Here is a 72,089-nt window from a genome sequence, read left to right on the forward strand (position 1 = left end):
AAAAGTGAAATTGTACAGTGAGGTGTTGCAACGGTATTTGACATTAGTACGCCAGGGGACTTCCGAAAGGGGGACTTTAACTGTTGTACTACCGGAAAATGCACCCGCCGAGCTATCACGCACGTTAGCACAACCGCCGTCATCGAGCGACGCTGACTTTGGGTATATTTTGGACAGCGTGTCTCAGCGGTTCCGGAGAAATGCCGAGATATTGTTAAAGACCATGGCCCGCAATGAACCATTAATAGCCTGGAATGAAAAGGGGGAATTTGTGTACAAGGGGGCACCCGTTGAGGGCTCTCACATGATTGGTCTTGTCAGGGCTCTCACGCAGCAGCAAGCATTTGTGGTCGGTAAGTAGCCAAAAGGTTGGGATGTGTTCATGGAGGCTATGGCAGAAATCAACATGCTGGGCACCTTGCTAGCCAACGCTGATAACCGAGAGCTACTTGAAAAACTCAAGGCTGCCCCACTGGGGTGTGCAGCATCGGTCAAAACGCCCGACCCGGTCTCTAAGATAACCGCAGAAAGGAGATGATCATTAATACCTAGACCCACATGGTTGACTTTGTAACATTTTTTCTGTGGGTATGTGTGTTTGTGATAAATGACTTGAAATGTATATTAAAAAGCGTGAGCAATGTAGTTAAAAATGTTTGTAATAAAATGGCTTGAATGTAACGTATTAAAAAAAGCTTGAGCAATATAACCGCGAATGTATAATAAAAATATTGTATTGATTTTAAATAATATTTTGCGTTCTTTTTTAAATAATAACCACACAGACAATAAAATGTTTCGATTTCATTTTTATTTTAGACGGTCGATTAACATTTATGATGTAATGTAGTGTGCTCTCTGGGGGCACCAGTTCTGTAGGGTTTGGGCATTTACTGGGACAATTATTAATTGTAGCAGTAAATCACAAAGTTGATTCTTTTGATGGCTTTAGAATCCAACCATGCGACATAACTCAAACAACGCGCACACACAGGTACTAATACACGAGGATACATTTATTAATACATAGAATATCCATATAAACCTAACAGATCTTATCGAGAGGGTTATCAGAATACAAAAGGTATATATTCAGTCAGTTACAAAGTGTTACACATATCAAGAGGACATACGTTCAGTATATCATTCATTTAGACAGGTTCGTAATTGAACTTGGTTAAAACTTCTACATTAGATACTCAAAACAAGTACATAACTCTTAGGAATTAAATTGATATCAACGGGTTGGGATAACAATTGAATTCTCGAGCAGTAATGTAGTGAAGTTGAATACTCATCCAATCTTTGGGGATTCAGATCTCCTGCGGGCACAAAGAAGCAGTTGCAGGCTTGTTGCTGTCCAATCCGCGCTCTCTGGCTCTGTGCCAGGCTGTGCTGTGCAGTTTGCGACGGTGCGCTGCTGATGCTCACTGACCGGCTAGTTAGTGTTGGCTTTAACTAGCACAGTTTGTGCACAGGAGAAAAGATGACTGTGGGTCCCAGCAAGTCAGGAAGAGGACCGGTTCGTTCCTGATGAAGAGCTAGTTCTGAATAGTGATTCAGCTGTCCACAGTTCCGACCTGTTCACGAGGCCTGCTGCTGGTGCTAACCTCGGGTGGATCCTCTGGTTACTCTCTGGCAACCTCCGCTCTAGACTCTTAGAACAAAGGAAAGTTCTGGCACTCAGACACACTGGCCGTTCCGTGGTTGTCCTGGCTGAGTCTCAGGATGGTCAGGAGGCGCGCTGCGAGAATGTCCTGCCCTTGGGAGCCTTCTGCTCCTGGGCCGTCCTGCCCTGGAATTCTCCTTTGAATTCCCTTTAGAATTGTCCACAGAATTCTCCAGAAATCCCTCAGGCTCTCTGTGTTGCCTGTTTTTACCTGGAGGAACTTCAGCTCGTTCATTGGCTGAAAGTTCCATGGGCATCAGAGTCCCACGTGGGTTACTCAGCCCTACCAGTCCCTGATTGGTTGATCAAGGTGAGATATGAGTCACTTACTCCTGACACTTAGGAATGCAGTCCAGATGTCCATCTGGCACTCCCTAGACAGATAGGCGCCAATGGATGACCATTGATCATGATAGCCAGGCTTAGCTAAGTGCATCCCCCTTTGGGAGCTGTCCTAGGAAACCTTATCAAAGGAACCTTAAATCAGCCTGCATGAATAGTTTCTCTGTGGCTGCACCACAGAGATGAACAGAGATGGGACCATTTGGGAAAGCTCAGAACACTTAATTCTTTCTTATTAATAAGCCTCACCGCTACAATGACATGTTTTAAATTGGCATAAACACCCGCATAATTGAACATTCCCAGTGGGCAGTGATTCGTCGAATATACGTATATTCTCGTCGAAAATCTGGCTATACGTATATATACGTCGCCGCGACGTATAATCAACGTCGAATTGCAACCGTAAAATCGACGACATTAATAAACGCATATATGCACTCTGCACAGTGTACGAAGTAAATTATTTTCGCAGTAATTAATTAATGTATTATATTTATTACTATATTTATTATACATGTGTAAATAAATTAATTACTGCTAAAATAATTTACTTCGTACACTGTGCAGAGTGCCGTATACTCCTAGTTGCGGCACACACGATATATACAGTAAAAAGCCTCAGGCACTGTGTTAGATGTGTTTTCGACGTTATATATGCGTTTATTGATGTCGTCGATTTTACGGTTGCAATTCGACGTTGATTACACATCGCGGCAACGTATATATACGTATAGCTATATTTTCGACTAGAATATACGTATATTCGACGAATCACTGCCCACAGCTTGGCATACAAGGGTTTTGCAGAGGGGGTCTTGCCACCTGCCTGAAAAAAACAGTAAAATGTTTGAGTGCCTATAGAGTTTCTATTTTTATTTTCTTGAGAAAAGTTGATACCATTTCCTGGACACCCCGTCCCCCATCAGTGCGCGGTGCCCGGGGAAAACTCTGTAGGGGAGTGTCTGAACTTCTGAGGGGGGGGGTGATATTTTGGTTGAAACGGAGCTGTACGGTGCAGCTACCCAAATGAAATCTCGCAGCTATGCCATTGATTAGTGCTTCATGATAGAAGATAACGACTAGCAATCTGGTATTTGCGATGAAGTTCAGTTTCACATTTTTTGTCACTCTCGTGGTTTGTATTGCCTGGAGCGAAAAGTACTATAAGCGTTCATTTTTGCAGCTACATGGAGGTTCTGAATCGTTAAGAAAAAATTGTTGTTAAACCAACAGAAAGCACAGACTGCTATAACTAGTCCTAGTTATATAACGATTTTAAGTATAATGATAAACTACTGCAAGGAATCTGTCCACCTGAGCAAACAGGATCGTAATGTTGACGCTCAATAACGACACTCCTGCACATCAAACAGTCCGAGTGACTGTTAGTGTCAATAAGTGTTGTCTGACCATTGACAAACTACAACTATTTTTGAAGGGGCGACACTCCTCCCTCACCCTGTGATGCCAGGCCTTTCCCCATCCTATTCCATAATGTCATTATACTGTATATAATACAACAGTGACCGATCCTTACTAACTGTATGCGTTAAAATTGCACATCAGCACATAGCAGGGGGCACATAGCCGCGATGTATTATCAATGTTAAATTTCAACCTTAATATCGACAACATTAATAAACGCATACGTTGAGAAAAAATCTAACCCAGCATATTTTCCAGTTATATACCACAATGCATTGCTAGTATTCGTTGGTCGCCATTTTGGCCACGTTTTTCAATCATAGAAGAAGTCCACGAATATCTCAGCAATCCTCTTTTGACGAGTAAGTATAAATAATAATAATAATACTATCTGAACACATACAGATCTTACTTAATATTATTTTGATTAAAATAGTATGTTAATAAGCAAAAAATGGCACATAAAAATAGTGTGAAGGGGAAGATTACACAAAATCGTTTTGCTGTTTCTCTAATTTGAGAATCAGAAAAAACAGCACATGTTCAACGGGTCATTGAAAATAAGTATGTAACATGTACCATTAACAACGTCAATGCTAAACAACCCTTAATGTTATAGTACCCCATGGATTTGTAAAGTATGTGATGATAATTTTCTCTGATTCTCCTAAAAATATATGGATATTCTTAGAAATTAGAATTGCCTCAGCAAGATAACGATATGTTTTTATGGGAAAAAAATAATCGCGGTGTTATACTCCTTTCTGTGTGATTTCTGAAATAATGTTATTGTTCTAAATTTAACTAGGCAATGATACATGGGAAATACCTGAGTAGTGTGACCTTTCTTACTCACCCTTTTAAAGTTAACAATGTTTTTATCGCAGTCATTTTGTTCTTTTAATCAAATTAGATTATATAAATGTAAACAGTAGAAAATCTCTGTTAAAATCCCAAAAATAAAGCTGATGACAAGAATTGCGGGAAATTACCGAGCGTACGGTACGGTCTAAAACGTGCAACAGTGCTGTACAGATGCAGCCATTCAAAATGGGTGAGGTATTTCGCGTCGCCTTGTAAAACCACCAGGGGGAGCTTAACCTCTCATGTACAGCATTTGAGCCTTTAATTTTGAACTGTGTATTACAGCATGTTAATCATCAGTCATTAAAATGTTGGTATATTTTATGAAAGCAAGATTGCTCAGTTGGACAAAAGTACACAACCTACCTTTATCAGAAATATTTATGCATCAAAGCCTTTACTGAAGATATTACTAATAGTATTAATAATGGATGACTTTGGACAAGCTGTATACTCAAAGTATAATTTCTTTAGCACATTTGTACAAGCACTTGGAATCTGTCCAAGCCATACTTTGTCAGGCATTTTGTTTAACTTCAACGGGGCATAAAAACTTCCTTGCTTTTAACAGGACGTTTCATAATTTCTAGCTACGAAAATGATTTAAAATGCGACACCTATCATTCAACTAGAGCTTAAAATATCACAAGGAAAAATCCACACCGGTATTCCATTTCTCCCTAAACATTGTAAGCTTCGAAGTCTTTAACTAACGTGATAACGGAGTCAACAAGCATACTTTTAGAATTTGATTAAAAGGGAATATAATATTCTAGGTGCGTGACTACCAACTGGCAGGTTGTGTGTTCGAGTCCAGCTGGTGCTGGACTTTTATTTTAACAAACATTTCTTCGAAAAAATAGGTAAGCGATATTATGGACAATCAATTGACTTTTATATTTCAAAATATCGCAACATGATCGATATTTGCGATATTTTGAACATATCTTCCCTTCTGACAGCGGTTCCTGCTTCTATTGTGTGTGTGTGTGCAACAGTAAATTTTTATAGAGGAATGGAGGCTGGACATGCGTTACAATATAAACATTTATATTGATTTAAATCGTGTTCTGATTTAAATCGCAAACGCGTGTTTAATTATGTGTTTTTTAATCATGATCAGGCTAATGCATTTCTACATTTTCTGTATGAACCAGCTTAGAGGTTCATATAGAAAGACAGCTTGTGTTTAAATTGAGTGTAAGGTAATTTATGCTTCTAAAGTCATGGTCAGTATTGTTGTACTGTGCTGTACTGTGTCACATTATTTTATAGCGTTTTTATTGCGTTATTAAATCCGGTGGCGCTGTGTTAGTTTCCTGACTCACATTATTTAAACTGCGACACTGATCATTCATCTCTAAATAAACTTTATTTTATATAGCGTTTTAAGCGAATAGGTAATTAGATTGCTCATAAACCTAATCACTTTTTCTACATAAACACAGCGTGATTGCTCTCTGAAAATGCTTTTCCTTTATTTTTAAAGTAGGCTCAGATTTCAACTATAGATCGTATTATTATAAACTTTCTTGGAAAAATGTATTTTATGTAAACCATGTTTGCTATTAATTCATTTAGGGCTAAAATACGTTCATTGTCTTCTAATCGAGTCGAGTTGACATTGGAAGCCTGCCACACCCGGACCATTAAACCAACGCATTAGCACGTCAAAGCCCATTGAGCCAGTATTGGCTTTAGTATCCCCCCCTTCTCCCCTCAATTCAATTCAATTCAAGGTGTTTTATTTGCATGACAGATGGGTACAAGCAGTGTTGGGTACTGTATGTATATTGTAACGCTTACGGCAGACAGGCACTGTGTAGGAGCCGACGCACCAGAGCAGCGCCTGCAATTTTTATATTTATAACTTAGTTTTTAAAATTAGTCAAGCAATACGAAGCATCTCCTTTTACTTAGTGCCTGAGCATACTGCAACGCGTGTGAAGCCCATAAACGATATTAATTTTGGAACTTAAACATACAGTATATGGCTGGTCTCGGTACTTTAAAGAAAACATACACACCAGTATTACATTTCTCCCTAAACATTTTAAGCATCGAAGTCTTTAACTAACGCGATACCGGAGTCAACAAGCATACTTTTAGAATTTGATTAAAAGGGAATATAATATGGAATCGCTTATCTCCAGAATTTAAAGACCAGACAATCGCAAACTCGTTTTCAATAAAAGTATTTTATTCATTCAGCAGTTTGTGAGAGGGACATCCAGACAGGGAGAGACACACACACACCGGTTTTCATTGACAACATTGTTTTTTTTTCAATTCCTCTTGTCTAACAGGAATGTTTTGTTTGTGGACAGACTGTTAGACAAGAGGAAAAGACCGCCTCCTCCTACGAAGCATTTCGTTGATCCGATCACGAATTCTTTTCCAGTCGTACGCAGCAAGGGTTGAGAATCTCCGATTCACCATCGTACTAATGGTTTCCCGGAGATTGCAAGGCAAGGCACTTTTGCCTCTGGACCCATCGAAATTTACAGACGTGGTCCACCCCCAGTAAATTTCAAAAGTCACAAGATTTCGAAACACGAGGGCGGCGTAGCGGTCGGCTCTTGCTTTCCCGTCTATGCCGATGCACTGCAAGTACAACCCCCCCTCCATCTCCTGGGTGATGGGTAGCAGTTGGACATCTGGGAGAATTATTTGTCCCACTGGCATCTGTGAATTCCGCTGTGCTTCCTGGGGGGAGATAGCCGGCGGGGACAGCATCAACAGATTCCTGCGCGGTGGTGAACTGAGAGGCCGGGATGGAGTGTCCTGAGGCGGTGTGTGCTCTGCGGGGGGCAGAGCTTCCGCCAGGCATTGCAGCCTGCGCGGCGGGGGAGGCACTTTTCGGGAGACAGCTGCTCAACTGTTTGACTGCTGGAACTCTAGCCTCCCAATCCTCCCCAGTAATGCATCGTAATGCTCCCGCTGCTGCCGAAATGTCTCCATACAGGTGCTGCTTCTACAGGTTGGCACCCTGGCCAGTGGCCGAGAGCAGAGACCCACGGCCTGTGGCAAAATAACATAATTCATGTAAGAAATAAAGTCACACAGTAGTATTCATCAGTCGCGGAACAGAAGTCAAAATAAACTTTTCTTTTTTTCCGTCTTACCGCTTTCTTTTTTACTGTCCTGGTGGTAGATCATTTCGCCCGTACGGTGTTTTCTTGAAGAACAGGCTACGAAGAAATAATTATAATTGAATTTAAAATTCAAAACGGCAATAATACCTTGTAATATGCGCTGTAATCGCGTATTTCAGATGAAGTCTGCTGTATTTGCTTACCCTTCGCTCTTTGGAAGCTGGGGCGGCAGAAGCACCCCGTCTCTTCCCGTAAAACGCCTTGGTCTCCATACTGTACTATGGTCGCTGTAGTGCAGGTTCGCAGTTTTTTTTTTTGATGGGAGCTCACCCAATCCCTTGGTGTCTTTTATGCGTCACACATACTGTATTTCAGCGCCATATATTTCATGGATATTATGGAATATAATGGATGGATATCTTAGTTATCTTTCTAGTTCACAGGTTTGCATGCATAATTTAATTTTGAAAGCCACTGAGACATCAGGTACTACTGTTGTATTTATGAAAAAGAAACAAAACAAAAAACATACTAACAACTGTGCCATCCTACTCCTTAGTTAATACATTTTATTATTCATAAACAGTTAACATTGTTAGCAAAATATTTTGAATTATATTTAACCCTATTTTTTCTTTAGTTTTGTATTTAACTTATTATATGATAGTCAGACTTAATGTATATTTGAACAATGAAAATATATTTTTACAAGATTTTACATTAAGCACTTAAAATGAATATGGTTAATAATAGTAAACTGTAACATGCTGTAACAAGATCGGTTAAATCTTTCAGAGAAAATGTTTCAACCAAACCTGTTCCCACACACCCCGCCCCCACTACCATTAGAATATACACATTTTAGCGTTTCATTCTGAGCAGAAGACCCTCACACCTGAAGAGTGCTGGCTGTGATGAATTAAACCGGTTTTACAGGTTTCAATCACAGACCATGTGACATGGGACTCAGTAAACTACAGTAACACCGTATTTGATAACGCTTTAAAAACGCTATAAAATAATGTGACTTGGCACAGAACAAGTTTACAGCACAGTACAAAGATAAATGCTGACCATGACTTTAGAAGCATAAATTGCCTTACACTCAATTTAAACACAAGCTGTCTTTAGCCCTCTAAGCTGGTTCATACAGAAATGTAGAGATCTAGGCTCAGAACACACAGCTTCATTAGCGAATACATATGCAGGACAACTAGAGAAGACGTTTTACAGAGGATGGATTTTTAGAAACATCCCATCAGACATCCCATCATATTCACAACGTGAAATCTAGAAAATAATATTACATAACCAAAATCCGCAATATGGAAACAGAACCTGTGTAATTGTTGATAGATGATGTACTCGTAACATTTTTTCAAGACGAACTACAACATTTAAAAAATGACTTGTATGTACTTGATATCTCTAATCAATCAACGGGTCCCAGCACAAAACGAAAGTAAAACGCATACCGTTTCGCGCATCTTATTAGTTGCTCAAAAGTAATTTGACCGTATGAAATGCATAATATAAACCTAGAAACATATACGTGAGCAGTACTTAAGCACTGTAGTATCGGTGTTAAGACATACCTCTCAAATACTGTAAATCAAGTTAAAAATATCTCAAGACCGATTCTGGTCGTAATGAAACCATGCAAGGGAGTTTTTATGTCCGTTGCAGTTCTTTTGCAACATGAATATAATTATATCGTTATTAATTTCTTGAGATACGCGATTCCATATTATATTCCCTTTTAATCAAATTCTAAAAGTATGCTTGTTGACTCCGGTATCATGTTAGTTAAAGACTTCGAAGCTTACAATGTTTAGGGAGAAATGGAATACCGGTGTGTATTTTTTTCTTTAAAGTACCGAGACCAGCCATATACTGTATGTTTATGTTAAGATTTCCCTTCAGTGGTAAAATTAGATATGAATATTCAATACTTAAACGGGCACAGTTAAGACATTAAATATACATATACATATTGTATACAGTACAGTTTGCATACGGTAATATGTTTATGTTACGCGATTAAAAAATAAATAAATAAAACTGGAAGGTCCAGCACCACCATTATGTTTATATGGTTGTTTTTGTTGGTTGGTTGTTATTATGGTTATTAATAATACGATCTATAGTTGAAATCTGAGCCTAAATAAAAAGAAAAAGCAAGTGATTAGGTTTATGAGCAATCTAATTACTTATTCGTTTAAAACGCTATATAAAATAAAGTTTATTATTAATTTGCTGGACAGAGCGGTGAACATTATTATGCATAAGACAAACATAACGATCCTGATCAGTTTAGAAATCTGTGTACGCTGTAAGGTTTTTACTTCTTAAACTTTTAAAATACACGTTTTGAATAGAAAGAAATCCTCTTCCTGGTAGTGTGTATAGCACACCAGCACGTCTTTTTTCTCCAATCAGAGGGGTGTCAGATAGTGTCAGCCAATCACCATTCTGCATTGGGTAGCAACGGGTGACTGTTCTCAGGCGGAAGATGTAAACAGCTTAATGTTCGTGTTAAATATATATTTTTTTAATTCAATTAAACGGGCACAGTTAAGACATTAAATATACATATACATACTGTATACAGTACAGTTTGCATACGGTAATATGTTTATGTTACGCGATTAAAAAATAAATAAATAAAAATGAAAATTCCAGCACCAGCTGGATTCAAACACACAACCTGCCAGTTGGTAGTCACGCACCTAGACCAGTAGGCTACAAGACAGCTCGCATGATCAGGTAGGCGAAACAGCCCTACACAGCCCTGCCGCAGTACACGGATATAATCATACCGTTATTAAATTCTTTAGATACGCGATTCCATATTATATACAGCCCTACACAGCCCTGCCGCAGTACACGGATATAATCATACCGTTATTAATTTCTTGAGATACGCGATTCCATATTATATTCCCTTTTAATCAAATTCTAAAAGTATGCTTGTTGACTCCGGTATCACGTTAGTTAAAGACTTCGAAGCTTACAATGTTTAGGGAGAAATGGAATACCGGTGTGTATTTTATTCTTTAAAGTACCAAGACCAGCTATATACTGTATGTTTACGTTCCAAAATTAATATCGTTTATGGCCTTCACACGCGTTACAGTATGCTCTTATTCTTTTTATGCTCAGCTACTAAGATTTCCCTTCAGTGGTAAAATTCAATATCTACAACGGGCACAGTAAAGACGTTTACAGTAAGTCTTTCTACGACAGACCAACGGACCACGAGTGCCCCTGTCGGTTAACCAATCACGCACCGCGGTATCGCGTGTCATCATACCTGCGGTATCTGTACCGCGGAGTCTGTGCCGCGCACTTTGAATGGCTGCATCTGTATGTAATTTATTTACACAGCTTTGCATACAGGGGTTTCGAGAGGGGGTCTTGCCACCTGCCTGAAAAAAATGTAATTATATGTTGATTTCTTTGAATGACAATATTTCTATTTTTATTTTCTTAAGAAAAGTTGATACCATTTCCTTTTATATTCCATCGTCCTTACAGTACCTTACATACAACAGTCACTGTTTATTTACTGTTTATTTGCATGTGTTACAATTATCTGTAGGTGCACATCAGCACGCAGGGGACACACCAAATCAGACTTTATGTCAAAGGACTATTTATCCCGATGGAGGAAGCGATGTGCAGAGATAAATGCTCTTGCAGAATCCAGCAGTGATGATCAAGATGACAGTTTTCACATAGATGACACCACGGACGAGAATGTGGAACAATCGTCTGGTGATATGGGTGCTTGTGTCAGTGATGACATTACACATCAGGATTCAAATGACTATGGGTACACTGAAGAAGTTATTACTTCTGAAGAAGAAATCTTGAATAAGGTTGAAAAGTCTGACTCTGATGAATCTGATGTAACTGACCCCAGTTCTGAATCTACTGACCTTGTAGATGAGGCACAGACTGATCCAGCAAGGCCAAATCTATCTATCGAACTTGTAGCTTGGTCTGCAAAGCATGGTTGTAAAAGACAGTGTTTCAATGATTTATTGGAGATATTAAGACGTCCAGGACTCTCCTACAAACACCTAATAAAGTGCAAATCAGTGATAAATGCGGTGTTCAGTACATTTACTTTGGATTAAAGAAAGGAATCCTGAAAAACAACTTCTAAAACATTCCAAGAAGGCATGCATTATGTAGACCTGTGTATCAATGTTGATGGAGTTCCTCTCTTCAAATCTACATCTATGCAATTTTGGCCTATTTTGTGCTCTTTTCACCAATTCCAGCCTTTCATAATGGCATTATTTTGTGGAGGGTCCAAGCCTGATCCAGTTGATGATTATGTGAGTGACTTTTTAGAGGAGTTAAAGTTACTCACCAATAATGGCATTCACTTTGAAGATAGAGTATTTAATGTTACTGTGAAGGCTTTTATATGTGATGCCCCTGCACACTCATATCTGAAATGCTGCAAAGGACACAATTCGTACTTTGGCTGCAAAAGATGCAAAATTAAAGGGAGCTGGGAGGGAAGAGTTGTTTTCACAGGGGAAGAGGCATGTAATGATCATACAGATGAACAATTCAAGAACTTTGAGTACAAGGAACACCAACAAAGACTTTCTCCCTTAGCTGCTGCTGGAATTGGGTGCATAAGCCAATTCTCCCTTGACTACCTGCATCTAGCTTGTCTTGGTGTTGGCAAAAGAATTCTTATTTTCTTAAAGGAAGGACCAGCTAAATGTCGACTGTCTGTCAGGCAGAGGAAAGAAATTTCTGATAATTTGGAAATTCTTAGCGGAAAGATGCCTGGGGAATTTACTAGACAGCCAAGATCCCTCTCAGAGCTTGACAGATGGAAGGCTACAGAGTTCCGCCAGTTCCTTTTGTATACAGGCCCCATTGTGCTTCGTAATGTTGTATCAAAGGAACTATACACCCATTTTCTGACTCGGACGAAAGAAAGAGAAATGCCTATCTCAACTATGCCCAAAAACTGCTTGATACCTTTGTTGACAATGCTCAGCATTTGTATGGACCAACATTTGTTGTATATAATGTGCACAGTTTGAGATATCTACATCAGGATGTGGTACAATTTAATTATCTGTATTCCCATTTGAAAACTTTTTACAGTCCTTGAAGAAACTAGTGCGGAACAGTCATAACCCTATAGCTCAAGTAGTAAAGAGAATGAAGGAGAAGGAAAGAGTTCAGAGCAACTGTGATGCATCTGGTTGACGGATGTATATTTCGTCAAGACAAAAAAACTGTTGTTTCCTGTTGGATAATGAGGACTTTGCATTTGTGAAGGAGAAAAGAGCAGACAGAAGTCTTCTATGTGTTGTTGTACGACAGACTCAGACTTGTAACTTCTTCACTGAACCCTGTGAGTCAAAACTGCTTAATATTGTATATGTTAATAGTCTGGAGGTGCATGCAAGGGAGAAATTCCTCTCTGTAAAAGAGCTGCACAGAAAAGTAGTGTGTCTCCCATATGGTGCTGGTTATGTCCTTTTCCCTCTTCTACATGGCATAGAACTTTGATTCACACAGGATGCTTCTGTCTGCTCTTTTTTCATGGTTAAGTTTAAATTTTAAAGTTTTGAGGAATTGCAAGTAGTGAATACCATCTAACTAAAAATGTATAAATAAAGCAGAATGTTTATTATTGAATTATGTGTTTCATTGAGTATAATCATTATAAGCAAACACAAGTGTAGTAATCAGCACCGCAATCTGAAATAAGACTCAAAATTAAAATGTGTATGTCTGTTTCAGGTGATGTGGACACGTGCCGTTTGGATAGAGCAGGAGTGGGAGGTTGAGGGAGTCCTGCCCTCAAACTGGGTGGATGCCCGAAGAGAGTTTGTGTGGTGGCCGAATGATCCAAAGCAGGCCACAAAACTATACAAAGAGAAGGCCAACCCTAATAAAGATACTTGGGTTACCTTCAAGCTCGTTCAAGTTAAACATACATCAGGTATAGCTTTCTTTGAAAATAAGAGCAAATTCCTGTTAATTATTATAAATTCCGATTGAATATTTACAGTAACTGTCTATGTACATGCATCAGTGCAACAATACCTTTTTCATATTTGATCATACGTAATGTAAATATAATTATTTGTAGACAAGAAATCAGAGTGTGATCACTTTGATTTAACCACCTCTGTTACGGATGCTGAAGACGAGGAGGAGACACCCAATCCAAAACGCAAAAGTAAGAAGCGGGTGTTCTCCGATTACGTTGATGGTATGTAAAAGTAACAATCTCAATAGCTATATTTTTAACCAGTTATTAATATCAACTGATGCCTCATTTAGCTTGTACCTTGTTATTGATTTTTTTACAACCCTTTAAAATAAGTCATTTTGAAAGGTGCTCTGTATGAAAATGTTAAAAATCTTATCAGATTTGTTGATCATGGAAATTGCTAAGAATTTTGGTTAGCTTATTCTATGTTAAACTAATTTTCAGTATTATATTGAAATATGATAATTTTCTATTATATTACAGACTTTGATTCTGATGCTGCTACTCCAAGTAAGTCCATTTCTCTGCCTTTAAAGTTCCCAAAATAAAGGAAATAAATTTATTGTAAAAAGTTACAGATCAAGTTGATTAAATAATTTAATTTGATATGAAATATTTTACTGCCATATCTGGTCCCCAAAACTGAGGTTCTCTCCTAGGAAGAGTGTCTCCCAGACCTCACTCAGCTGTTCAAGTACGCTTAAAGGTAGGTTATTGCAATCAAAGTTAAAATGTTTTCTTAATGTCCTTAGAAGATAACCATCATCAATCATATTTAAAGACAAGTTAACACCATTCTTTATGTTATTGAAGCCCAACCATCAAAGGTGAGAACTTCCCCAAGGAAAAAAAACGGTGCTGAGTTCTGGCTTCAACATTCCTGAAGTTATTACTACATTTTTTGCCTACATCTAATAACTCTATGAAATTGAGATGAAATTCACAAGTTAATTTTTTTTTATTACGTCTGAGGTTATATCACTGTACTTTCCTAAGTCTGGAGAACAGTCTACCATAAGCGAATTATATTCAAAGATTATTGGACTGGTGAACATTTTACGTCCATACTTAAATATTAAATTAATCTGCAATATTATATTAACAGCCCAGGTAGTCCAAACTGGGACCTCACCACGCAAAGTTCGAAGCCCTCAGCAAGTTATAATACCAAAGTCTTCAGCCGAACCCCAGAGTCACCATGCCTCCTCAGTACTTAGTACATTACTTGTATCATATTAATTAAATTATTAAATTTAAGAATAGTTTATGATCCCTCTGCAAATGATAGATTTGTTAAGTATGAGATTATTGTTAACTTTTTAATTTCTAGTATCAAACCAGGATTGGCCAGATGGCAGAAATGATCCTGGAAGACTGTCAAAAAGTATGTCTTTTTTATTGTATAAAGTAATAAATAAAACTACCCATATTACAGTTTTACACAGAATGTATTTTAATTATGTGTAGGCTCGTATACAATATAAAAATAAGTTGTCTTTTACCACAATGCTACAAACGACATAAACATATTCAACATATCCTATTTCAGATAGGTCATAATTTTATAGCCTACATCTGATTAATGATCCATCTCTGGCATACGTTCATATTTTTAGTTTATAATGTATAATCTTGCTTATCCTTTAATGGCAAATAAATAAATAAAGTGTTTTCATGTTCTAAAAAGTTACTACATTTTTTTTTACTTTGAAAAATGGTCACTTTGTATTTATAGACTGAGAAAATACTGCAAAAAAGTGCAGTTAATATGTGAAAATGTGTTTGTTCCATTGAATGTGTAAATGGGTATGTCTGATTAGGTGATTAATGAAGATCTAGTAGCTTCTAATATTATTTCTAATATAATATTATTTCCAGATAAACCAACTTCGGAGAGTAGGTGGCAGTGATGTCAGAGTGTGTTCACAGTCTTGTCAAGGTATTGCTTATTGATTTTTTAAACATGTTTTTACATTACATTTTTACTTTGATCAAGTTCAAATATCCACAGAATTGAGCTTATAGATACCTATGTGATACCTGAATGTGCAAGGTGTAAAACTGCAAAATTGTCTTTTAAAATATAAGGGTTACAGTACTACATTTGATCCTAAATATTTGAGTAAATAAATGTTGAGTGGAAACTCACTTGAAAAAATGTCTAAACTCAGTGAAAATTTGGTTTTCAGACTTATGACAAATGAACTGATGACAGAATTCAACTTCGCTGGCACAAACCGAAAAGATAAACAACAAAAGAGGGGCCTGGGAGACACAAATCTTTATAGAGTAATTAAAGGTACTCATATTCTATGTTGTACTTTCAAACTTTGGGTACTCTTTAATTAGGACAGACTTTATTGCTCAACTGCTATGATGCAAGCCAAATTTTATCCGTTTATTTCAGCTTTGAGCTTAGTAAACCTTAATGGTTCATTTTTGAGATTATACTCAAGAAGATAATAATCATCATTTATTTGAGTAGTAATATTATATAATTTTCTCCTAGCTGCAGTGCCGAAGTCCCACCCTACATCAACAGAAAAAGAAATAAAGGAGCATGCAATGTGTTACTTGAAGAATGCATATGCAAGGCAGGGAGTCAGGAGATCTAGACACTGAAAATAATAGGTTTCTGGTTCTGTTAGGACAATTAGACAGGGTTTGCAAATGGTGGACAAAAATCGTCTTAACTTCCACAGTAATATTTTTTTTTCTTGGAAATATAGAAGTTGTACATTTTAAAATTTATATTTGAATCAAAATGTGGTTTTGAGTTAGATAGTGTGTTAATGTAATTAGTTTGTGTTTGTCATTACTATACTGTATATTGATGTTACCAGAATTTGTAGCTGAAGTTTAAGACTAGTTGTGTTTTTTTATGATTATTGCCCATATGTTGATTGTTGATTGATTGTATACAATGTATAATTTTAAATACATATTTTTCAGATGTGAATGTGTATTTTCAGAATACATTTCTAAGCCAAATCATTGGCTTGGTTTACTAGTTTCTACACCTATAAAACCTATCTTTGATGTATAATAGACCTCTACCCATATACGTATAATAGTCCTCTTAAGTTATCTGTATAATAGACCTCTAACCATATACGTATAATAGTCTTCTAACCATATATGTATAATAGTCCTCTAAAGTTATCCGGAACTCCAACCATATATGTATATTAGTCCTCTAAATTTATCCGTATACTAGAACTCCAACCATTTATGTATAATGAACATATAATCATAGATGTATAATTGACGTATAATGATAGACGTATATTTAATTCTAGACGAATTGCGGACCACATTTAGATGTCTAAAGTATGCGTTTAATAGACGTATATTATACATCTTTTGCCCACTGGGTCACTCGTATTTAATACAGTCTCATTTTAATAACTTCCCCCGTTTCTCTGGTAAGTCCAGGTTTTACTGCTTGTTTCAATGTGTTTTCATTCTTTACATTTCATTAGTGTGAAAGATGTGACCCTGTACTGGATACAGCGCATAGAAACTGGACGGACCTCTGTTCACGACTGAAGACACTCAGGATAAAGAGTTAATTAATTGTAATTAATGTCATGAGCTGTAATGAGTCCCGGTGTCAGAGTAAGTGTAACTGATAACAACACAGACAGTATTATATTAGTGAGAGTAACAGTCAGGAGATCAAATCTCTTTCTAATAAAATGGGACATCACCCGACTAATCAAATTCTGGAAATTTTAAATAGTTTTCTTGAGATTGAAGTAACGGGACACTTTAATCGGAAAGTGTGGCTATAAAAAGCGAAGTTCCGGTTTTTATACTCGTCCAGAGACTCTCCCTGCTCTGACCTCTCCTCCAGGTCGTTTCTAATGTGTCTGTTCTGGCAGGTTTCTGTCTAAAAACATGTTACAGGACTCCCATCTCCTGTGGAGACACATGTAGGGTCGTGTCAGAGCAGAAATCCCACATTGTAAACCAGTTTAAACTGGGACGGGGTACAACTTGGATCAAGACAAGAACTGAGAGGTTCATCAATCAGCCTCAGGACTCTCTCCCACTGGTGTCCTTTCCTCTCTCTCTGTGCTGTTTCCTAAAAACCCCTCTAATACCCCATGTACAAAAGAAGACTCGCTCGTCACTCCTGTTCTGTCCTGGTGTCGCAGTAACTGGGACTGAAGCAGACGGAGAGGAGATGCGCACTTCCAGAACTTTCCTTCCCGCTCGGTTCTTCCAGCTGAGCCCCAGACGGACTTTTCGCCTCCTGAGGAAAGAGCATCTTCCCACACAAACAGCCCGTTTCTCTCGGAAACACCAGCAGCCCACAACACACACAGCACAGGGAGCGTTTTTACCAGCTGCACCGCCACACGGACACCAGGACTCCCCTCGTCTGTGTCAGGGAACCTATAGGTAGAATTGGAGGATCCTTATGCGTGACCGGAATCCTACAGAACGCAAAGTAGCAAAGGGATGATCCAAAGACGAAATCCAAAGGCTGGGTCGATAAGGGAGGCAAAGGGTCTGGTAATGAGAGATATCCAAAAACAATCCAAAATAAAAAATCAAGAAGGCGAGGTCAAAAGGCATGACGTGAGATAAGGAGAAAGAGGCAGAAGATTTGTAACAGGAGATCAGTCAAAAGGCTTGGAAACACGCACTGGAGAATACTACAAGAGGCTTCTCAATAGTGAGCGTGGGGATGTGTGTGTGAGGGGAGTTTAAATACTGAAAGGAAAGGGGTGTGATTGGATAATTGGTTAGGGAGTGAGAATTTGAGGAATCTGATGGGTTCAATCAGGGATGAGATTATGAAACAGTGGTTCTGGGAATGCAACGCCGTTTGCGAGGGAGAGTGTGGGGTGTGACAGGGATAGAACGGCGTTTCCGAGGTAGAGTGTGGGGCATGACACCACAGAAATTAAATATATTATTCTGCTTACTTCTCATGCAGTCTTCTCAAGTCTTTGGAAGGACTATGAATTGGCTTTCCCGCAGATTAAATGAAAAACTTCTCCGTCTCCCTTCACAGCTGCTGACCTGGGCATTACAGCTTAGTTTAAGATTAAACATCTGATAAAACACAAATAAAATGCAAGAAAGGTACATTCCAGATTTTCTCAAAATACTGTAAAACATGGAAGCTATGGAGGTGGAGGTCGGTTGTTCTGTATTGACATGGATTTTAATGGGCTTCTATGAAAATTGGCCATGGTGTGAGTGAGTCCTGTGATGGACTGGTGTCACATTATCTGCGATAGTGCTTTGCACCCACTGCTTGCCAGGATTGTTCCAGTTCCACCACAACCCTGAATCGAGTGGATGGATATATGAATGTATATTAATCATCTTACATGTTCCTGTTCTTCACTCTATAGGCATCCTCTCACGAGGCACCAGTAAATGTAGGGGTTTTGCGCTTAACTGGGACAATTATTAATTGTAGCAGCAAGTCACAAAAATTATTCTTCTGATGGCTATTAGAAACAACCTTGCAGGATAACTCAAACAACGCACACACGCGGATACTAATACACGACAATACATTTATTAATACAAAAAATGTGCGAAAACATAACAGATCTTATAGTGAGGGTTAGCAGTATACAAAAGGTATATATTCAATCACGAAGAGTTACAAACCAAGAGGGACATGCATTTCGTAATATCATTCATTTAGACCGTTTTGTAAATGAACTTTGTCACAACTTGTACATTAGATACTCAAAAGCAAGTACATGATTCATAGGAATTAAATTGATATCAACTCAGGTTGAGGTAACAATTGAATTCTCGAGCTGTAATGCAGAATGTTGAATACTCATCCCCTCTGTGGGGATTCAGATCTCCCGCGGACACAAAGAAGCAGTAGCAGGCTGTTGCTGCGTCCAATCGGTGCTCTCTGGCCCTCTCTGGCTCGGCCGGTGCCAGGCAGTGCTGGTTCGACTTGAGAGAAGAAGAAGAAGAGAGATTTCTGCTGCTGTGCGCTGCTGATGCTCTCTGAAGACCGGCTAGTTAGTGTTGGCTGAAACTAGCAGAGTTTGCACACAGAAAAGTCACAATCTTTAGACAGGAAGAAGACCGGTTCGTTCCCGATGTAGCACGAGTCCTGAATACTGATATTCAGCTGTCCACAGTTCCAACCATAGTTTACTCGTTGATCAGGTGAGCGTTTGCGGTGGGTTCACGAGGCTTGCTGCTGGGCTAACCTCGGGTGGATCCTTTGGTTACACGCTGGCAACCTCCGTTCTCAACTCTTAGAACAAGGGAAAGTCCTGGGACTGGGACACACTGGCCGTTACGTGACTGTCTGAGCCGAGTCTGAGGATGTCCAGGAGGAGCTGGAGTTGTACCTGGAGGAACTACGGTTGCTCATTGGTTAAAAGATCCATGGGCATTCGAGAATCATTTTGTGACTTACTGCTACAATTAACAATTGTCCCAGTAAATGCACAAACCCCTACAGTTATTGGTGCCTCGTGAGAGGATGCCTACATTTATTGGTGCCCTGTGTGAGGATGAGTAACCATGAACTCTGACCTTGGGGTTGTAAACCACTTGGGATGAGACTCTCCCTTGGAATCTCCCAGACAGTGAGGCACCAAAGATGACCATTCATTAGGGTGGTTGATGTGTCTCAGCTTAAGGAGTTGTTCCTTATCAGAACACTCTATCAGCTAGAAAAACACCTTAAATTTGAACCAAATGGAATGGCTTCTCTGTATCAAGCACCACTTGAGATGAGGGAGAGAGAGACTGGCAAGGGAGCAGCAAACTTAATTCCTGTATTTTAATAAACCTTGCCACTACAATGGTCTCTCTCCTGTGTGAATGCGCTGGTGGGTTTTTAAGTCACTTGACCGACTAAAACTCTTCCCACACTGACTGCAGCTGAATGGTCTCTCTCCTGTGTGAATGCGCTGGTGGGTTTTTAAGTCACTTGACCGACTAAAACTCTTCCCACACTGACTGCAGATGAATGGTCTCTCTCCTGTGTGATTGCGCTGGTGGGTTTTTAAGTCACTTGACCGACTAAAACTCTTCCCACACTGACTGCACCTGAATGGTCTCTCTCCTGTGTGAACGCGCTGGTGGGTTATTAAGCTACTTGACTGACTAAAACTTTTCCCACACTGACTGCAGATGAACGGTCTTTCTCCTGTGTGATTGCGCTGGTGGGATATTAAGTTACCTGAGTGACTAAAACTTTTCCCACACTGACTGCAGCTGAAAGGTCTCTCTCCTGTGTGAATGCGCTGGTGGGTTTTTAAGTGACTTGACCGACTAAAACTCTTCCCACACTGACTGCAGCTGAACGGTCTCTCCTGTGTGAATGCGCTGGTGGGTTTTTAAGTGACTTGACTTACTAAAACTCTTCCCACACTGACTGCAGCTAAACGGTCTCTCTCCTGTGTGAATGCGCTGGTGGGTTTTTAAGTCACCTGACCGACTAAAACTCTTCCCACACTGACTACAGCTGAAAGGTCTCTCTCCTGTGTGAATGCGCTGGTGGGTTTTTAAGTCACTTGACCGACTAAAACTCTTCCCACACTGACTGCAGCTGAATGGTCTCTCTCCTGTGTGAACGCGCTGGTGGGTTATTAAGCTACTTGACTGACTAAAACTTTTCCCACACTGACTGCAGCTGAATGGTCTCTCTCCTGTGTGAATGCGCTGGTGGGATATTAAGTTACCTGAGTGACTAAAACTCTTCCCACACTGACTGCAGCTAAACGGTCTCTCTCCTGTGTGAATGCGCTGGTGGGTTTTTAAGTGACTTGACTGACTAAAACTCTTCCCACGCTGACTGCAGCTGAAAGGTCTCTCTCCTGTGTGAAGGTGCTGGTAGGGTTTTGAAATGCTAGACTGACAGAAACGCTGCTCCTCCCTGTGCCATAATATCAGTTTGTCCACTCCATCTGAGCAAGGCCTTGAGTGATTTTTCCTCATCCTCTGATCGTGCTGGGGTCTCTTATTCTGCAAATGCTCCGTGGAATGGTCTTGCTCCGTGTGCTGAAACAGAGCTGTATTTTCTCCATCGTGTCCTTTAGTGTGCTGCTCAGCAGTGTGAATCATCTGGGACTCCATCTCCAGCTCTCTGAGACTTAAACCATCCAGTTCATTCAGTTGTTCCTCTCTTTGCCCAAGAACAGACATACTCTCCAGTTCATTAAAACTTTCAACAATTTTCTCAGTAACCAGATTATTAAACCTGTGTGTTAAGTCATCAGATGCTAAGGGATTACATGATTGTTTGAGACTGTGCAATGACAGTCTCTCCACTTGAACAGAACAAGGCCTAATTATCAATCCCTGTAGGAGCTGCTGTTGCTCCTCCCTGTACTGACTCTCCTCTTGGTGCTGTATCTCAACACTGTTCTCTTCACCAGGTACATCAGTCTGCTGCTCTGCACAGTCAATCAACTGGGACTCCGTGTCCTGCTCTGTAAGATTAAAGACATCCAGTTCTTCACTGTGCTCTTGTACAGAGACACAGCCCAGTTCATTACAACCTTGTGTAATATTGTTCGAGTCCAGATTATTCATCTTCTCTGTAAAATCATCACATACTAAGAGCCCAGGTGTCTCACTCTCAGGGTCTGTCTTCATCGTGGGCACAGAGTCCAGATCCTTGACACTCTGTCTGCTCTCTGTGTGCTGCTCCCTGAGTTTCTCTTTCTCTTGTGCGGCAGTGAGCACTGTCTCCTGCATCAGACTGGAGCCCCACTCCTCCTCACTGTGCTGCTGTTCAAGAGGAGCCCTTTCCCCAGCTTCAGAGAGAGTACTGGCCTCTGAGCCTGTAAACACAGGACAAGAAAACAAGACCTTTATAATAATAATAAAAAAACTATTTTATATAGCACCTTTAAAGGTGGCTTCTCAAAGCGTTTTATAGAATGACAACAACAAAAAATACACAATATAAGCACGATGAAAATACAGTTAGAGGAGACAGTAGATGGTGGTACTAAGTACAGTAGGAACAGAGGGGTAAAGAACAGTTAAAGGCTCTTCTGAAGAAGAAGGTTTTGAGTCTGGATTTGAAGGAGTTTAGAGAAGGTGACTCTCCGATGTCCTTAGGGAGAGAGTTCCAGAGCTTGGGGGAATAACAGGTGAAGGCCATGTCACCTATACAATGTAGACAGGCTTGGGGGACAGTAAGGAGAGCAGAATTAGAAGAGCGAAGGTTGTGAGGTAGGGAGTAGGGTGATAACTCAGACAGGTACCGAGCCATGGAGAGCCTTATAGGTGAGCAGGAGGACTGTTAAGTCGACAGGAAACTTGACAGGAAGCCAGTGCAAGGACTCCAGGATAGGAGTAATGTGAACACTTGCACTAGACCTGGTCAGGATTCTGGCTGCCGAATTGTGGACATACTGGAGTTTGTTCAATGGGGATTTTGAAACCCCAGAGAGTAGAGCATTACATCAGTCGATTCAAGATTAGACAACACTTTTCAGCCACAGTTAGTGATAACATAGGGTGTAGTCGAGGAATATTTCTGAAGTGAATGAAAGATGTTTTGACAACATTCTGCGCATGCGGGTCAAACGTCAAATATCATCCCCAAGTTTTTCAATTTAGACTGAAGCTCAAGTACAAGACCATCTACAGATAGGGTTTCACACTGATTTTACAAAGTTGATGGGTGGTGCCAATAAGCATGGCTTCAGTCTTGTCACAGTTAAGATGAAGGACATTTTGAGTCATCCAAATTCTTATGTCAGAGATGCAATTAGAATAGAGACAGCCACATCTGCGTTGGGACTGGTATGGATGTATATACGAGTAACAATAGCATAGTAATGATAGCTGAGGCGATGTGATCTTAAAAGCTTCAAGCTAAAGCTGTAAGCTTTACGCTACACAAACACACGTCTAGTATACTCGCAATCAATTTGGGTTGTTTAAGCATAGAGGAATAAGAGGGTTTAAGGGGGTTTCTGATAATACATAATTTTAGATATACAAGCTTTGTCAGAAACCTACCATGTAAAAAGTAAGACTACAGAAATAATAATAATACATTACATTTACATAATACAGACACACTGACTGCACACTACAGTACATTTACACTACACTGAGAGTGAGGGATTCATACAGACACACTGACTGGACACTCCAGTACATTAACACTGCACTGAGAGAGAGAGGGGTTCATACAGACACACTGACCAAACGCTACAGTACATTATTACTGCACTAAGAGAGTGGGGTTAATTTGCTCCGTGAAGTTGGCCCCTCTACAAACAGCACAAATGATTAAACTCACCTCATTCGTTAGTGTTACGTTTGTGGCGTTAAAAGTAGCATTTGTGCTGCTTTCAATTCCGAGATATAGAGCCTTGTTTTTTCGGGGTCGTGACATCTCTCAGCCCCCCTACAAGATCGTAGCGGAACCAGACTGGTCTCATTCGTTAGTGCTGCTTTTGTGCCGGTTTGTGCCGTTGAAAGTAACTTCCCAGCTACTTTCGTTCCTTAGATATAACATCTTCTTTTTCAGGTGGTGACGTCACTCAGCCCCCCTACAACGTTGTAGGGGAACCGGACCGGTCTCAATCGTTAGTGCTGTGTTTGTGCCGTTGAAAGTAGCGTTTGTGCTGCTTTCATTCCCGAGATAGAGCGCCTTGTTTTTCCGGTGATCACATGACCATGCACGGTGACTTGGACCTCCAGTAACACCGTCTGCCGAGTTCAAGCACTCTGTTACCAGCACGAGAGTAACAATTCTGCAACTCTGTTCCTCTGTTTGCCCAGGTGAGGGTATGGATTTTGCATTTAATATCATTATCTTCTATGCGTTTGTGTGAACAGGAAAATTAAAATTGTTTCCAATATCATACCCGTATCAGAAGAGTTGCAGGTGTAGCCTTAAAAAGCGAACATTAGCAAAATTGTATATTCTTACAAAGAGGCTTTAACGAACAAGTCTTAATACCTCGTAGCGGTGACCTTTTTTAAAAATCATAAGAAGTAATCAGTTTCGCATTGTCTCCTTCTTAAATAAACAGGCATCAAGGGACGTGTGAACATTCGACCTGTCTGTCGAGCCACGTATTTAAAAAGACTTGAATTTGCAACTTTCTGGACCACTGTTGCTCTTTTTTATGCAAAGCACATTCGCCAACGTGAAAAGGAACCAGGACTTCAGGACTTTTATTTTTAAGGGGCAGTATGTACAAAGTTTACACAAGTTCATAACACATCCTAGAAACAAGAGTCTATCATCTCACACATGAACACCGTGGCAATATTGGAAAATATGTATTTTCATAGAACAGAAGTGAACATATATCTAGGTTCTTTGAAAAATTGGCATTATCCACGTGTTTGTATTAACAAGGGTCTTATGCGCAAACATGAAACGATTAGCTCAGTCCTTTTATCTGTATTTCTGGTCAGTCCTTGGTGTAGAAAACAGCATGAGGGCACACCTTGAGCTCTGAAGACACAGATATGACTGTCTATAAGGACATTTACAGGTACCAACACACTCGGTACTTAAATTACTGGATGTGATGAAAACAATGAATGCAATTTGTTTTCCGACTTTGTCTGGTCGGGTGGGGGTGGATGTTTTACATTTTAATATAGTGCCTTCTTTTTCTGGCCGTGACGTCACTCTGTGCCGTCGGCACCATACAAAAACCACAAGTTCAAGACCACCAGATCTTTCAATTGTGATCTCTTGATCAGCTGACCCCAGCCTTTGCAGTTGATGTTTGATTTATTATCTGCATCTGTGGCGAAGACCTCTTCTTCCAAATCGTAAGTTTCTTTACAAACTAGAAATGCTATACTGTAATTATGATGCTACATTGACATCCCCACAAATTTATTTTAAAGTAAAGATATTTGAGAAACTTATTTTGTTTTATATCATGGGGAATACCACAAAAAATTAGTAAGCTTTATTTGTTGTTATCCTGATATTTCTACACATGCAAGTGAAACTTGAAATGACTTGTCACACTTCTGAATTTAAATTATAATGTTTTGTTTCTGTACATGTTACAAGGAGAATTGAACCCCAAAAAATCTCTGACATGTTACAAATTGCGGATGTGAAAGCTGAAATGAAAGAAGTGGTGATGGGCCTTGGTATTGCAGTTAAAGTGAGTAGGTGGGTCTAAAAAATATTAATTTATCAATTTCTATCTACATATACAGAAACATTTTGATGTGCACTTAAACTGTAATCCATAACAATGTAAAAAACTTAGTTATATTTTCATTTACACAGTGGAGGGAAGTCCCCATTATCTGTAGGGCACTTTCACTGGGGTTTCCAGAGAAGCACTTGTAGCGGTGAGGCTTATTAATAAGGCAGAATTAAGTGTTTCTGTGCTTTCCCAAATTAGGCCTCATCAAACTATTCATGCAGGCTGATTTAAAGATGTTTTCTTTTGATAAGGGACAGATCCCAAAGGGGGATGCACTTAGCTAAGCCTGGCTATCATGATCAATGGTCATCCATTGGCGTCTATCTGTCTGGGGAGTGCCAGATGGACATCTGGACTGCATTCCTAAGTCTCAGGAGTAAGTGACTCATATCTCACCTTGATCAACCAATCAGGGACTGGTAGGGCTGAGTAACCCACGTGGGACTCTGATGCCCATGGAACTTTCAGACAATGAACAAGCTGAAGTTCCTCCAGGTAAAAACAGGCAACACAGAGGGCTAGAGTGGAATTCTGTGGACTTTTCTAAAGGGAATTCAAAGGAGAATTCCAGGGCAGGACGGCCCAGGAGCAGAAGGCTCCCAAGGGCAGGACATTCTCGCAGCGCGCCTCCTGACCATCCTGCGACCCAGCCCGGACAACCACGGAATGGCCAGTGTGTCCGAGTGCCAGAAGTTTCCTTTGTCTAAGAGTCTAGAGCGGAGGTTGCCAGAAAGTAACCAGAGGATCCACCTGAGGTTAGCATCAGCAGCAAGCCTCGTGAACAGGTCAGAACTGTGGACAGCTGAATCACTATTCAGAACTAGCTCTTCATCAGGAACGAACCGGTCCTCTTCCTGACCTGCTGGGACCCACAGTCATCTTTTCTCCTGTGCGCAAACTTTGCTAGTTAAAGCCAACACTAACTAGCCGGTCAGTGAGCATCAGTAGCGCACCGTCACAAGCCGCACAGCACAGCCTGGCACAGAGCCAGAGAGCGCGAATTGGACAGCAACAGCCTGCAACTGTTTCTTTGTGCCCGCAGGAGATCTGAATCCCCAGAGATTGGATGAGTATTCAACTTCAATGCATTACAGCTCGAGAATTCAATTGTTATCCCAACCAGTTGATATCAATTTAATTCCTAAGAGTTATGTACTTGTTTTGAGTATCTAATGTAGAAGTTATAACCAAGTTCATTTACGAAACGGTCTAAATGAATGATATACTGAACGCATGTCCTCTTGATATGTGTAACACTTTGTAACTGATTGAATATATACCTTTTGTATTCTGATAACCCTCTCGATAAGATCTGTTAGGTTTATATGCATATTCTATGTATTAATAAATGTATCCTCATGTATTAGTACCTGTGTGTGTGCGTTGTTTGAGTTATATCGCATGGTTGGATTCTAAAGCCATCAAAATAATAAATTTTGTGATTTACTGCTACAATTAATAATTGTCCCAGTAAATGCCCAAACCCTATAGAACTGGTGCCTTCAGAGAGCACACTAAATGTGTATAATTGTAACAGTGGAACAGTGAGTTTTTATCCTACACACTATATAACTGAAAGGATATTATTAATCACGTGAAAATTTGGAAGAAGAACAGTTGAAGCCAGCTTTGGTGAAATTCATTTTTTGTTACATTTTTGAGTGTTAATCAGACTTCTCTATACTTTGCATTAAACATTTCTCATAATACCCGGGCCATGGGTCTAGCTTGGGATTCAGCCATCACATGAACGCTGAGATTAAAGGGTGACATCACGGAGCTAACAAAAGAGTAGTGTAAAGCTCGCCACGATTTGTTGTTTGAGACTTCAGTTTTAACCAATATACAGTGTTTTGCATTCATCCTTATTTCTTTCTGGGGATTTAAACTACTCATCAATTGTTTGATTTTTTTTAAACCTTGAGCTTTTCAATTCCATGTACTGCACTACATATTTGTAATTTTTGATTGTTAATTCTTAATTGTGTATGAAAGTAGATATCAGACCTACTGCATGCAATAGCTTATTGAGGAGCTGTTGCCTTTCTATTGTTCCATTACCTGTAGAGAGGGGTTTATAATGTACATTGAAGTACCTGCCTCTTTGAAGTTCTGAGCATCTTTGGGAATGTTTGCACGGTTTACGTTGTTTGTATCATGTCCCAGAAGCAGCAGGCACGAAACTGGTGATTCCACTATTGTAGTAAATGTAGTAGAGTTAACCATTTGACAATAGATTATGGTCTGCCTTCACAGAGCATAGAACAGGATAAAATGAGTTTTGTGAGCTTTATTAAGTTATACCCTCACACAACAGAGTATATTAAGGAAGTACAGAGTTGGTATAAAATTGCATCATTTGGTGTGTTACACTGTTACCACACTTAAGAGACCAAGTAAATGTACTGGATTAAAGCTCTGCATTGTTCATTGTTATTCTGACATTGTTAAACATTTTACACATTGTTTGGTTACGAAAGTCGATGTGAGGACAGGATTTGTTTTTTTGTATTTTAAACAATGTATGTTGTTGCACCATAGTACTCATTCTACATATTTGCCCTTCATTCCAGGATTCATCACCTACAGGCACTGTTAGGAGGGTAGGAACTTAACAGTACTAACATTCAGGCTGTGCTGCCAGACATAACCTGACAAAAGAATATACCCAAGTGCTGCAGGGCTGCAAAGGTAACAAAGAATCAATGTTTACATGCATAACAGAGTAACTGCAAACTATAAAATCACACTTAAAACCTCACACTTAGAACAAAAAAATAGCAGAAGGATACAATGTTTTTCCTTCTGATGAAGTTCTAGAAGAAATAGGTGAAGCAGGGGACCAAGAGCCAAGCTGTACCCTTGATGCATGCCCGACAGCATTGGAAGACTGGGTAACAGAAATCTGTGAAGAATGCAGGTTGCTTGCTGTGGACAGTGGTGATAGAGATAACCTGCATTTCCTACCGGAGATTGTTCCTCATCTCACGAGGCTTGCTTGCTATCTCCCACTCAGGACTGGCTTAATGGTTGCACTTTTCAAAAGTGTGAACATCACTGCAAGCTCAGCCAGTGTGGAGGTGGATTTCAAAAACCTAAAACAATCAGTGCTGAAGCATGAGTTGACAGGTTCCTTATGAAGCACCTAGCACCCATAGAAGGTATGAGAATATCAATGGGTGCTCATGGTGTTTCCCAGCAGTGTGAGAGGGCCGTTATCAGTGCTACCACCTGTGAGGCAGAGACATCCAGCTCTCTAGAACAGCAGAGCGGAACACTTGTTATGAGTTCTGAAAAACAGACAGAGCTCAAAAAGGACAAAGAACTGGTGTATCCATCAAATCTGAGTTGCCTGGAAAATTGGAGAGGGCTTGCTGCACCACCTAAAAAACGGAAACCATCTTTTTATCTTGTGCCTCATTCTGAGTGGTTACAACATAGATTGTTCGGTTCCTGTGAAAAAGGCTGTAGTGGCTCTGATGAGGAACTGAAGCAGCAGAGACCTGCCCCCAGTAAAGGTGAGTGGAGACACTGTGAGTGTACTGAACACCTGTGCCTTTGATGTCAGTGCCTATGCAGTGCCTATTGCAATAGCAGGTCTTATAGCAGCTATGTTAATCAGGCTGTAGATAGCATCTACAACTGGTGAAACATTTGGCACAGAAAGGTGTGCACAAAGATGTTTATGTTCTAAGAGCTAAAATTTTGAGGGACATTTTTGGTGCAACGAAAATAGTCAGGGCTGCAACAAGTGAGGGCTGAATGTAACATTCCAGAAATCATAGCAAAAGTGTTCTTAACAGTGCCTAGTGTGGTAGCACTGAGTCGGCGCTCATCGCCAAGTTGCCCCCTCCATTGTGGAGTCACGCAATATCCCATTTGTTTCTGTAGATTTGAATACGCTGAGAGCAAGAGGAGTAACAGGGCTATAGGAGGCTGTACAGAAACAAATTAAATTAAGCCAATCCAAATGTCTCTCTCAAATTGGTGACATGGGAGATTGGCTGAGTCATGAAGAAAACACTGTGCAGTCTCAAAATATCTTTGAGAGTCAACTTTCAGATTTTCCACATAACCTGGAATTAAACTGGAAGACCTTCAAATTAAGAGGTGTCACTGCGGTCTGCCCACCTGCCAGCAAACATGTCCTAGGTCGTTACATTGCATACTGCAAAAGACACGACTTCATCTGGGATAAATCTGATGATCTAACAAAGACAATCAAATCTGTGTCTTCAGTGGTCAAGGTGTGCCCTCACGCTGTATTCTATACCAAGGTCTGACCAGAAACACAGATAAAAATCTTCACATATCCCTTGATGCCTATGTTTACTTAAGAAGGAGACAATACGAAACTGATTACTGCTTCAGATTTTTAAAAAAGGACAATGCTATGAGGTATTAAGACTTGTTCATTAAAGCCTCTTTGTAAGAACATACAATTGTTTGCTAATGTTCGCTTTTTAAGGCTACACTTGAAACTCTTCTGATACGGGTATGATATTGGAGACAAATGTAATTTTCCTATTCACACAAACACATAGAAGATAATGATATTAAATGCAAAATCCACCGCCGCCCCCTACCTGGGCAAACAGAGGAACAGAGTTGCAGAATTGATACTCTCGCGCCGGTAACAGAGTGCTTGAACTTGGCAGACGGGGTTACTGGAGGTCAAAGTCACTGTGCATGGTCACGTGATCACCGGAAAAACAAGGCGCTATATCTCGGGAATGAAAGCAGCAAAAAAGCTACTTTCAACGGCACAAACCAGCACAATCCCAGCACTAACAAATGAGGTGAGTTTCATTGTTTGTGCTGTCTGTAGGGGGGGCAAATTCACGGAGCTTACTATTTGAATGAAGAATCTCTATCTGCTTGTTTGTTTAAGTGTTTAGAGAAAATTCCCACGACACTACTCAAAACTTTGCCCCTCTACTGAGCATATACTTTATTTTCCCAATATAGGAAACAGAGGAAATAAAAGAATTACCATTTTACTACATGCAATACCAGATGCAATCTCTTACCATCTTAAGAGCAAGAGTTCACATGATAGTAAATCAAAACCTGATAGTTTCCACAAAAAAAGTCTCTCTTGCGAGATAAATATTCAAGAAGCTGCTACAAAATATCATCTGGTACCTATTTTTCTATGTATATCACCATTCTCTCTTGTGTGTTAGACTTTCAGCAAGGAAAAGTATTTTTTGTACGATCCAGAACCTTGAATTGCAACAGAAAATGGTTTTATATATACACACTATGTAGCAAGATCTCTCAGTAACAAAAACAAAACCACAATAATTATTATAAGAAGGAGACATATTCTCCTGGTTCTGTGGCTGACCTATATATACATACAACAAAGAATATGCAAAATCTTTGTTTTAATCTGAAATTTTTTATACAAATGTATAACGCAATAACTTTTTCACACAGGGCCATGTAGGTTTGGATTTTTTTTCCCTTAATAATAAAAACCTTCATTTAAAAACTGCATTTTGTGTTTACTTGTGCTATCTTTGTCTAATATTTCAATTTGTTTGATGATCTGAAACATTTCAGTGTGACAAACATGCAAAAAAATAAGAAATCAGGAAGGGGGCAAACACTTTTTCACACCACTGTACATATCACAACCTGTTAAATATTCACTTTAAATTCATGAGCTCTTAAGCCCTATCTGGTAGTGAGGATGAATCAGATGTTAAATTGAGGAACAGTAGCTTGAGCCCCACCCCCCAGACAGACTGAGAAAGGGTTCACTGTCACACAGATGAGCACATTTGACAATGCAAGGCTCCGAACCGCAGAAGCCACAAATCCTGCTCTTGTGTCAATGTTAGAGGGTTTATAAGACATTCAACACACATTTTTGTATTGATTCATGGCGTAACTTGTCCTCCCTATTCACTAACATTATAAGAACACGTCCCAATTTTCAAACTTTACCCTAAGCCCTTCCTCCAGGTCCACACCTCCATGACACAGCGTAAATGTGGACTTCAAGTACATGAGGATTTGAGGGGCACCGTTACAAAAAGAGGGGATGGGACACCCTGCCACGTGATGTCACCGGTTTGTTACGCGGGTCAAAATGCTTCCTGTGGCTGTTGCTGCTTTTGCAGTGACTGAGTGCATGTGGACAGAATTTTGCAAAAAAAAATTCCTTCCTCCATTCGCAGGCTGATGAACTTGAATCTCACCGCGTCTATCCCTGAACCAAAAGGCAGTGACGCGTTGTGTTCATTCGTGTTGAGCAGACTTGACTCCAAATAGGAAAAGGAAACAAGGGAAAACTTGGTGATACCGCCCTGTTTATCCGCAGCTTTGCGTTACTAAATAAATTTAAACTCGACTATCCCAGTACACAAATGACAGTAGGAGGAAAATCATTCATTTGCTTTTTTTCAATGCAAACTAGGCTGGACCTCAAAGCTTTGTACTATTGAATATGTCTACTATTAAATATTCCATCTACAAAATATACTGCAGGTTAACCAATATTATATTCATCAAAATGGGGTGGCGAAATCAAATCTTTACGTCAAAACATTGTACCTAGAACACAAACAGGATGAATCTGAAAGTAATACATACTCTACAGATGTAAATAATACATACAGCATGAAAACCTAAAGTAGTTCACGTAGGGAGCTGCATCAGTATGCGTAGGCTGCAAAGGAACAAGTAGAGGTATATTCCTGTGCTGAAAAGAGAAGAAAAGAAACAACATTTCGGCTGTGGAGCCTTCTTCAGGCGTCAAAACCTTCTTCCACAGCTGAAATGTTGTTTCTTGTCTTTCCAGCAGGGAATAAACCTTTACTTGTTCCTGAACCGAAGGTAGTCGAATTTATGTAATTTTGTTTTACATAAAATATGCAAGTTTTAAAACCGCAAAAAATTATATTTTACTTTCCAATTGTGGGGGGAAAGCAAGCGCTGTCTTGATATTAGTGGTTCTATAATAATTAAGCCTGCTTTTACTACACCAGCTACATCACTTCTTCGTTGGATATTCCTCAGACTATATTCAGAAGACGGCAAAACAGAGCACAAAGCAACTCATCGTAGCAATTAACAGGGTCTAGGAAGAGAAGCTGACCGAACAAAGTTGTAATAATTTTCGTAAGACTCTGTGCTCTCCAGAAGATTGAAAAGGACAGCGGAGGACGGTCGGGGATATAATTTCGCGAAAATTTTTGTTCTGTCTAAATTGCCAGTATTTAACACTGCACTGGAGTGGGGTTAATACAGACACACTGACTGGACACTACAGCACATTAACACTGCACTGAAAAAGAGAGGGGTTCATACAGACACACTGGCTGACTGGGCACTGCTGTACAATGCAGTATATTAACACTACAAAGAAGGGATAGTTACCGCCACGTCGATAAATAATCTGCCCACAAACATATTTCCAAGACTCCAAAGTCTCCTAAATTGCCTTTCACATGGAGAAAGTGTATCAATTGACGACATATTTCTGTCCACATTTAAAGAACAGTAATAACATTAATGAGAATATAACTAGACCACAACTAGTTTAGTTCGCAGAAAAGAATCCCTCGGCAACATCACAAACCTTTCCTACTTCGCTCTGCATCTCTCCACTACAGTTTCAACAGTGAGGGAGTTAAAAACACCGTTTTTAAACACAAACGTTACTAATTAAAAGTCACTGCACTTACCCGACGGCTCCGTTTCTTCATTTGTTTCTGCAGTGATTTCACAGGGAGGCATGAGTCCAACATGATCTGTCCCTCCCTGATCTCCTCCTGCTCCCGACTCCTTCTCCCACAGCTGCAATCGCACTTTAAAGGTCTCGTTTTCCTTCATTCGCGTTATTTCTGTCCCGAAACTGTCCTCCACACACTGTGTGATATTAATCACGGCCCGACTCACCAGGATCTGGGAGACGCTGCGGAGTTTGTCTTGAAACTCGTTCTCAGAGTCAGACATCCTGTTTCGGAAAACTTTTGAAACTTCATACACGAACGATTTGAGCAAAACCTCCACGAAACAGTGAAGCTCGTTTTCCTGTTTCATTTGCGCGATTTCGGCACCGAAAACATTGTCGACAGACATGATTTTAATCAAGACCCGTCTCCCCAGAACCTGGGAGATCTGGCGGAGTTTTTCTTCAATCGACTTCTCGGAATCATCTGTCCGGTTTCGGAAAACTTCCGAAACTTCATGCACGATCGATTTAAGCACAGTCTCCACGAAAGAGTGCGCCTCAGTTTCCATATTAAGCAACAGATTCTCCATTTTTTTCAGAGTCGATCTGAAAAACACAAACAATTCCTGCAGCTGCAGTGGCTGTAAACACGTGGGTTTGAACACAGAAAGCGAAACGTGGTCAAACAGAGGACTTCCGGGTTATCAGATGAACTTCCTTAGTGACCGTTGCTATAAACCACAAAAATAAATAATAATAAAATAATAATAAAAATCTGAAAAAAAAAATAGTCCAGAATAGATGTTTGCGTTATATTATAGTGTAACGTATACGGTCGACATTTTTTTTTTATTAAATGTGTAAATAATTTACAAATACAACTAGAGGAGCAGAAACAGATACAAGAGAAAAAAAACACGAACAAAAAAAAAAATTAACTGGCAGAGGTAACGGAGTAAATTATATTTTTTACATATATCAAATGTTTTCCTTGCTTAAGCATTTTTTTTCATTTTTATAGAATTTAAATAATATTTCAACTCCATCTGAAAAGTACTAAAAAGGGGAGTATTATTGGACCATTTTGATTTATGAATGTGAAATTTACTCAGAATGACTAATAAATTTGCTATAAATAAATTCTTTTTTAAAAAAGTTCTCTTACACAGTACAATATCAAAGTCCTTAAACCTAAAAAAAACACCTTTAAATGCCTACAAACAAAACTCTGCAAGTCCGTCCAAAACAACTTCACAAACACACACCTTACAAGTAAATTTAGACAGTACTTATTTAACTGGATAAAACCTATGAACAATTTTAAATTATATCTTTTTAGCTTTATTTGTAATTCAATATCCATCAGGAGTTATCCAAACTAACTTCCAATTTATATTTTCAAATGGTGCACTCCGAAAAGATCAACTTGACACGCACACCTTTCCTGTATAAAATAAAAATAATCTCTCATTTTTTTACAAAACAAATTGCTTTTCTTTTTACAACATTTCGAATACCGTTAATTTAATAGAAACATCTACCTTAATTTCTTATTTATTCCGCACATCTGAAGTCACTGTTTACATGTCTGCATTGTTTACTTGTACGTTGTCTACTGTTTGTACAGTATATTGTCTTGATGCACTGTCTGTACTTTGTGTAAAGTATCTATATCTATGCTCTCACAGTCTCCTTCCTCACCGCTCCTGCTCGCTCGACACTCAGTCTCTATACCTGGGTTCGTTGAATCTCTGTCCAAGTCTTTTGGATCTTAATGACTATATGAACAAAAAATAATTTCAGGTTTACAAATTTGACACCCACTCAATTCAGAGTGCACATGTTTCTTGTTACAGAGGGGAAAAAATGCACATGAAATTTCTCATGCTCACCTATAAGGCTCTGCATGGCTTGGCACCTCATTACCTGTCTGAACTATTATCGCCCTACTCCCCACCTCGCAACCTTCTCTCTTCTAATTCTGCTCTCCTAACTGTTCCCCAAGCCCATCTACATTCTGTGGGTGACAGGGCTTTCTCCTGTTATGCCCCCAAGCCCTGGAACTCTCTCCCCAAGGATATCACAGAGTCACCTTCTCTAAACTACTTCAAATCCAGACTCAAAACCCTCTTCTTTAGAAAAGCCTTTACTGAACTGGTTCCATTCTTCACCCCTCTGCTTTTCTTAGTACCACCATCCACGGTCTCCTCTATATATTGTAATTGTGTTTTATCTTGTGTATTTTTATTTATTGTTGTTGTCATTCTGTAAAGAGCTTTGAGAAGCCACCTTTTAAGGCGCTATCCGCATGTACCCCATGTATTAAGAAGACCCCCCTATTCCAGTATATTACCTGTAGTGTTATATTCAAAAAATCATAAAAAATAAAGAACACTTTCACAACCCAAAGCAAGGTTGTATGAGGTGAGGGGGGCTGTCTGCTGTGTAAAACACTTGGTTGTAGCATTGTGAATGTTGTGCTTCAAATGCTATTGAGTCATGAAGAGGACCTCCCTATCCCAGTGTATTGCATGTCTAAACGGTGCCGTATTGAAAAAATCATAACAAAAACTGAAAGAGGTTTCACAACCCAAAGCAAGGCTGGGAAAGGTCAGAGGACCTGCTTAGTGTGTAAAACACTTACTTGCAGCATTGTGGGTGCTGTGGTTTAAATGCTATTGGCTTGTGAACAGCATCCCCCTATCCTAGTGCACGGTGCCACATTCAATAAAACCATGAGAAAAAGAGATTCACAACCCAAAGCTCTGCCAGTCTTCTGTGTAAACAATCATGGACATCATGATTTGAACATCATGGGTGCTGTTTTTAAAAAACTGTTGAGTAAAGAACAGGAATTTTCCTGCAGAATGAAAACAGGAAATAAAGAAAGGGTTTCAGAAATAAAACAAAGCTTTATTCCCGTGCTGACAGTCTGGGTAATTGGAAACTGCTGTTCTGCTTCCTATGGTCATATATGGGTTTTTCGCATGAAACTCTATTGAGCAGTATTTCTGCGTTGTGAATGTATGTATGTATACAGCGGTCCCCCAGTGTTCCAGATGGTGCGTAATTGCGCATCAATCAAAACCCTGACTGTCAGAAAAGGATAATTAGCTCACTGATATGTTTATGGAGGGGTTGTGAAAATTTTCAAAGTCGTGGTCTTTAAAATGCATTTGGTTTGAAGGCGTTCTGTGTTATATGATATGTGATATGGACACAAGAATATTCGTGTGTGGAATAAAAAGACAAACTGAAGGCTGTGAGAACATTCACAATGTACTTTATACACAGAGCAATTGTATATACAAAGCAATTGTTTCATAAAAACGCTACAGGCATGCCAAAATCGTTTTTGAACTTCAAGCTTACTTTACCCAAAAGTGATGAAGACACAGACATTCAATGAAAACGAATTTGATTCACTCAAGGCTTCACTCTTTTGTTGTGATGTCATTTTAATTAATGTTAGCTGTGATTAGGTGTCGTTTTTGTCTCTTTTAACTTAAGAGTTAAAGAGTTTAAGAGTCTGCTCCTTTCTTCCTGGTATAGAAATAACATGTTCCATGTTTACAACCACCACTATAAATTATTTGTTCAGCTCTAACACCTGTCTGCGTTGACAAGGCATCTCAAAATGACATATTAAATAAGAACACGATCCTTCTGGTTACCATTCCTGTGGTTGGAGCGTTGTTTCACCCTTTTTCGTTCTTCTACAATATTTACAGACAGGGCTTTATCACTGGAGTTGTACAGAAGAAGTGTGCATAGGTGAAAATATTCCATGAAAATCATCAGTACTGCTGTTGTTCTATGCGTAGTTTAACCGAGAGCACTTAAAAGATGCAAAAAGGTTTCAAAGAAAACAGAATTGAAAGACAGTAGAGTAAGGAGGTAAAAAAGTACTCCCCCGTCGAGGAATTAACCACCATCGCCCGTGTGACTGGATATAAAAATAACTGATTCATTTTTGCCCGGTCCCTGGAAGCTTCAATGCGATTACTTTTCCTTCCTTATTTCTTCATTCCCATGAATTTACTCTGTAGTAGAGGAAACGCGAAAGTGGGAAATTGCAGGCATTCTCCATGAGCCCACACCACTGGGGATGTAGCTCAGTGGTAGAGTGCATGCTTTGCATGTATGAGGTCCCGGGTTCAATCCCTGGCATCTCCACGTGCTTTATATTATTGTGCTCACATCGCAATCTTCTGTTGAGTGAGAACTCTTTGTCGGTGTTCATAGAGAGCCAGGTTTACACAATTAAGTTCAGTCACACAGTGTTACAGTGTTGCTCTGCTGTTTTAGATGTACCTCCAAAGCATTTAGTTCTGTTAACTACAACAAATGATTTGAACAAATTTAACGTCATATTCAGGAAATCCAGAGAACGTCTCCACACTTGTCGTAGCTGTTGAAGAAATCACCTGTTAAATCTCACTTGGGATTTCTTGAGAAATCATTCAGCGAGCGAGTCCTCCCTCTGGACTCCGCACTAAACTGAAAGCTGCGCGAATTCCTCACTGCGTGTCCTGTACTGTTACAAGTGCTCTCGTGTAGATGTGGAGCACAGCCATAAGGACACATTGAACTTTTTCTGTATGTGAAGGAAAAGGCAAAATAGAATGAATAGTATTAATCGTATAAAATATCCATGGTACAACTCGAGAAAGTACTGAAGGACTAAACAACGACTTTTGATGATTACAAGAGATTCAAGAAACACAACCGTCCGCACACGGGCTTGGATCCTGAACGCTTAAGTTAAGACAAAGCGAAGGATACGAACTGGAAACTCTCTTCACGTCTTACCGTTTGTGAAATAAAAAAAAATCTTACTTTCTTAATAATTTCTTACTGCTGATAGACGATTTATTGCATTTTAACAAAATCACAATTACAAACATTTTGGGTTAAACTGTTATTCACATACTCTAACGAAGATAAACGTTAGTGTCTTCCGGTGTGTGAGCCAATTTCTAATAAGAATAAAAAATAAGTTATATAAATTGAATTGTTCTACGTTTTATACTTACATAGTCTTATTAATATTTCAGTTAAATATTTTCTTCTGTAGTAATACTAGTCTCGATTTACAATTTTTGGATATGGTGCATCTTAAATAATTTTGTTATTAGTTTCGGTTTTGGAAAATCACGCCTAGAAGCTACCAAAACTGGTAATGTTCACAAGATGTGTAATGCAATAGCAGCCTTCTGGGTGGAAAACAAAAAGTATTTCTTGGTATGAATCCTAGCTCATTTATAGGCGGTGTTCTAGGACTTCTCGCTTCAGAAATCCTGTCAACGCATCATACGTTTCTACTCCATCAATATCAGCAGTGTTATCACTACCAAACGCTAAGAATAGATCCTGGCAATACTTCATGAGATCTTCGTTGGAAAATTGTCCAAAAAGTCAAAATTTTCAATTGCATGCAACTGATGAGATCTCTCTTCGATGGAAGTTATAAGTACATCCAAAATACGTTTCTTGTGGATCCAGAAGAGGATCATTATGAGGCTCAAAACATGCCTGTCTCTTCTTTTTTTGAGGACGAATTGATTATTGAGGTGTAATCATTGGTTCAAAACCCAAATCATCTGCTATTGCTGTTGTTTCTTTGATAGTTTCATCAAATCCTTCAATTGATCTTCGATATCGAGGGATAATATCATACAAATTGTGGTTTTCTTTTACTCACCAATTTTATTAAAATTTCACCTTCTTTTACTGATGTCTTGCATGTATCACAAGATATAACAGTCCCCTTGTGTCCTCAGGTAAAATGTTTTAAAAAGTACAACAAAAGTACAATATACTGAACAGCATTTATGGTTAAAATGAAAGTACATATACCAAGATATTAAAATACAATTGTACAGATTTTTGAAGTTTTCCACCAAATCTGCACTGTAATTTTGAAGTATTATAGCTGAGAATGCAAGGTGAGTATGAAGATCAAATTCAATGAGTGAAAATGATTTTCTTGGAAGTTGCCGATGTTGGTCATTATTGATCATTCCAGGTGATATTGACTTAGGTACTCAAATGTTTACTTGTTGTAGCTTGAAATGTGCAAAACACTCACATTTCTTTCAAATATGAAGATGTTTTACTGTATCTAGTGCTCTGTACTCGTCAATCTGGGTGCTATAAAATACCTATGGTTTGAGGTGCAGTATAAAGTGAATATTGGGGTGTCTCCAGTACTGTGGGATGCTGCATTTTAAATTGAGCAGCTCCTGAAGGCAGGACAAGGAGTCTTAGATAGATATTCAATTTCTTCTCATGGGATCAATAAAGTATCTATCTATCTTAACCTTTTCATTTGAAGGGAATGTAAATAACAGCCAGGTTGTCTCTTTGGTAGTGTTGTATCTGGCTCTGTCAACAGTGCCTTTTGCTCCTTGTGTGGATTAAATCATACTTATGAATTGATCACAAACATTTAGGCATTCTCTCCTTCTGGGGTTGATTTTATCATTGTGAGTGGCCAAAGGTTCCTTATATATTTAATTAAAGTCTTTAATTGTACAAAATTAAGAAATTACAAATGAATGACAAAATGGTTTTAAAAAGTTTATTTTTAAAAAGGAAACGTTAAGAAAATGTCTATACATTTCTGCACATCAGAAATGTTACATTCAGAATTCTATATCAATTAATAGTTTTATTTCAGAAACATATTGTACAAGAAAAAAGACTGAGTGGAATAGGGAACTTTAAGGTCTCCCTGTTTTAAAACACAAACTGCAGGTCCTGTAGACAAAGTCAATGAGGACAGTGACTCACTGGTCAGAGCTCTCAGGTGACAGACAGTGTCAGTGTGGAAGCAGTGGAGTGAAGTGGACTCAGGTCACAGACAGTCTCAGTGCTCAGAACTGTTGTAAGACTGTGTGACTCTGTTGGTGAAGCTCTTCTGTGTCTAGACCTGCTGGAGGAGGATCTCCCAGACAGCTCTGTCAGTCTCACAGCGCCCATCCTCTCCCTGAGCGTCATCCCACACATCATCGTAGTCAGTCCTATCAGGGGCAGGGGCTCCTTCTTCAGAGGGCAGTGTGGGCAGGACCCTGTCCACTCCAGGGCCAGGCTGGAGGACACCTGACAGAGAGACAGACTCATGATTTGTCAAATGAGCCAGTTATTGAAATAATATTGTTACAAATTAGGATTATGAAAATTGTGAATATCAAAAATGACTGAGTAGATAAATTAAAAAATAAATTAATCATAACCCCCAACTTTTAAAGATTTTGCCAAGAATATACCCAAGCATTTGGTATAGTTAAAGGCACATAAGAGATTTGTTCTTTGGAACAGCTTTATTGAAAAAAGTAATAGTTCAGACAATTAGTTAAATATTTGTTAACAACACTACACACAACATAAACATACAACACGCAATTACAAATTTGCTAACAAGGTGTTTTAGACACCTACATCCTAAACACCCAGAAAATCCTCAAACTGCTACCAAGTATTCAGCTTTTACAGAACACCTACATAAAAGAAAGAGAAAAACCAAACCTTCTAAACCAAAGACATTACAACCTACAGTTAAATCTCTTTCTTTGTGAACCCAATTGCTACAAAATGAATGGGAACCTATCTCCCTGTTCTAAAGATGCTCCCACTAGCCAGGAGAGGCACTTTTTAACTAAGGGATTATATAAAAATAAAAGTTTCTAAAAACAACAGAAAGGCAAGCTCTCTTTATGAGGTTCAAAGACTAAACTCCAGTCTGGTCTTCCCAGTTGATCTTGACAAGTAGTAGAAGCAAGAAGTAGCTCTCGCCTTCTATCATTGACAGTTGATTGACAATCATTTACCCAGAACTTTATGGTTGCTTTGATCTCTGAATCTCACACCTCAGCATCTCAGCAAACATCTCCTTGCTTTGCAGCCACTAGCCATGTACTGTAATTGGAATTGGAATTGATGACATTACCCAGGTGTACCTAGATTTTTTAAAACACTTACATAGTCACAATAGTGTAGTGAATGGGGATTTTAATTTTCTGTAACAATCAGAAATTATAGCAGTATATTTTGAGAGTACTTGTAGACTTTTAGGAACTAATCAAACATAATAATCTATAGTCTCACACATGCATTCTAACCAGACAATATACAATTTATTGATATAATCATAATTTGCATAACAAACAATAAGCATAATAAAACATACTGTATCTGAGAAGTACTCTGCTTTGATATCAATGACTATTAGTGGGCTAACAGTTATAGTATACAGAATAGATGTTACAATATTGTACTCAAAAGCGTTTAATAGGTTTTTTTAATTAAATTGTATCTTTTTGGAAGAATTGATGATTCAGTGTAGAATTCACTTATACTTATGAAGTATCAATGCTCTAAAACCACAGTGAGGAAGACCTAGTAATTTCTGAGCCTAGTAATTCTCTCTGCAGTCAGAGAACAGAATTCCTGGTCTTGGGGAATCTAAAGCTTTGTTCTGCCCAGACCTCATTCTCTCATCATTAATCAGCTGTTGATCAATTTAAATCAATTTAAATCTGATTGGCTAGGTGTGTCAGTAGGTGGGTTTCAGTGACACTGTGATCTTTGTGATCTAAGTTTGTACAATTCAGGTCACTCAGTCTTTATTGGCTGTTATTGATCCTTGTAGGACATGATAGAGTGAAGCTACTGCTACTGCAAAATGCCTGATTCCCCCCTGTCTTGGATGACAGTGCAACAGAGATGGATTACTGGAGGTTATCTTTCCCATCCCTGAAATACCTAACCCACACTGAGCCCCCTGGCTGTACTTTTACCTGAAGTGGGGTCTTCCTCACTGCTGAATACATCACTGTACCCAGAGGGTGTCTCATCAGAGAGGAGTCTCCCTGTGAACAGAAGAGAAGGTCAGTAATGGCTCTGTCATTCTGACACAGACTGGCCTGTCAGAGACCTCTTCTCTTCTAGGTAGTGTTTATTTGAAGATATGAAATTAGGTTGAGACTAATTTCTAATGACAAAGGCTACTGTGGGCTGGTACAGGGGGTACTCCTTAGTCTTATTTATAATAACTCACCTGACACAGTGTCTGGATTCTGGGGCACAGTGATGGCATCATCATAGTACTCAGGGGCCTCTTCTTTCACAGAGGACATCAGCTTTCCTAAAGCACACAGAGCACAGCTTCACTGTCACACATCAGCACACTGAGTTATCTAGAGCACAGGACTGCTGGAGCTCATCAGAACACACTGATTAACTCAACATCACACAGGAACTAAAACTCCAGGCTCTACGTACAGGAGATCAGGGGGAACCTGATTTCCAGTCCTATTCACAACTGTAATAAATGTAAAACAATTCCTAGATTTTCAAATAAGATGTTGAAGGACAACAGGGCAGAGAAAGTTTGAGGATTTTCTGGGTGTTTAGGATGTAGGTGTCTAAAACACCTTGTTAGCAAATTTGTAATTGCGTGCTGTATGTTTATGTTGTGTGTATTGGTGCAGAGTTTCCTCATGTGATTGGACTGAAATAACCCACCTGACAAGGCATCTGGACTCTGAGGTACAGTTACAGCATCATCATAGTACTCTGGGATCTCTTCTTTCACAGAGGCTATCGAGTCTCCTGAACCACACAGAGAGACAGAGAATTTACACTTCAGGACTCAGACTTACTTTGACCATAGAGCTGCAAAGTAATTGGAAAGTGTGATTTTAAATGTTTTGTGGTGTATAGTTAAGCCAAAACTCTAGGGTCGCTGATTAATCTGATCTGAAAGGCCGTTTTTACAGCATGCTGTTCCGCAGTCTCCTTTTCTATCAAAACCAATGAGAGCAGCACCCTGTTTACCACCCCAGTATTGACCAGGTCTAGTTTTGCTCAGCATCTGTGATTTGCTGAGATAAGACTAGTGTGAGGCAACACTGAAGAGCTGGCTTTATAAGGTATCAAACACATTTGGTTTTATTTGTATAATTCAGAATTTTCTACCTAAGTTCTCTAAATATCAGCCTGGTTTGAGGTGAGAGTGAGTACTGGACTGAAGACCTCCTTACTCCCACACTGAGCCCCCTGACTCCATCTCCCCTCACCTGGCACTGGGTCTCCCTCACTGTCCTCCACATCATCGTATCCAGAGGGCAGCTCGTCAGAGAGGAATCTCCCTGTGAACAGGAGGACAGATCAGTATTACCTGCAGTCAGACAGCAGCCTCATTGTCTTCCACTGGCTGTGGAAGAAGCCAGGGTGTGAGCAGTATCTCAGAGTTTGTGTGTATAAGGCAGATCAGGAACTGTGAACTGTGGTGTCAGTTACTTTGACACCAGTTGAGAAAAAAAAATCCTACAGTCAGTCAGCACTGTCTCTGGGAGAGAAGCCAGGTTGTCAACAGAAACACAGAGTTTATGATGCTTTTCTTCACTTACTTTGACAGCAGTTGAGAAAGAAAACTCTACAGATTTAAAACCAGTATGGTGTGATGTTCTACAAGTGTTAAGTCCTCAGATCTTCCTCAGAAGATGGAGACTAATCACTCCTGAAGACTCTCTCCACTCACCTCTCCTGGGGGCGCTGTAGGTTCCCTCCCTGGCCAGTTTGTACTCTATTTCCTCGTAAACAGCATCATGATAGGGGGCGAGTGCTCCCTTAGATAGGGCTGTGTGAGAAAACAGACACTCAGGGTTAACATGCAGGGAGAGGAGTACAAGATCAAACATTGACTACTAAACCTTCTTTGGACATTACAGCACATAAATGTTATGCTTCTGGATTTGCAAATTTCCTGATATCTCCATCTGTAATTGTTGATAATCTTTTTTAAACTTTAAATGGTTTTCTCTACCAGGTCTCTACCAGGGCACAGCCGGTGCCCCTCAAGGCTGTGTGCTCAGCCCACTGCTCTACTCCCTGTTCACCCACGACTGTACTGCTAAGTTCAGCACAAACACCATCACCAAGTATGCTGACAATACCACAGTCGTGGGCCTGATCACTGACAACGATGAGGCTGCCTACAGAAAGGAGATAAAACAACTCGCAGACTGGTGCCGAACCAACAACCTATGTCTCAACATCAGCAAAACCAAAGAGCTGATTGTTGACTTCAGAAGACAAGGAAAAGTTCACTCCCCCATCTACATAGAAGGTTCTGCGGTGGAGATGGTGAATAACTTCAAATTCCTAGGCGTTCACATCTCTAAGGACCTTACATGGACACTGAACACCTCCAGTCTCATCAAGAAGGCACAACAGTGGCTGTACTTCCTGAGAAGGCTGAAGAAAATACACCTACATCCACAGATCCTCACCAACTTCTACAGATGTACGGTGGAGAGCATACTGACCAGCTGCATCACAGTCTGGTACGGCAACTGCACCACATCCGACCGTAAGGCACTACAGCGGGTGGTCAAAACTGCCCAACACATCGTCGGCAGTGCCTTACCATCCATCCAGGAAATATACAACACCAGGAGTCTGAAAAAAGCCACCAAAATTATGTCTGACCCCACTCACCCCGGTCATAACTTGTTTGTTCCCCTACCATCTGGCAGAAGGTTCCGGTCACTCCAGTCGCACACAACTAGACTCCAAAATAGCTTCTTCCCAAGAGCTGTCAAGTTGGTGACGCCCCCACTCCCTTCCACCTTATTATGATCTCTCCTAACATCCTCCTGTACCCACAACCACTGTACTCCTACACCACCACACACACATGTAAGCCGAAATTGTACTGTCCCCTCGATAGCCCAGTAAAATTGTAACAGGCATAATAATATTCAATATTAATTAACCATACTACTTTTAACCACTGTTTTTTTGCACTGTTCCAAGAATTACCTTGCACTGTTTTTGTCCTGTTAAATTTTCTCTGCGGAATTTTGCACAGTTTTCGATTACTTGATTACATGTTATTTATGTTATGTTATTACGTTACTTTTATTGCTATTGTGTAACTGTCTTATTGTGTAACTGTCTATTGTCTCATCTTCTGTCCTATTTATATACTGCACCTGAGTGACTTTTGAGAAACACTTTTCATTATACTATGCACCTGTGTAAGTTTAATGACAATAAAGTTGAATTGAAATGAATTGAATTCTTCCTCAAGGTAATTATGTAAATATAAGTTCCATGTGAGTGACAGAACTGACCACTAGAGGTCACTATGTGGATGGAGAGTTCCCTCCCTACCTTTCCTCAGATTCCTGTTCTGGATCAGCTGCCCCACTAACAGGGCCAGCACCACGAAGAGCAGAGCCCCCAGCAGCAGGAGGACCAGGGGCGAGGCAGACAGGCCTCCCAGTGGCTGTGTCTGGGGTGTTGTCCTGGTTCTGCCTGAGAGAGGGGGAGACAATGGATGATTGGTTGGTCAGGGATCAGGAGAGGTGCTCTTGGGCTCATATACACTTCGACACATGTCCTGTTCTCCTCCTGTTCCGATATGTGGCTCTCATGGCTTCAGGGTGAACCCAAGATCAATGAAGAACAGTTAAGGATTCCCAATCTAACCCATCAGGACTGTCACTAAATCAGTGTGGAAAGAGAGGACACTTGCACAAGATCTACACTGGAAATCTGAAAACACTGATCTTCACTCTGAGAGAGGAGAGGAGACACTACAACAACACTGGGAATCTGAAGAGACACTGATCTTCAGACTCAAGGAGGAGAGGAGACACTACAGCTACACTGGGAATCTGAAGAGACACTGATCTTCACTCTGAGAGAGGAGAGGAGACACTACAACAACACTGGGAATCTGAAGAGACACTGATCTTCACACTCAAGGAGGAGAGGAGACACTACAACAACACTGGGAATCTGAAGAGACACTGATCTTCACACTCAAGGAGGAGAGGAGACACTACAGCTACACTGGGAATCTGAAGAGACAGAAAGACAGGAGTTATCAATGACAAGGAAGATTTCTGTTCACCTGTAGCTGTTGCTGGACTGGCTGTTGTCTCTGACAAACCTGTAAAAGAGATAGGAGAACTGTCATTATTTTGTCTTTGGTTTTAAAGCAAGTTGAATCCAGAGTGGTCTTAATAAAAAGAAAATCTTTACATTTGTTCCTTGAGGTCAAATCTAGGATTGCTGGATGAATTGTGTCTTGTTCGGAATTAAAGCCTAGTGTTGTTCACATACACAGGGCTACAAAACATCCCAATCTTGTGACTGATGATCTTAGTTGGTTCAGTTAGTTATTAAGCAGTGATAGAGTATGGGTGACATCAGTCTAACTTCTCCATTGATCTGCTACCTTGTTTATCTACAGTTCTAAGACTATCCTCACCTGTACAGGTAACCCCTGCATCCTCCTTGTGTCGACAGTCACTCTGATTTAGTCCAGAGTGACAGCAGTCCCACAGGTGAAGTTCACTGCCTGTGCAGTTCACCTCGTCCAGCCAGATGGCGCCATTTCCTGGTCCGAATGAGGCCTCTATTGCTGCGCTCACTGCGTCCCCACAGCCCAGCTGTCTGCAGACCACCTGGGCATCCTGCAGGTCCCAGGAGTCGTCACAGACTGTCCCCCAGGAGCCCTCATACCGCAGCTCCACCCGGCCAGAGCAGTTAGTGCCTCCAACCAGGCGCAGAGCCAGTGGGACTGAAAGTCAACAGAAAGGTTAACGAGTGTCATTAGATCTGTGACTGTAGACAAGAGTGAGGTATTGAGTGGCTCTAGAAGAGAGCTGTATGGTTACTGTTCCTCAGCTCAGGGCTGCGGTGTCCCTGTCTGTTTTCCACACTGAACTCACCTGGGCAGTGCTGCTGTGGCTGCTCTTCCTGAGGGGCTGGAGTGCTTCTGTCAGCTTCTTTTCTAGGACCTTCAAAGATTAATAATAATTATTTCATTTTATACATGTTTGGAGATAAATTAATAAGAATTCAGTTTAAAGCTTTTGTCTGTTCTAAATATGGCAAAACACTAATTTACAGAGCATTACTCTTCCCTCTGTACCTGAGCAGGTGATCTCAGCCACTTCCCGATCTGTGCAGTCATTCTGACCCCAGGGGGAGGAGGGACACTGCCACAGGGTGGAGTCGTGTTTGCGACAGGAGACAAAGTCCAGCCATCTGGGATCAGGGCTCAGCCTGGAGTTTGTCTCTCTGACGGTGCCCTTGTCTCCACAGCCCAGCTGTTTACAGATCACTGCGGCTGTGGAGTCAGTCATGCCGTTCTGACACACACTGCCCCAGGTGCCATTGTAGTAAACCTCTGCCTGTCCTGAACAGCCTGCAGACAGTCTCAGGAGAGTGTGATCTGTCAAGACAGCAGGGAAAGTCAAAGGAAACAAACCCTGACAAGACAGCCCAACGTTTAGTTCTGAACTGGAAAGAAACAACAAGCAAACAATGTGAACAGCAACCAGTCTCATTTCCTGTACTAATCCAGTTATAACTGACTCACGTAATGAAACAAGGACAGCTGTACAATAACACAGTTGACATGAATGTGACTGTGTGGTTCTGTTCATTCAGAACCTGGACAGTGCATCACACAGAGCTTTAAAATCCCATTACATGAGCAGGTTCTGACCCAAAATGTAATTCTGATCAGCTTGGCTATTCAGCAGCAGCACAACTAAGAGACTGAGGCATGAAAGTAGAATTTATCTTGAGTTTCTTTCTCTCTTTATTTATTTTTGCTGGGATGTGAATATGTGCATTCACAACTGTATCATAAATATAAATATTTATTTTAAAATTAATTCTGCATCCAGCTCAGTCTTTTCCTCAACAAGATGTATTTAAGCACTCCAGATGCAAACCATATCCACAACGTGGAATTTAAGAATATGGATTATTTTACTTAACTAACTTACTGAACACAAGATTCTCACATCCTCACAAGTCAAACATATCTAGGCACTCTAGATGCAAGCCATATCCACAATGTGGGATTAAATTATCTGAATCATTGTAATTTTAATTATCTCCCCTTACCTGAACACAGGATTCTCACATCCTCCTTGTGTCCACAGTCGTGCTGTCCCCACCATGCTGAGGGACACTCCCCCAGGGACGACTCATTCCCCAGACAGCCCACCTCGTCCAGCCAGATGGGTCCAGTTCCCTGGCTGAAGGAGGCTGGCACTGGGGCACTGAGGGCCGTCCCACACTGGAGCTGCCTGCACACCACCTGAGAGTCTGCCAAGTCCCAGGAGTCATCGCAGACTGTCCCCCAGGAGCCATTGTGATAAACCTCCAGCCTCCCAGCACAATCATCTCCTCTCCCAACCAGCCTAAGGGATAGCTGATCTAGGACCAGAAAATTAGAGGTCAGGGGTCAGAGATCAGGAGTTCTAAGAGATCACCATGACCTCATGTTACAAGTTGGCCCACTAGGCACAGCAGATACAGTTCAAGTACAGTGTTTCTTGACTTTTGATTAATTTAATATATACACTTACTGTAACAAATTGTTCATAAGCAGTATATATATAATATTATATATATATATTTAATATATACAGTAAGTTTAACATATTCCACATTGTTCATAAACAGTATACCAGATAAGTTATTTTTTCTGACCCACTGTTGGGCATAGAGACAATAGCTCCACCAGTGTCAAATTGCATTATTCAGATAGATGTGTTTCCTGTAGATCCCAAAGACCCGAGTGTGTTTGTGACACACAGAAAAAACTGCACACACACAGCTGTTGCCTCACTGACTGATCTGGGATTCCACTGAGCAACAGAGACATCAGCACACACTGAGAGCCCTGGAGATACAGAACAGGGGTTTATTCATACCTGGTGTTTTGGAAGAGGGAAGAGCTGAAGAAAGGAAGTCTGTGAAACAAACAGAGAGAGAGAAATCAGACTGTTAACCTTGTGTGAGAGGAGCAATTTAACACCAGAAATGAAACTACAAATAAAACAGCACTGATGTGATTAAGACAGTCCTCATTCTCTCTTTACCTGCTCCAGGTGAATCTCTGGTCATATTTGAGTCTGTAAAAGAGAAGAAAGGAGCTCATTTCTGTCAACAGGAGTGATGTTTCACCAGTGGAATGTCAGCTGTGTGTGGGGCTCAACTGCACATAACATCTGTAAACTTTGACTTTCTGAGACTCACTTTCTTTTCAGGCTCCTGTTTAATTGGGCTTTTAGAGCATTGATATCAACATAAATATAAAACTGAGCTTTAGTCCTCAGTGTATTTGTGCATCTATCCATCAGAAAGAAAATAACAACCTAATAACACCTTGAGGGAATATTTGAGATAGATATGACATGTTTAAAACACACTCACGTTTTAAGGAATATGTGTTTTCATCTTTGCATCTCTTACATAACTGGGAGTGTGTAACAGAGCAGATATTCAATAATGAAAACAGTGTGCTTCTGTGTGTAAGCAGAGGGAGTGTCACTGTGTTTTAAATACACGATTCTCACCAGAGCAGATTACTCCTGCGTCCTGTCCATGAGAGCACCCTGCTCTCCCCCATGTAGAGACAGCGCAGTGTGAGAGACGGCTCTCATTGCCCTTGCACTCAAACACATCAGCCCTTACTGGTCCACTGCCCTGTCCAAACCAGGCCTGTCCTGGTGCTGCTACAGCCTCTCCACAGCCCAGCTGCTGGCAGAGAGTCCTGGCATCTCTCAGATCCCAGTACAGGTCACACACTGTCCCCCAGTCCCTGAAGAGCCACTGTAACTCCACTCGGCCAGAGCAGGAGTCAGAGCCGTTCGCCAGCCTGAACCCTGTGTATCCTGCAGATAGGAGAGAACTTCACCAGCATGACACCACAGCAGGCCACAAGAAATACAACAAATTAAAGTACCAATACAGTGAAAAAAACTATAAGATCCAGCACATAGTGAGTGAGAAACCAATAGCAGGCATAGAATAAGGACAGATATTGTGATGCCATAAGGGATTGTTTCCTCAAAGGGTGCTACTTTCCCTGGGGACTCATTTTTCCACGTTTTCCCCATACGTAAGATAACGATGTGCAGCTCATAGGAGACAATTAGCACCCTGCTCTAGGCCACATGAAACCAGGAAGGACTTGGAGAAGACAGAAAAATTCCCCAATAATTGCCTCAGCCTGGCACATATTGAAATAAAGTATTAATAAACCGTCCCCAAGATGAAGGTTTTCACTTATATTTTCATCTCTACAATTCCAGTCTTAGGCCTGAAGAATAGCGTTGATATTTCTGTAACAGTCCTTGCCATCACACTGGCTGTTTACCTTACTTTTCCTAGCTTCATTGGTGAGGAGCTTTGTTACAATTGAAAAATCTACCTACTACCTGCTAACTGTACTTTTTTTCCCACACAGTCTGAGGGCTGAAGGGTAGGCTGCTGCTATTAAAACAGGCTTTGGCACAGCCTAGGCTGATTCGTTTTCCCAGCCTCAAGGCTGAAGGGCAGTTTTCGCCATTGCACAGGCTGTAGATACACGTTTCACAAGACAGCCCAGGCAGAAAGCACCATCCCCTCAGTTCTTACACTGAACCACCTGTGTTATTTTCTTCCCCTAGCAGTTTCCACACCAGGCGCTGATGGGAACACCGACACAGCCACAGGGACTGTCCTATGGTCACTCACACTCCCCTCTGCCACACCCTGGTTATCCGCAAAAATGACAACATCCTCAAAAACAACAAGCTCCTATGTCTAGTGTGCCCGGTCCAGGTCATATACTGTAAGTTCCAGCTAACAAATCATGTTTTAAATTAAGTCTGGTGTGTGGGGTGTGTGCTTGGGACCCTGCCTAGAACATGCCGATTGCGTGCTACCCCACTCGACACTCCTCAGGAGATCACCCACTCTCCTCAGGAGATCACTCAGTCTACATCAGAGATCACCCAATCAAAATATGTATCATTTATGACTCTATAACGATTGTTTCCATGAAGGACAGTGATGTGACTCACTTACCTGTACAAGTCAGACCCACAGCTCTGTTCTGGGAGCAACTCTGCTCTGGCCTGGCTGCAGTGGGGCAGTGCTGTAGCTTGGACTCTTGTCCTGTACACTGGAACTGCTCTGACCCGACTGGACCCTGGCCCTGTCCGTAATGAGCGCCTCTGTGTATCACTGAAGGAGCCCCACAGTCCAGGTCACGACAGACAACCTCTGCATCCTGCCAGTCAAAGTCAGAGTCGCACACTGAGGTCCAGGTGTTCTTGAGATTCACCTCCACTCTACCAGAGCAGAGACTGTGTCCGTTCACCAGCCTCAGGAAACCTGCAATAGAGAACTACAGGCTGTCAGTCTGAGCAGGTAATCTCTCATAGTGCAGCTCATTGCTCACTGCCACTGAACCTGGTGCCTGTGAGAATTAAACTTACTACCCTATGAAAATAAATTACCTTCATGTGAAAAATAGATATCATAGATTCTCAATTTAAATCTTGACTTCTTATTGTTCCATTCATAAATAGATTTACACCTATGATTAGGCATAGAAAATTACATTTTATAAATGCATATACTATTACAATCAATTGTACAATAATGCAAAGTGCTTTCAATAAGAATATAGATAATAGGATATAAAAATTAAATGAAAGAGAGGAGTGTTGGAAGAAAATCTGAAAGGTCAACGTCAAATAGTTAAACCAAAAAATATTTTGTGGCTGAATGTTTTAACTGAACGTAAAATTGATTAATTTCTTCCAGAAATAATGTAGATATATGTTAATCAAATAATTTTAGATGTATATTAAGATCAAAGAGGCTAAATCACCAATCCCCACCTCCACCTCCACCTGTTCTCTAAACTGTGTCTCTGAAGAAACTCAGTGCATTATTAGCATTATAGCACAAATAAAACTCACAGACACCAAATTGATCAGTCTGTGGAACATTACAAAATACCCAAATTATCACTATCATTCCAGCTGCTCAACATGCCCATAACTATTACTACAGCGCTGACAGTAGTGCTACATGTTGCACACCGACTGCTGTGAAATCAATCAAAACAGAAACTGATAACAAATCCATCCATGAATTCTGCTTCTTCCAATTCAGTGGAGCCAGAGGTATGAAATTAATAACTACAGAAGAAATGGCTGATCATTATCATCTAATTCACAAAAGAAGAGCAGCGTTACTCCAGGCATTATAAACCCAAGGAACAGAGATCTCACATCCTGGCACTGCTGGAGCAGGACAGTCTGACCTGGGCACTGACAGATACTCTGGAGATGACCAGGACCGTCACAGCCTGGCACTGCTGGAGCAGGACTGTCTAACCTGGGCACTGACTGACACTTTGGACAAGACTAGGACTTTCACAGCCTGGCATTACTGGAGCAGGACTGTCTGACCTGGGCACTGACAGATACTCTGGACAAGACCAGTACTGTCATAGCCTGGCTCTGCTGGAGCAGGACTGTCTGACCTGGGCACTGACAGACACTCTGGACAAGACCAGGACTGTCACAGCCTGGCACTGCTGGAGCAGGACTGTCTGACCTGGGCACTGACACACACTCAGGACAAGACCAGGACTGTCACAGCCTGGCACTGCTGGAGCAGGACTGTCTGACCTGGGCACTGACACACACTCTGGACAAGACCAGGACTGTCACAGCCTGGCACTGCTGGAGCAGGACTGTCTGACCTGGGCACTGACACACACTCTGGACAAGACCAGGACTGTCACAGCCTGGCACTGCTGGAGCAGGACTGTCTGACCTGGGCACTGACACACACTCTGGACAAGACCAGGACTGTCACAGCCTTGCACTGCTGGAGCAGGACTGTCTGACCTGGGCACTGACAGACACTCTGGACAAGACCAGGACTGTCACAGTCTGGCACTGCTAGAGCAGGACTGTCTGACCTGGGCACTGACAGACACTCTGGACAAGACCAGCACTGTCACAGCCTGGCATTACTAGAGCAGGACTGTCTGACCTGGGCACTGACACACACTCTGGACAAGACCAGGACTGTCACAGCCTGACACTGCTGGAACAGGACAGTCAGACCTGGGCACTGACACACACACTGGACAAGACCAGGACTGTCACAGCCTGACACTGGTGGAGCAGGACTGTCTGACCTGGGGACTGACAGACACTCGGGACAAGACCAGGACTGTCACAGCCTGACACTGCTGGAACAGGACTGTCTGACCTGGGCACTGACAGACACTCAGGACAAGACCAGGACTGTCACAGCCTGGAACTGCTGGAGCAGGACTGTCTGACCTGGGCACTGACACACACTCTGGACAAGACCAGGACTGTCACAGCCAGGCACTGCTGGAGCAGGACTGTCTGACCTGGGCACTGACACACACTCTGGACAAGACCAGGACTGTCACAGCCTGACACTGCTGGGACAGGACAGTCAGACCTGGGCACTGACACACACTCTGGACAAGACCAGGACTGTCACAGCCTGACACTGCTGGAGCAGGACAGTCAGACCTTAGCACTGACACACACTCTGGATAAGACCAGGACTGTCACAGCCTGGCACTGGTGGAGCAGGACTGTCTGACCTGGGCACTGACAGACACTCTGAACAAGACCAGCACTGTCACAGCCTGGCACTGCTGAAGGAGGACAGTCTGACCTGGGCACTGACACACACTCTGGATAAGACCAGGACTATCACAGGACTATGAGACTGCTAGAGCAGGACTTTATGACCTGGACACTGACAGACCAGGACTACCACAGCCTGGGACTGCTAGAGCAGGACGGTATGACCTGGACACTGACAGACCAGGACTATCACAGACTGGAAATGCTAGTGCAACTGTCTATCCTGGAACGTTGTTTTTCAAAGGGAATTTGTCTTGCACATCACAAGCTCACAAACATAACAAATACAAGAAAAGTCCAACACCATAACTCAAAATAACATTCAATTTGTATTCCTACAAATTGGAATACAAATTGTGCACTCCTACAGTACCATAAGGTTAAACCAACCAAAAAAGAGTACCTTCCAATGAGTCAGACAACATTAATATCTCTACCTGCAAACATTTTTCGATTGTTCAAAAACTGAATGCTTTTAGTTGTAAAGAAGATTAATGTTTTCTTAGTGTTAATACAGGGAATTGGGTACCCCCTCATAGATTCCTGAGACATCTAGTCCTGAAACTGTCCACACTGACCAGGATGGAATTTCTCAGTCTGTTGTAACTGTCAAACAACTGGTCCTGAAACTCTAAACACTGACCAGAACAGTCCCTCAGTCAGCTGGACCTGAAAATGTCCACACTGACATGAACAGAGTCCCTCAGTCAGCCGGTCCTGAAACTGTCCACACTGACCAGGATAGAGTCCATGTGTCAGTTGGACCTGTAACTGTCCACACTGACTAGAACAGAGTCCCTCTGTCAGCTGGACCTGAAACTGCCCACACTGAAGGATAGAGTCCCTCAGTCTGCTTTAACTGTCAATCAGCTGGACCTGAAACTGTCCACACTGACCAGGACAGAGTTCCTTATTTAGCTGAACCTGAAACTGTCCACACTGACCAGGATAGAGTCCATGTGTCAGTTGGACCTGTAACTGTCCACACTGACTAGAACAGAGTCCCTCTGTCAGCTGGACCTGAAACTGCCCACACTGAAGGATAGAGTCCCTCAGTCTGCTTTAACTGTCAATCAGCTGGACCTGAAACTGTCCACACTGACCAGGACAGAGTTCCTTATTTAGCTGAACCTGAAACTGTCCACACTGACAAGGATAGAGTCCATCAGTCAGCTGTTCCTGAAACTGTCCACACTGACCAGGATAGAGTTTCTCAGTCAGCTGGACCTGAAACTGTCCACACTGACCAGGATGAGTTTCTCAGTCAGCTGGACCTGAAGCAGTCCATACTGACCAGTATAGAATCCGTTAGTCAGCTGGACCTGAAACTGTCCACACTGACCAGGAGAGAGTCCGTCAGTCAGCTGGACCTGAAACTGTCCACACTGACCAGGATAGAGTCCCTCAGTCAGCTGGTCCTGAAACTGTCCACACTGACCAGGAGATAGTCCCTCAGTCAGCTGGACCTGAAACTGTCCATACTGACAAGGATAGAGTCCATCAGTCAGCTGGTGCTGAAGCTGTCCACAATGACCAGGATAGAGTTTCTCAGTCAGCTGGGCTTTACACAGTCCACCATGACCAGTATAGAGTCCCGCAGTCAGCCTGTCCTGAAACCGTTCAGAGTGACTAGGATAGAGTCTCTCAGTCTGCTGTACCTTAAGCAGTCCTCACTGACCAGGAGAGAGTCATTCAGTCTGCTCTAACAGTCAAACACTGGGAAAAACTAAGATTGCTGCTGGAAGAGGTGTAAGTGGGGCCAGCAGGGGGCACTCACCCTGCGGTCCATGTGGGTCCTAATGTCCCAGTATAGTGACAGGGACACTATACTCTAAACAGGCGCCGTCCTTCGGATGAGACGTAAAACCGAGGTCCTGACTCTCTGTGGTCAATAAAAATCCCAGGGCGCTTCTCGAAAAGAGTAGGGGTGTAACCCTGGTGTCCTGCCCAAAATTTCCAATTGGCCCTTACCAATCATGGCCTCCTAATAATCCCCCTCTATGAATTGGCTACATTACTCTGCTCTCCTCCCCACTGATAGCTGATGTGTGGTGAGTGTTCTGGCGCACTATGGCTGCTGTCGCATCATCCAGGTGGATGCTGCACATTGGTGGTGGTGGAGGGGAGTCCCCATTACCTGTAAAGAGCTTTGAGTGGAGTGTCCAGAAAAACGCTATATAAGTGTAAGCAATTATTATTATTATTAAACAGCTGGTCCTGAAACTGTCCACACAGACCACAACAGAGTCCCTCAGTCAGCCTGTCCTGAAAATGTCCACACTGACAAGGAGAGAGTCCCTCACTCAGCTGGAACCTGAAGCTGTCCACACTGACCAGGACAGAGAACCCTTAATCAGCTGGTCCTGAAACTTTACATCCTGACCAGGACCAGACAAGACCACTGACCAGACCAGAGTCTCTCAGTCAACTGGTCCTGAAACTATCCATACTGACCAGGACAGAGTCATTCAGTCAGCTGGTTCTGAACCTCTCTGAAGAATATATTCTTTAGATGAGCACTATTGAGACTGCATCAGAGATGTGAGATGACCACAGTGTGATATCTCCCTGGAATAAAGGTGACTGATGTTGTCTGTAAAGTCAGAAGACTCTTAGCTAAGGCCAGTGACCAGTAACCCTGTTCCTTTCAATGCAGGTACAAATGATATTGGTGTAAATCATATTGTTATAAATAACATTCTTAAAGGTGTGAAATTCAGACACATTGGCAACAAAGAGAAGAACATCACCAGATTTTCTCAGTAGATCTACAAAATCCAGGGTAAGGAAAACTACAAATTTCATTCTGTGAACAACATACTGGATGTGTTAACACATTGATATGCCAAATAGGGCACTGATCCAGGTGGGTGCATGTGGTCAACACAGACTGTTGGCTCATTTTTACTCACTCTGCTTCAAGAATATGGGTATCATCAAAATCCCATCTTTGGAGAACAGGATTCGTGGTGACCACAATTCCCTTTAATCATTAACCAAACTGACGATCTCTAATCCCATTGCTCACAATACCCTAGGCTACACCTCAGTGGTATAATTGTTTTCTTACCTCTTTCTGCTCTGTAATCTCCTCCAAGGTCATGCCCGAGGTCTCAGAGCAGAGAGACATGGACAGCTGCCTGTCACACTAATCCCCTTGTGGGGTAGTAGCAATGCAAACCCTCTTCCAGTAGGACCCATTTGTCCTGAACTGCTCTACCTCCCTCATTACCTTACCAGTGGTCCAAAAAGGCAATGACTGAGCCTGTTTGTGTTTCAGAGCCTTCTGCAGCTCCTTGGTGCATCACTCTCTCTGAGAGCCAGGCTCCTTGGCGCAGCACTAACACACTAGCAGGTGTGTTCTGCTAGGCTGCTCTTCAAAATTGTGGTGGCATACAGCTGTCAGCACCTCAACCCTGTGACACCAGGCTACAGTATGTCTCACACATACATTAAATGCTAAATTACAGTAGGCATATGCCACAGAGAAATAACTGCGGATAATAATATTCCAACACTGTGTAATGAAATTAAGAATTTATTTTGAAGACATGGATTTTATGAGAGACTTTAACTTTCCCCATATACGTAGATTAGAAAAAACCTATAAGAAATGTAGGAACAGAAAACAAAATGGAAGATGGATAGTGACAGCTTTCTTGTCCAGTTGGTTAGAGAATCTCCAAGAGGAAATGCTTATTTAAATCTATTTTTTTAACAATCAAGACAGAGAGTAACAAAAGTGAGAATAATTATGGAACTGCAATAATAGTATGGTGTGCTTTGAAGTACATTTTGAAACTGAACAGGTTGAGACCAATCTCACAAATTTACAGAAAGCAGATTATGAAGCAATTCTGAGGCAAGTAGAACATCTGTTGTAGCAGAGATACAACAGATATTAATATGCAGATCTGACCAATTCAGCACTGTTTAATGAAATTAACATACTAGAGTATGCAGCCCAAATGACAACATGTGGGTCATATTTTATCCTTTTTTAAGTCACTTGAGGGACATCAGTCACTTCATGTTAACAAACAGGCACTAGCTGATCCCTTTTGGCCAGTGTCTCTGTACCTTTATCCCCTGACACAGTGGTGCAATTCTGGTCACCGCTTAGGAAAAACAAAATAAACCGCTACACTAGTATCAGTCCATAAAAGGATAACCAGATACATATTGGGGTATTAAAGGATATTCTACACTGACAGGCTGAAGGAACAACACCTTTCTAGTCTTCAGGAGAGAGGGAAACTGACATATGTATTTAGAAATCCTCATGACATGGGCCATGGCAATGTTAACCCTGTGGACGTCAGAGAAACAAGGTGCAGAGGACAGAAGTTGAAACATTTAAAAGTGAGAACAGGATGCAGCTCTTTACACAAAAGGATCTGGGGGTTCGGAACAAGATACCTAACAATTTTGTTGTGGCCAAAACCCTGCTTTCCTTTAACAAAGGTCTGAGAAAGAAAGAGGTCCCTGGATTAAAGAAAAATAAAATAAGATAAATGAACTCCTCACATTTCTAAATAGTATTAAATTATTGTTATATTTAATGTTTTATTTCTTATTATTTAACCGAGATATATGTATTTTTATAAGTTAATATTCATTGTTGAATGCAGCCTGTTACCTGAACAGATTACTCCAACATCATAAATATGGGAGTAAACTTCTGATTCTGAGCCACAGTCCCTCAGCGTAGACTCTGACCCGCTGCAGGAAATGTGACTCAGCAGGATTGATCCAGACCCTGGTCCAAAGTGAGCTCCTCCTGGTGCTGAAACAGCAGATCCACAGCCCAGCTGTCTGCACACCACTGCAGCATCATTGATATCCCAGTCACTGTCATCAATCGTCCCCCACTGTCCACTGTGATGAATCTCCACTGTCCCCTCACAGGGACTGGCACCATTCACCAACCTCACATCAGTGCTGCCTGGAGAGAGAGGACAGGATCTAATAACACAATGTCTGGAGAGACAGACAAACTGATTAATACACACACTGACTCACACAACTAATGTCATTGACATGAGAGAAAAAGATTGAATTGTATGTTTGAAAAGATGGAAATATTGCTTCATTTTTTCTGTAATCCAGGAGCTGTTGTCATGACAGTGACAGTAATGCCTGTATGACATCAGAAATCTGTGACTTGTGTTGCAGTGGTTCTGGGAGCTGGGGTTACTGCACTGGACCTTGGTTATATTGACTTCATGATGTCAAAGTGCTGGGACTTGTGTTACTTGCATTTTGGGAGCTATTGTAACCACGATAGACAGTGGACAGCTGTAATGACTGTATGACTTCAAACAGCTGAAGCAGTGTTTAAGCATTTCCGGAAACTGTGATCACTACGGAGGACAGTGGTTTTAATGACTGTATGACTTCAGAGGGTTCCATCTTCCTGGGTTTCTGGTCACTACAGTGGACAGTGCCTGTAATGACTATGAGTTCAGGGGGCTGAGACTTCTGTTTCTGTTTTTTTTAGTAAGCTTTGGTCACTATTGTGACTAATGACTGTATTATTAGGATTCTGGGAGCTGTGGTCACTTCAGTGGTCTGTGGCTTTAATTACTTTTTTACTTCAGAGGGCTGGGACCTGTGTTCCTTTATTTTTTCTGGGACCTGTGTTTACTAACGTGGACAGTGTCTGTAGTGACAACATGACTTTCTGGGGGCTTCGATTTATGTTTTTTTTAAAAAAAATAATTCCTTACACTTATATATCGCTTTTCTAGACACTATAAGAGGACCAGAGGAAGGGTCATCCAGGACAGGTATTTTAGGAACGATCTGCTCACTATACTTGACTTGGACCTGACCAAGATGGTCGCTAAGAGAAACCAGCTGACCCGCAGATGGAAAGGGCTCAGTCTGAAAGACAACGAGACGCAGGTGGGTCTCATCAGGAAACACAATATATTATGCCCCGAAAAATAGCGAACCGGCACGGAAGCCAGTAGGTGAATGCGTTTTGGAGGAGATAGTGGAATCAGGTTGGTGTGGATAAAGATTTAAGGACAATGGATTTACGGAATAAATAAAGGATAACGGTATACGGTTTGTGATTTGGACTCGGCGCGGATTTGTGGGGTTTTACGGACTTTTGGAACATGGACTGAATAAGGATAGAGAAAACGGATTGCGGACTGGTTTGGAAGACAGACGAACGAAAGAAAAGGCGAAAACTTCACGATCTTTCCTGAAAAGATGTCTTAAATTGTGGAGGACCTTGATGGTCCCTGTACTTTAGTGACTTAAACTTCATTCCACTCCCTGAACTCTCAGGTTTCCTCCTCTCCTCTTTTCGAAATTCCCCTCTCTCGTCCTTAATCAAGGCTTCTGTGGCATGCTGTCGGTCCACTAAATCAACCGCCTGGTCTAAGGTCTGGGGATCCCCATCACTCACTTTTCTTTTCAAGTGAACAGGCAGACTCCTCACAAAGTGGTCCAATACTACTCTTTCTACCACTTGCCCCGAGTTTAGTTCTTCTGGCTGAAGCCATTTCTTCACCAGATGTACCAGGTCAAACATCTGAGATCTAGTGGGCTTGTCTATTTGATACTTCCAGTTATGGAACCGGACTGCTCGTATCACCGTGGTTACCCCTAATCTTGCCAAAATCTCATAGTTCATAGTTCTCAGCATCCTCTTCTTTTAAATCATAATAAGCCTTTTGGGCTTCCCCAATTAAATAAGGCGCTACTCTCCCTGCCCATTGCTCTCTGGGCCATGCATTCCTGGCAGCTGTTCTCTCAAAAGTGGTTAAATATGCTTCCACATCATCGAGCTCTGTCATCTTTTGAAGCCCAATTTCTTCCATCTTACTGGGTTCTCTCCCTGTTACTGAGGACCGTCTAATTTCTTCTCCTAATCTTTGCAATTCCAAATTCTGCTCTTCTATAATTTGTTGATTTGTTTCCGTTTCCATGCTGTGCCTGTATGGCTACTTGTTGTCCCTTTAAAGCCTGGAACTGGGCTAGGGTGGCTTGGGACAATTGTTGTATCAGTTGTTCCATTGTTCTTAGCGAGAGTTCACACCCAAACCGAGAGAGAAGAGAAAAAAAAAGTAAATTTTTTATTTCCACAAGTCTTAGTCCCGATCAGCGGGTTGGCCGCATCCTCCACCAATTGTGGTGCCTCCGGGGGAATAGGTTAATGTACTAAATACAAAAGTACTCAGACAACACACTCTTCTTTTATTTTAGTGAAGTTTTCGCCTTTTCTTTCGTTCGTCTGTCTTCCAAACCAGTCCGCAATCCGTTTTCTCTATCCTTATTCAGTCCATGTTCCAAAAGTCCGTAAAACCCCACAAATCTGCGCCGAGTCCAAATCACAAACCGTATACCGTTATCCTTTATTTATTCCGTAAATCCGTTGTCCTTAAATCTTTACCCACACCAACCTGATTCCACTATCTCCTCCAGAACGCATTCACCTACTGGCTTCCGCGCCAGTTCACTGTTTCCGGGGCATATATATTTTGTTTCCTGATGAGACCAACCTGCGTCTCGTTGTCTTTCAGACTGAGCCCTTTCCATCTGCTGGTCAGCTGGTTTCTCTTAGCGGCCATCTTGGTCAGGTCCAAGTCAAGCATTGTGAGCAGATCGTTCCTAAAATACCTGTCCTGGATGACCCTTCCTCTGGTCCTCTTACAACACTCTACTCAAAGTTCTTTACAGGTAATGGGGACTCCCCTCCACCACCACCAGGATGATGCAACAGCAGCCAGTACACTCACCACACATCAGTTCTCAGTGGGAAGGAGAACGGAGTTGTGAAGCCAATTCATAGATGGGGATTACAAGTAGACCATGTTTCATGAAGGCCAGAGTGAGAGTTGGCCAAGACAAAGGGGGAAAACACCTCTACTCTTCTCAAGATACACCCTGGGACTTTCAATAACCAAGAGATTTTACGTCCCATCTCAAAAACATTGTTTTTTTACAGTAGAGTGTCTCCATCACTATACTGGTGTGTTAGGACTCACACTGACCATAGAATGAATGCCCCCTTACTGGTCCCATTAAAACCTCTTCCAGCAGCAACTTTAACTTTCCCAGGAGGCAACCCACCCAGGTACTGGCCAGGCTCACACCTTCTGAGGGGGTTTCCAGGTGTCAATTGCAGGGTTATATAGCTGATGTAAAAGCAACTTTTTAACTTATGGTCATTACAGCAGTCAGTGGCAACAATGACTGTGTGCCCCAGTTTCTGTATGGTGTGCTTACTATAGTCAACAGTGACTGTAATGACTGTGTTCCTTCTTGGTGCTATGGTCACTATAGTGGACAGCGACTGTAATGACTGTTTCCCTGTGTTCCTATGAGCTGTGGTCAACACATCAACACACCGGTCAGTAGATTTAATGACTGTGTTCCTAGTTTTTGGGAGCTATCGGTACCTCAATGGACAGTGGCTTTAATTACTATATTTTTTATCTGTCCCAGCTCCTGTGACAAGAGGGGTTTCACAAACACTGATAATGACAGTCATTGTATGATTGTGATGTTGAAAAACTGCTAAAAAGTCCTGCAGTTATGAATCTCTACATGATTACCTGTTTAATATTTCAAAACTTAAATCATATTATATTAAATAACTAAATATACTGATGGAAAAAAGAAATGCAACACCTCCCCTCCACACTCTGGCCTGGCTGGAACAGGCTGAAGAGTGACTCATTCGTGAAGAGGACCTGATGCCACTGCTGATGAGTCCATCGCAGCCCCTGTCTGGCCCAAGCCAGTCGGGTGTGACGTCTAGAAGGTGTGAGCAGAGGGCCTCTGACAGGTCGCCTTGCTCTAAGGCCAGCACCATTGAGCCTCACTCTCCTGTCACTGATGCAGGCATTATAACTGCCGACAGTTTCAGCAGCAGTACAGGTGGTAGATCTGAAACAATCTCTCAGATGGTCTGATGTGGCGGTACTGCTCTGGTCTGGTCACTTGAGGGTGACCGGATCTTGGACAGACATCTGTCCTGCTGGTGTGCTGAAGCCTTCTCTGCAGTCGGGACACAGTGGAGCGGCTTACTCCATAGTGTCTGGCAACGTGGGCACATGACATGCCTGCCTGCAGCATGCCAATGGCCCTCTCCTTTGCTTCTGGTGACATTCGAGGCATTATGGAATGCACAGAAAACTAAGAAATGTGGCCTTTATCTTGCAGTGACTTAAGCTTTGAATTAAGGCCTTTTTAAAGGTGTACTGCTCAGGCATTGTTACACCTGTACCTCATTGGCTAAAAGTGCACCTAACGAGCTTTTGTGTGATTGGAAAGTTGCAATGCCTCACTGCACAAGCTGTATTGCTGGTCAGAGGGATTAAAACAAAGTGACAACTTTTTTGTGAAAGGACATAAGTTTTAACTATGGTATTCTCATTCCAGAAATGTTTATTTTTTCCATCAGCATATTTAATTGGCATTACCCTTATGTACATACATATTTTTATACATTTCTAATGTACACAGAACAAATACACATTCTTTTTAAAACCCCACAATATGCAAAAATAACCCCTGTTATTATGATACTAAGATAAGATCTAAAAACACAAACTAAATTAATTAGCTGTGAAATAGCAGTCAAATCCTGTATTAACATAAATCACAACTTCCATTTTTTAATTCTTGTTATAATATGACATTCTACTGTAGCTCTTAAATTATTGCTATTACACCTCAGTTTCTAATAAGACACCAGTTTCTAATAATGCAGCATCCATACTAACAATTTTCACAACTGTTATTAAATTCTGCATTTTCTGACTTCCAAATCAGTAAAGAATGTTTCATTTGCATTACAGCATGCCTCTTCAATGTCTTAACACAGAAAACCTGGTCTACATGAACCAGATACAGTAGTACTAATATTTTAACACTTTAAAAACTACAATTGTCCTAGCACTCCAGTACTTTACATTTTTAAAACATAATTATATAACTTCCTATCACAACACCTATTCCTGTAAAACAGAGGAAATATTTGTTTTCACAACAAATGAATCTCACACATCTTAAAGACAGATTCATGTGAGATTCATTTGTTGTGACTGTTTGAACAAACAAGTGACATAATGAAAGCATTAAAACTCCAGTCTTAATTATCGCACGTACATGCTTTAATATTTAGTTGTTAATAACACACTTACTGTTTATCTATTAAAACATCAGTCTTTAATACTAAAATATCAGAATCTCAAAAATATTCCAGTCTTTAATAACACACTTATTCTATTACTATTTCTGTCTGTAATAATAAAATATCTGTGTCTTAATAATACTCTAGTCTTTAATAACACACTAATATTTGTTAATACACCAGTATGTAATAATAGCTTGTACAATGTTCAGCACAATAAAACAATAAACATCCCAGGTAAATATTTCTGATTCACCCTGTATGGTATAATATTATTATAGAACCATTTTTCTTTATTGCTCACACTTCTTCTGTTTTCACGTAAATGAAGAATGTCTCACATGTTCCAGCAAATCACTCAAATTGCTGCTACTATATGAAGAATTGTATTATTGTTATTATTTGTACATAACGTTTTAAGAGATTAGCACACAAAATATTTTCACAAATTATCAATAGAGGATGATTGTGACCAACCGCTACTATAGATGATTAACACGGCAGCAAAAAATAACCCAATCCTGACCCAGCCTGACACAGTGTAGTGTATTACCAACGTGAATATGGAATTAACTGACAAGTAATTAAGTAAATTAAGTGCCTTGGGGTAACCCTGTTGAGAAAGTCATGATATAAAAATAAATTGAAGTGAATTGAAGTATACTGGGGAGATGAGTGGAGTACATGTAGCACCCATGGTGTAAATATTAATTATGTTTCCTATATGAAATTATACTAAATAAATATTAATAAAATTATTGTAGATTGTTAACTTTTTTGGAACTAACAAACCCAGAAAATGTAATTTGGAACAAATTTTGATAAAATACCACAGTTTCATTTAAAGTTAATTCTCCATTTTCCAAATTCTCTCATTTTCCCATTACTTTTTTGCTCCATTTCCATCTAAAACTATAACCATATGATTGTACATTGATGGAAATGAAATTATTCATACAGTGCTTTAAAAAAATTGTTCTAGGCAATAGCTTTTTTTCCTGAATTGTACTATCAGAATAAAATTAATTATAATATTAATAATTTCAGATGTATTATTTTAATAATATTTAAATAAAATCCCATAGAGCTGAATTTAAAATAAACACAAAGATCTCAACTTAAAACGTTTCTAAGCAACTAATTATGTTTCTGCACACACAGACTTAGAAAAAAATACATAATTATTTTGAAAAATACAGACACATTTTAAGGTAAATAATTAATTTTTCTACCCACTTCTTGCTACTTTTCCATCTAAACTTTAATTCCAGTTATTGTCTGTCTGTCTGTCTGGACCTCGCAACCCAAACTATTTAAAAAAATACTTTTTCATCTAAAATATTAATTGCACTTGTTGTCTGTTTGGAGAGGAGAAGACTGGACACTTACTGGCTGAGCTGTGCAGCACCAGGACAGCGAGAGAGAAGATGGACAGGCAGCTCTCCATTGTCATCAGGACAGAGCGCAGCTGAGACCCCTGTCTTCACCCCTGAACCCACAGGGCAACTGAGCTACTGCTCTGCACCCTGGACCCCCAGTAACAACACAGCCCCCTGCCCCACCAATCACACACAGCACTGCCTTTTCAGACTGACAGCAGGAACCTCTCACACAGGCGGGACACCAATCACACAGGGCCCTTTCAGTCATCTCCATATATATCAGAGACACATCACTGTTTCCTCTCCCTGAAGACACTCCCAGCAGTGCGGAGGAGAGGAGAGACAGGAGCAGCTCTGTGTCTCACTGGAGGAAACACAGATACAGATACAGACAGCAGGGCTGCAGGTGCTGCAGGGGCAGGAAGAGATCAGATATTAAACAAAAAAAAATCTTTGCAGTTCTAGACAAGTATTATAATTGAAAATCAGTATCAAGATAATCAATTATGTATATATGGTCCTGTAATTCTTGTTGTCTGTATCAGGAAGTGTCTAGAACTTGTTCCTGTCTTTCTGTCTGTGTAAGGCAGTGTCCAGTGACTGGTGTCCTGAATATGGTCCTGTCTTGCTGTCTGTGTCAGGCAGTGTCCAATGACTGGTGTCCTGCAGTGACTCACAGAGTTGTTGTGTCTCCAGACAGTAATGTCTTCTGGTCATGGTCAAGGGCAGTGTGAGGAGAGCCTGTGCTCAAGGTGGCAGTGAGGTCACTCAGGTCAGCACAGGAATACGGAGACAAGGTGGACTGAATAAGAACTGGCTGTCCTGTGACTGTGATCAATAATTTAAATGAAAAAGAAAGAAAGCCCAGCAGTGATTGTCCCTTATGTATTGAGCCTGTTGGACAGCAGCTCTTCCAGTTGACTCCCTCAGACCCTCAGTCTATCTCTGCGCAGCTCCAGTCCACACAGATGTTCCAACCCCTCCAGCTGTGGCCCCAGTGTCTCTCTGTGTGGAGCCGACTGCATGACTGAGACTCTCTAACAGCACAGTGGAGCTGAACTGATACTGATAGACTGATGCACCACCAGGCTGAACAGTGTGATTGCACAGCTCACATCCTCTTCCTTATTATTATAGGTAGTAGAAGCAGTAGTAGCAGCAGTAGTATCAGTGGCAGCAGCAGTTGTGGTAGCAGTAGTAGTATTAGCAGTTATGCTGTATTTAAACTCTCCTGTTCAATATAGCAGAGTTCTTGTGTTACAGCTTCACCATAATAGCTGCAGCAGCAGGAGCCACAGAGTCAGTTTCAAATTTGAAAAAGCAACAAAATTATGAAATAAAAAAAGTTCAGTCCTTGTTAATACAGTGGTGATTTAAGGCAGAGCTGTACTGGAGCTACAGGTCAGGCTCTGCAGTGAGACTGTGGTTTGTGCTCCTCCGAGCTCTTCCAGCACAGGAAGCCAGGCTGTACTGTGAGGCTGTGGGTGTCAGTGTGATGAGGCAGTTGAGAGCTGAGCTGTACAGGGAGACACACAGGGAGCCCAGTGTTCAGAGCTCTGCTGTTGTACAGGGACACACAGGGAGCCCAGTGTTCAGAGCTCCAGTGCTGCACAGGGAGACACAGGAGAGTCCAGTGTTCAGAGCTCTACAGGGTGACAGGTCCTCTGCCTACACAGCTCTCTCAGTGTGTCTCTCAGGGCTGAACAGGAGGGGCTGTTCCTGTCAGAATGGAGACTGACTCTCAGAGCCCCAGTGTCAATATGAGGAGAAGCTCTCAGACCTGACTGCTGCCAGAGCCTCTGAGCCTGAGTGGCCATGAGCACTGAGCTCCTCAGCAGCTGAGAAAAGCCTCCTGTCTCCTGTGGTCACAGTGTGGTTGAACACCTGCACTGTCTCCCTCGCTGTGTGTGCTCTTATCTGTCTAAATCTCTCTCCTCTTCTCTCACTCTGACAGACTGTGCAGAGTATCTGAAGGGGATGTAACATTGCTTGACAAAGGAAAAGACTTCTCAGAGGCAGAATAAAACTCATACTCACACACAGAGCTCTTGGTCCCTCAGTACTTTACCCAAACTCCTCCCTCCTGAACAGACAGAAGCTCATCTCCATGCTTCTCTTTATCCTGACAATTCAGAACCAGAGGACATTCAGACAATCAGTGCTGCTACATGAACAATATCAGACAGAACAGCCTGGACTCAGGTCACATCTCCCCCTTTTCTCCTTCCTCACAGCCTCTTAGTGTCAGAATATGTGATTATCTCTTATTATTATTTTTTACTGATTTAATGAACAGCAGTATTGCTACTCTTATCAGTGTAATATGATTATCAGCAGCAGCAGACTGATGGTCTTGTCTACAATAGTGACCAGTTGACCAGACTGTAGCTCTGAGCAGCGGGACTCAGATCACACAGAAGACCTGTCTGTGTGTTATTCCACACCAGCCCTGGGATTCATCGTCTCCTACACGGCTCTCACGGAGTCTTATAAATATACAGTTAAACAGAGTCTAATAACAGTTATACAGTTAATTAAATCATCAAACTGGCTGAGGAACTGAGAGTGGAAATAAAACCAGGAGATGCTCTTCAACCTCCAGGATCAGGAGTCTGATCCTCCTTGCTTCTATTCTGTGGAGATTCGTGTAAAACGCTTAAAAGCGCTTATTACAGGGACTTGTGCCCTTTCTCTTCTGCTCTACGGGAGTATGCTATACAACGCATTAGTCTGCGAAGTAAACTATTTTTTTTGTTTCATAAATTGTATTCCTCGGTTTGTCGCTCTCCATTTCCAGCTGTTATGAATTGCCTTTATTTTTGGAAATGTTATATGTGTAAGAAAAGCCCCCCGGGCTCCGGACAGGAGTCTCCTCCAGCGGAGACGCGCTCTGCTCTGTCAGAAAGAGCGCTGTGGCGTCACAGACACCAGCCAGAGCGCCGGGATCAGAGAGCGAGACCGCGGGAGGCGCGAGGATGCGCACGGAGGAGACTTATTGATCACTTATCTATCGACAACCAATTAATTCAACCGAAGAACCATAGAATAATCGATTAACTTCACTGATTGGTGAGTACTGATTCTTTTCCCGTTTTGACCCTGTTTTAAATATCTAGAAAACAGTCAATACAGCCTGTATCGATCAATTTCAATAGCGCCTTAGTGTTAATAATGTTCAATCCAAAATTAAATAATTATTATTCAAATGATTGTTTAGGAATTGTATGCTAGAGCTTAAAATTATATTCCAAGTTGATAAATACTTAAAAACTTTATTCCAAGTTGATAAATTTGTGTAAGTAAAAGCTTAAATGCATTTTTCCACTGTTTACAAATCATACGTATGGTAACCACGGCGACAGGCGCCACGTCACTGTGCACTGCTAGGTGTCTCGCCTTCGTCACAAAGAGCGGTGTGACGTCACGGATAGCAACTAATACTAATATTGTCTTCATGTTAATATTAGTGTGAGTACAGTCGGTAGTTTTAAAATTAATGCTAGTGTTCATGTGAGTATTAATGATGATAGTGCTACTGATTGTTTTAATGCTAGTATTCCTGTTAATATTAGTGATAATTATAGAGATAAGGTTAGATTATTTACACTAGTAGTCATGTTAGTTTTAGTGATAGCATTACTGTTATTATTAGTATTATAAGTGTAGTAGTATTTTGTGTCAGTGTTAGTGATGATGATAGTGTAAGTCTTAGAGATAGTGTTACTGTTGCGATATAATTGTTATTTGTATTAGTGTTATTTATAGTGTATTTGTAGTTATGAGCGTATGTGTTTGTGAGTGTGTGGTGTTTGTGAGGAGTGTGTGGTGTCTGTCAGTGTGTGAATTTGTGTTTGTGAGTGTGTGGATGTGTGTCTATAAGTATTCGTAGTGTCTATGTGTGTGTCTGTGAGTCTGTGTGTGAGTGTTTGGATGTGTCTGTCAGTGTGTGATAATGTGTGTGAGTGTGTGGGTGTATATCTGTCAGTGTGTGTGAGTGTGTGTTTAGGTGGGCTTGGGCTCCACTGGTGTGTCTGACAGAAGTGACCCATCAACAGGTGTTGAGGTCCAGAGCTGTTTGCGAATGGAATCACTTTCTAGAGTCCAGACCCACATCCACAGATCTGTGAGTGCCCTGTTTTTATCACTATTACTAGTATTGACAGCAGCAGTAGTAGCAGGAGTATTATAATAATAATAATAATAAACTTTATTTTATATAGCGCCTTTAAAGGTGGCTTCTCAAAGCGCTTTACAGGATGACAATAACAATAAATAAGAAGACTACAACAATAAATAAGAAGATTTCACAAGATAGGACACAATTATAATTACAACAATACAACAATAACAATAGAGGAGACCGTGGAAGGTGGTATTAAGAAGAGCAGAGGGGTGAAGAATGGAACCAGTTAAGTAAAGGCTTTTCTGAAGAAGAAGGTTTTGAGTCTGGATTTGAAGTAGTTTAGAGAAGGTGACTCTCTGATATCCTTGGGCAAAGAGTTCCAGAGCTTGGGGGCATAGCAGGAGAAGGCCCTGTCGCCCATACAATGTAGACGGGCTTGGGGGACAGTAAGGAGGGCAGAATTTGAAGAGGTTGCGAGGTGGGGAGTAGGGCGATAAAAGTTCAGACAGGTATTGAGGTGCCAGGCCATGTAAAGCCTTATAGGTGAGCATGAGGATTTTAAAGTCTATGCGGAATTTGACCGGAAGCCAGTGCAAGGACTCCAGGATAGGAGTAATGTGAACACTTGCACTAGACCTGGTCAGGATATTAGTATCAGAATAAGTATTAGAATCTGAAGTCATGGTGGTAGTAGTAGTAACAGTAGTAGTATTAGCAGCAGAAGCAGTAACAACAGTGGCAGTTGGATTATCCAAGCAGTTACTTCAGAAACTACAGTTTTACACATTTATATTCTACTTTTCTATGCATGTTTTGTAAATTGCCTTGATGCTCTGGATTAATTAAATTAAATTAATTTTTATATAGCGCCTTTCACAATAACTAGGTTGCCCCATGGCGCTTAACAAAGGAAGTGACTGTACAGTGGATATAAAAAGTCTACACACCCTTATTGAAATTGCAGGTTTTTGTGATGTTAACCCAGAAATCAAGATAAATCATGTCAGATGTCTTTTCATCCTTAATGTGACCTTGCAACCAACAAAATTCAAGAGAAAAATTTTGGAAAAATAATTGAAACTAATAAACCTACAACACCCTGGTTGCATAAGTGTGAACCCCCCCAACTAATACTTTGTGGAAGATCCTTTTGCATTTATTACAGCAGTAAGTGTTTCTGAATAAGTCTCCATGAGCTTTGCACACCTGGACTTTGCAATTTACTCTGTAGACAAGCAAATCTGTTCAAGGAAGAAACCCAGTTTAGTGAACTACTGGTGAATTCAGCACAGCTTTTGTCATCACTTGTTAGGATGGCTGAGTGGTCTAAGGTGTCAGACTTGAGAACTGATGTCTTTCATCTTGGTTGGGTGTTCTGGTCTCCGAATGGAAACATGGGATTAAATCCCACTTCTGACAGCTACTTTTTTTATTTTTTGTGCATTGTTCCTGTCTTATTGTGATGACAATGACAATAGGAGGAAAACAGAGAAACCGCTTATCAAGAACATGATGGGCAGGAAAATGCTTCGTCAATACTTAAATGTGATTAGCAGAAAGGAACTTTTAGATGGGCTCCGATTTCTGCCTTAAGAACATTTTGAGCTGTCTGTAAGTAAAGAAAGATTTCCGGTAAGGCATGCATTCAAAAGTCAAAGACCGAAATATAAAAGCAGCAACACTGCGATTTGTGAGTGTTCTGTAGTGTTAAGATCCACAGGTTTCCATGCTTCTTGGATTTCTTAGCCCAAGAAGTGATTCCTGTTTCATTTTCTATTCACCAGCTCGATTTGCATTACGCTCCTCAAACCTCAAAACCGAATAACAAACGCTAATCAAAGTTGTACAAGGGCTACACTACTTTGCCCCATCTAAATACCATAATGTGAAATTAAGAAAAAGCAGTATTTTGACAAAGTGCGGTCTTCAAACAGTAAACGCTCATGTGTTTATACTTACTCGTGAGCAGATCACCCTCGATTTAGGAAAGCCTTTGCTTGCCCCTTGCTTTCACAGCGATATCTGAATCGAGCCCCAAAGTGGTAAGAAAGCTGAATTACACAAAGCTCATAAGACATCGGGTTGTCACTGTACCCTACCACGTCTTGCTTGCACTGTCCTACTAAAAAAATAGAGGGATCAGAAAGGACACAAACAAACCTTGAATCCACAATTCTGAACTTAAGGGTCACCAGCTCTACCGACTGCACCTCTCTTGCTCCTCTACTACAACAGTAATATTTCTAGCGTTGGTTGAACATGGTATAGTAGGCTGACAGCTGAAACACATGGCTCACAACCAGTGACAGTATCATCATCAGATATCGCTGCGGCATATTGGTTTGGAAGCAGGAGTAAATATCCCATGGAAACATGTATGCCTCCATTAACATTGTATAGTAGGTGGACATCTTGGCTATGAGGGTTCAAACCCTGTCCGTGCTTCTTCATTCTGCACCACGTTTCTTTATCTAGGTCTTCAAATTACTTGGCAAAACATTGGTTCTTGTTACTCTTTCTCTTAAGCGGAAGATTGGTAGTTCAAGCCCACCTAGAGGAGCACGTCTTGTGATTCCCATGTAAGCATAATATCTGCTCAAACTGGATTATTGTTCTCAGT

The 72,089-nt window shown here is 41.0% G+C and overlaps 2 protein-coding genes, 1 long non-coding RNA gene and 1 other non-coding gene across 4 annotated transcripts; 2 read left to right on the forward strand and 2 right to left on the reverse strand.

Annotated features, from left to right (window-relative positions):
- The first annotated feature begins 15,266 nt into the window (after positions 1 to 15,266).
- On the forward strand, positions 15,267 to 16,059 carry LOC148669764 (uncharacterized). The gene is made up of 3 exons (XR_015937033.1): positions 15,267 to 15,377; positions 15,628 to 15,737; positions 15,948 to 16,059. It is a non-coding gene; the product is annotated as an uncharacterized LOC148669764 (long non-coding RNA).
- A 3,361-nt stretch (positions 16,060 to 19,420) lies between these two features.
- On the reverse strand, positions 19,421 to 33,987 carry LOC148669765 (uncharacterized). Its single transcript, XM_088632429.1, has 3 exons — positions 33,297 to 33,987; positions 20,750 to 22,230; positions 19,421 to 20,334 (listed from the first exon to the last, which is right to left on the reverse strand). The coding sequence occupies exons 1-3, from the start codon at positions 33,874 to 33,876 to the stop codon at positions 20,239 to 20,241; spliced, it is 2,157 nt and encodes a 718-aa protein (XP_088488555.1). The 5' UTR covers positions 33,877 to 33,987; the 3' UTR covers positions 19,421 to 20,238.
- A 3,403-nt stretch (positions 33,988 to 37,390) lies between these two features.
- Positions 37,391 to 37,462, forward strand: trnaa-ugc (transfer RNA alanine (anticodon UGC)). Its single transcript has one exon. It is a non-coding gene; the product is annotated as a tRNA-Ala (tRNA).
- Positions 37,463 to 40,214: 2,752 nt separating this feature from the next.
- LOC148669767 (antigen WC1.1-like) lies at positions 40,215 to 49,995 on the reverse strand. The gene is made up of 11 exons (XM_088631007.1): positions 49,687 to 49,995; positions 49,210 to 49,242; positions 49,042 to 49,080; positions 48,227 to 48,541; positions 47,241 to 47,543; positions 45,470 to 45,613; positions 43,833 to 43,931; positions 43,369 to 43,440; positions 42,815 to 42,901; positions 42,348 to 42,434; positions 40,215 to 40,333 (listed from the first exon to the last, which is right to left on the reverse strand). The coding sequence occupies exons 2-11, from the start codon at positions 49,232 to 49,234 to the stop codon at positions 40,215 to 40,217; spliced, it is 1,290 nt and encodes a 429-aa protein (XP_088487133.1). The 5' UTR covers positions 49,235 to 49,242; positions 49,687 to 49,995.
- Positions 49,996 to 72,089: the final 22,094 nt, after the last annotated feature.

This window comes from Lepisosteus platostomus, chromosome 5 (genome assembly GCF_059453375.1).
Source record: "Lepisosteus platostomus isolate fLepPlt1 chromosome 5, fLepPlt1.hap1, whole genome shotgun sequence".
Classification (NCBI taxonomy): domain Eukaryota; kingdom Metazoa; phylum Chordata; class Actinopteri; order Semionotiformes; family Lepisosteidae; genus Lepisosteus; species Lepisosteus platostomus.

Excerpts from the sequence above, each read along its gene's own strand:
- LOC148669767 (XM_088631007.1), bottom strand. The coding sequence starts at position 49,234 with ATGACCAGAGATTCACCTGGAGCAG. Across the intron at positions 43,441-43,832 it reads CTACAGCGCCCCCAGGAGAG|GGAGATTCCTCTCTGACGAG; the intron begins GTGAGTGGAGAG and ends TCCTGTTCACAG. Across the intron at positions 42,902-43,368 it reads TGAGGGAGACCCAGTGCCAG|GAGACTCGATAGCCTCTGTG; the intron begins GTGAGGGGAGAT and ends TGTGTGGTTCAG.
- LOC148669765 (XM_088632429.1), bottom strand. The coding sequence starts at position 33,876 with ATGGAGAATCTGTTGCTTAATATGGAAACTGAGGCGCACTCTTTCGTG. Across the intron at positions 22,231-33,296 it reads TGAAGAAACGGAGCCGTCGG|GCTCAGAGGCCAGTACTCTC; the intron begins GTAAGTGCAGTG and ends CTGTGTTTACAG. Across the intron at positions 20,335-20,749 it reads GCATTCACACAGGAGAGACC|AGACCATTCAGCTGCAGTCA; the intron begins GTTCAGCTGCAG and ends CACACAGGAGAG.